Here is a 71,117-nt window from a genome sequence, read left to right as displayed (position 1 = left end):
TTAGGTGTGAATCAAATTACAAGTTACATTTTAAAACGATTAATAAAATGTGTTAGAAGATTGATTCTAAATATTTTTTTAAAAAGGACTTTTTGAAAATTGGACTTGCGTCTGAAATTCATGGCCAACAAAGCTGGTTCATATGAATATATACTTGTAATAAATACAGTCTTTTTTATTGAGTTTTATATATATATATATATATTTTTGGGGCTTTTCGTCGGCTTTTATGATCAACCCTACCTCCAAAAAAATTATGTAATTATGACCAGTTTATGTCCTCTAATAATAAAAGAATGAAATGTCGTTAATATACCTTTTTGGAAAGTTAAAAACCTATTAATGCTGAAACTGAACGAATCAGTCATATGTATATGACTTTTGATTTATTTTTTTTTTTTGGTGCCGAAATATTCAATCTCGCAGTTTATATTTCACCCAAACCACAATCTTTCATTAGCCTTTAACCCGAGTCGTTGTGATGGCTGAACCGCAGACGGGAGCCTGGATGTGAACGAAGAGTTGACCGCTTTGTTGACCCTCCATCCACCCCGACCACCTCCTGCTCATTCTGGTGCAGTTCATTAAAAAAAAAAAAAAAAAAAAAAGAGCATTGTGCAGTCAGTGACTTCAAAGGGTAACACAATGCAAAATAAATAAATAGGCATAAATTGTAGGAGACGGGGTTTGCAGTGGTTGGATTGGATTTAAAAAAAAAGAAATAATAATAATAATATTGGCATCCCTGAAATTCCATAAAACGTCCATAAAGTGGAGGTGAAACGGTTGAAACCCTCTCTGTTTGGGATGAGTGTGTAGAGGATGGGCTACAGTGTGTGTGTGTGTGTGTGTGTGTGTGTGTGTGTGTGTGCGTGTGTGCGCTCGCGCGTATGTCTACCTCTGTGAGGACCAGTTTCAGTTTGATAGCTTGAGGATATTCCCGGACAGTGAGGACATCCTCACTTCGGGACAGATCTCTTCCGCAGGGCTGCTGCCGGCTCCGGGCTCCGAATCAAACTTCAGATTAAAAAAAAAAAAAAAATAAATAAAAGGCTGCGTCGTGTGAGCGAGTGTCCTCGCAAAGATTTAAGCACGACCACGTGAGTGTGAATGAAGCCGGAGGTGTGTGTGTGTGTGTGTGTGTGTGTGTGTGTGTGTGTGTGTGTGTGTGTGTGTGTGTGTGTGTGTGTGTGTGTGTGTGTGTGTGTGTGGTGACGCTGCACTGTGGCAGTATCCCTCTGAAGTTGTGGACAGTCGGGTGTAATCGGGACATGCTGCCTCCTCGCGCTGCTGCTGGATGTCAGAATATCTCCTGCACAGTATGTACGGCGTGATTTCATTCGGAGCGCGTGCTGTGCGTGTCGTCCTCTGCCGTAGGACGTCTTGATCTTTTTTTTTTGGACAACTTTCCGGTGCCACTGTGAGATTTCTTTCTCTTTTTTTTTTTTTCATTTTTTTTTTTTTCACTGTGTTTGCCGAGACCGTCCCGCATTGAACTGCACTGCAGACAAGAACCACGGTCTCCCGGCTGCCTCTGCAGACCGGTCTCGCAAATGAGCCTCTCTCTCTCTCTCTCTCTTCCCTTATTTCCTGCGGGAATGCGATGCAAGTGCGGGAAAAGTTTGGTGAGCATCCTCCGACCTGTACAGGCTGTTCTGTAAACCCCACCCCTCTTGCCTGTGTGTCTCTGCAGTGATCAAACACCCCCAGCTCCCCTCCTTCCCCCCCGCCTCCCAAAACACACACACACACACACACTGTCCGGTGACTGAAGATGATTCCCGTGCTGATCTGCGCTCTGATCTCACTCGGCGTGGCGGAGACCGACCTGGACGTCCTGTACCCCGAGCTGGAGCACTCGAGGACCATCTACGTCACAGGTGAGTCCCCAGGACGGCGTCGCACGCGCGCCCGCGTTCCTTCGACGCCCGTCCTGCAGCTGTCGCCCGTTTCTTCGGTGTGTCGGGCCGTCCCGCCGTCCGTATGCTGGTCCGGTGATAACGCTGCTGTGTGGATGGGGAAAGAGGGGAAGGGGGGGGTTCACTGAGATATCTCATCAGACTTTCATCAGGACTTACCAGATGAAAAACAAAGCTATAAAGTACGACTTTGTACGTTATATGTTTGCAGTTGTTGCATGTTCTTTATTTACCAATTAAGTAAAACAAAGAAATGATGAAATAAATGAACTAATTAGCAGCTGACAATTAACTAACAACTTACTAACCTACCTAACTAACTATTAACCAATAGATAATGAAGTAATAACAAGCAAAGAACTACCGACCACCTGAAGAATAACTGCTCATCAAAAGTACATAAAAAAACGAACTAAAACGCAAATAAATATTTCACCAAAATAAGCACGATAGCGAACTAAAAGATGAATGAACTAATATTCCCTAACGACCAGTAAAGTAATGACTAAATAACTAACAAAGAATAACTTAAAAGGTACAAATAAATAAAGTAATGATAAAGAACTAGTAAATACAAAAAAAAAAGAATTAACAACAAACTAACTAGTAACTGAGTAATAATTAACTGATTACATAAAAAACTCAAAAATAATGAAACGCCAAGTACTGCAAAAATAACTATTGCAAACAAACCAACAAATAACTTGCATATATACTAATAATAAAAATTTAAAAAAAACTATTTTTAAAAACGATTACATTTCTAAGTTAAACTAATTTGATTACGACCAAACTTATCAACCGACCGTGCGCCGGTGTTTTCGCGAAGTGGTTTAAGGACCGTAACCGTTCGGCGCGAGCGAGGGGAAAAAGGAAACGTTCACGGCTCGAACTATCAAGAGACGGTGCGGACCGCCGGAGACACGGCAAACAAACGGAGCTGAAGAAGGAGTTCAAAGAAATGCAAAGCTCTCCTCCCAACGACCAGGATCAATGTGCCATCAGCTGTTCCCTCAGTCAACTGGCAAATGCGCGCGCACACACACACACGCACGCACACACACACACACGCGCGCGCACACACACACGCTTACGCAGCAGTCAAGGTGAAACGCTGTGGTGGTCAGACTTGTGCGAGGAGGCAGCCAATCAGAGAACTGGGCGACGGAGGCTGGAGGTCGCAGCAGATATATATATATATATATATAAAAAATAAAATGCTCCAAAAGGAAAAACTAAAGACGGCGCCGAGAAATCATACGTAAAAAAAAATACGCCGCAGGACCCGACCGGAGGATCTTTTGAATCGTGCAGTTTTCCTCAGCAATCCGGCGACGGTCGTCTGCTCCGCCACCGCAAAGAGGAACAAACAGGAAACGGGTCAGCAGAACCCGACCGTAGCTTAGATTAGCCGGGCGGTATTTCTTGTCGGGCAAAGGTCGACGCAGTGATCGTGTGAAGCTTCCCGACGTCTCATTGACGCGAGGAAGTCGCCCAGTTTTGTGCCCGAAGAGAGGCCGAAAACCAAACCGACGTGCTGACCGTCGCGATCCGACAGGAGGCGATCCGACGGGAGTATATTGCGCGGATGGATACGCAGCGGTTCGACCAAGAAGTAGTCCCGGCACGCGCGTCCCAACGTCCAGAACAGTCCATTATTTCGCACTTTTGTACTTCCGTGAGATCTCGCGGAATTCCGCATTTTCGTAACGACGCTGACGCTTCGTGAATCGTTCAGTTGGTCCACCGCTTCGGTCCAAACGATGATATACATGCAGAGAATTTATTCTACTTACTGCGGCGATTCGTTAGTTTGCTTTAAATCGTCCAAATACTTTGGTCAGCTCAGCCTGCGCTTTGCGTTTCGTGCTAATTAGCACACGAGGCTACGCTAACGGTGCTAAGATTACCAACTAAATACCATTAAACTAAATACCAACTAAATACCATTAAACTAAATACCAACTAAATACCAACTAAATACCATTAAACTAAATACCAACTAAATACCAACTAAATACCATTAAACTAAATACCAACTAAATACCATTAAACTAAATACCAACTAAATACCAACTAAATACCATTAAACTAAATACCAACTAAATACCATTAAACTAAATACCATTACCAACTAAATACCATTAAACTAAATACCAACTAAATACCAACTAAATACCATTAAACTAAATACCAACTAAATACCATTAAACTAAATACCAACTAAATACCATTAAACTAAATACCAACTAAATACCAACTAAATACCATTAAACTAAATACCAACTAAATACCAACTAAATACCAACTAAATACCATTAAACTAAATACCAACTAAATACCAACTAAATACCATTAAACTAAATACCAACTAAATACCAACTAAATACCATTAAACTAAATACCAACTAAATACCAACTAAATACCATTAAACTAAATACCATTCAACTAAATACCAACTAAATACCATTAAACTAAATACCATTAAACTAAATACCATTAAACTAAATACCAACTAAATACCATTAAACTAAATACCAACTAAATACCATTAAACTAAATACCAACTAAACTAAATACCATTAAACTAAATACCAACTAAATACCATTAAACTAAATACCAACTAAATACCATTAAACTAAATACCATTAAACTAAATACCAACTAAATACCATTAAACTAAATACCAACTAAATACCATTAAACTAAATACCATTAAACTAAATACCAACTAAATACTATTAAACTAAATACCATTAAACTAAATACCAACTAAGATCGTTGATAAACGCGCCGACGTCGGCATTCAGCTCAAACCGCGAGCACAGACGTCTACGCTCGTTGGCGCGGGACCTCAGTGCTTTACGCTAACTCGTCAAACCGCATTTTGAATTTTGACGAACGAATAAGCAAGAGAACAATATTCACCAAAAAAAAAAAAAAAAAGTGCAGCTCCTACGCGTTCGTCTGCGTTTTAAGGATTATAACGAAGTTGCTGTTTTGCAGAAAACGGGCCCCGACTCTCGGTGGCGGCGGAACAATCCAGGGTGGTGTCGAGGAGAGGGGGAAACGCCACTCTGTCCTGCAGGATCCAAAGGGACCAATCGCTGGCCCCCAATCGCAAGATGAGGATCAAATGGACCAAGCTGACCTCGGACTACCTGAAAGAGGTTCACACTTCACCGTATTCGTTCGTAGATTGTTCTCCGTGTCGTTTTGGAAATTTTTAAGCGCGCGCTCGTTTAAAGGCCTCTTGAAACGAATGTCATTTGTTTTTGAAAAAGCGGCGCATCCTCTCTTCATCTCGCTCCAGGTGGACGTGTTCGTTGCCATGGACTACCACAAAAGGAGTTACGGCAGTTTCCACGGACGCGTCCACCTGCGGGGCTCGTCTCCAGCGGACGCCGCCCTGGTCATCACAGAACTCACCCTGGAGGATTACGGGAAATACAAATGCGAAGTGATCGACGGGCTCGAAGACGGAACGGCGGTGGTGTCTCTCGACCTTGAAGGTAAAACGTATTCGGGTGAACTCGTTTTTTTGTTTTGTTTTTTTTTAACATTTATTTTTAAATGGGAGAGAATGACGACGTGGCACAAAAAGATAGAACGTCTACAAAATGTCTTTGCGCCGTAACAGGCCTGCGGTCGGTCTAAATTTAACTCCGGGGAGCGGAGGGAGGTGGGCGGGGGAGGGGTGGAGGGTGGAGGGGTGTCAGGACCGAGCGTGTTCTGTAAGAACAGCGTCCATCGGTGTCAGAGTGGCGTCATTACGTTTGAGAGAAGCCAGAAGACAACCGGCCATTACGGCCCGAAAGGCCCAAAAAAAAAAGAAAAGAAAAAACAAAAAAGGGGGGGACGGGGGACGGATCCTAGATTATTATTATTTTCTTTACCTGCTAACTGCGGGTCATCTATCACATCTGCGGCTCTGCTCCCTCCCCCCTTCCCTCCCTCTCCACCCTCCCCCCACCGTTCTCTCCACCCAGGCGTGGTCTTCCCCTTCTACCCCCGCCTGGGCCGCTACAACCTCAACTTCTACGACGCGGAGCGGGCGTGCCGCGACCAGGACGCCATCGTGGCGTCCTTCGACCAGCTGTACGACGCGTGGCGAGGAGGCATGGACTGGTGCAACGCCGGCTGGCTGAGCGACGGCTCGGTCCAGTATCCCATCACCGTCCCCCGGGAGCCCTGCGGGGGCAAGAACACCGTGCCGGGCGTCCGCAACTACGGCCTGAGGGACAAGGACAAGAACCAGTACGACGTGTTCTGCTTCACGTCCCACTACAAAGGTGACGGACAGAGGGTTGTTGTTGTTTTTTTTTTAAAACCTTCGAGCGTTTGATACGCGTCGAAACATCTGGGTTGCACTTTCATTTGAAACCAGACTAAAAGACTTAACGTAGAGTAGATAGAAATATTTCGGGGGTTATTTGGGTTCGATTCTTTTAGCACACGTGCGTGAAAAGGGTTAGGGTTAAGACGGGATTTCTTAAGACGGGTCCGCCGACCGGTCGGCCGCGTCGATCAATGTACATTCGGCGTCGAGAGACGCGGCGTTCGGAACTGAAATCCAACTCGAAAATACGTAGTACTGATAATAGGTTGTTGTTGTTGTTGTTGTTGTTGTTGTTGTTGTAGAGAGAAGGGGGAGGGGGGACTTGTGGGTTGACACGCTTCGCCTTCTCCACGACGGCTCAGAAAACGGATGCGCGGATGATGTCATTTAAAAAAAAAAAATGTCTTACACGTTTTAACACGTCTTTGTGCTCATCTGTCCCCCCCGTCCCCTCTCCGTCCCGCCGTCCCCCCCAGGTCGGTTCTACTACCTGATCCACCCCTCCAAGCTGACCTACGACGAGGCGGTCAACGCGTGTCGAAAAGACGGCGCCCGGATCGCCAAGGTCGGCCAGATGTACGCCGCCTGGAAGCTGCTGGGCTACGACCGCTGCGACGCCGGCTGGCTGGCCGACGGCAGCGTCCGCTACCCCATCGCCGTCCCCCGGCGGCGCTGCAGCCCCGCCGAAGCCGCCGTCCGGTTCGGCGGCTTCCCCGACAAGAAGCACAAACTGTACGGGGTGTACTGCTTCAAGGGCCACGACTGAGCGCGCCGCCGGGAAACACGCGTGCGCGCACACACACACACACACACACACATAAGCATGCGCACACACACACACACCTACGAACAAGATGGCGACAGAGGAGGAGGAGGAGGAAGGAGGAGGTATGAACACACACATTCAAACTGTGACGCTTTATTTTTTAAACGGAAACCATAAAAGATTCAAATCAGACAGATTCACGCCGTCCCCGACGGGACCCGATACTCTTACGAGGGATAGTTTACAGGTATTTAAGGTGCGTGTTATTTAATCACCGGGGGGGGGGGGGGGGGAGGCACGGTCTGAACCGGAGAACAGTTTCAACAGCCCAAAAAAAAACCGTCCCGTGGGCTGGGACCGGCGCAACGAAACCGGTCTTTGCCGTCCGTTCTCAACAAAGGTGCTACGGCCGGTACTTCCTACGTCATCCTACCGTCCGGTATTTGACTTTTTTTTTTTTTTTTGTACAAACGCGTCGGACCAAACGTCCCGTCTCCTCACCGGAACTGAAAAAGGAAAAAAAAAAAAAAAAAGGAAACCATAGCATCGATTATGTTTTCTAAGTACGTAGAAGGTGATAAATCTCGATATGCATTTCTGTCGATGACTATTTTTTTTTTATATACTTGTAGAATATATTTACATTATTATTATTATTTTTTTAATTTTTTTTGTCTTTCTGGCCAAACTCTCTCCAGAGTCTCTTTGGTTTCCATAAAACATACGATTAACGGCGGAAATGAAAAATACAAATAATAAAATAACTCCACGATCCTAAAAAAAACAAAACAACAAATATATATGTATGAATTTTGCACTGAATGCGTAGAAGTTGACGCCCGGAGGAAGAGGGAGGACGAGGCCAAACGGTAAGTTCGCCCTTTCGCAGCAAAACCAAAATGCCTGGCAACAAATAAAATACAGTTACGGCTTCTCCCCGGTTTTTACGGCGAAGTGGACGTCCGCGGCCGAATCTCACGCTCGGCTCGAACTTTCGAGCCGGAGCCCGATCGGCGACGTCCCTCCGGCGCTTTAAAAAAAACAAAAAAAAAAAACAAAAACAAAAAAAAAGTGAATCTTTTACCGGTTATTCAGCCGCGGGGTCGCGTCTACCTGAAGCTGCCTATCGCGAACGAAGAGGATCCGAACGCGAGAGTGAACTGTAATAAAACAAACAACCGTTTTATTTATTTTTTTAAAACGTTACATTCAAGTTAAATTGAACTAATCCGACTATTCTCAAAGAATAAGCCGGTTTGAAAAAAACAACAACAACAACAACCCGAAACGACGCCGTCGAAGGTCGTCGAAATCTAGTTGTGGAAAATTTGACGATGACGAAATGAACTGAATCGCGACAGAAAAATATTCTGTCGTTTTTAAGCCGGAGGATAAATCAAAATGAGCACGAGCGTTAAAGACGCAACCCACGCCTGGATACCCGGTAAAAAAAAAAACAACGTAAAAAAACCCGTAAAAAACGTTAAAAACAAAACGTGTTTACGAAGGGAACGCTTCGTGAAGAGTCCACCGCAGTGCTGCAAAACTACATTTCTTTCTTTTGTATTTTGTATTTTATTTTTCTTCCTCCAGTTGTTGTGAACAATTTGCAAAAAAAAAAATTAAAAAAAAATGACAGATCGTTAAAGGAACACTTCGACATTTTAGGAGCGCAACCTGAAGGCGCGACTTTTCCAAAGTCCCCGAGGGATAAATAAAGTTCTTAACTTCCTGCGTTGACCATTTTTGAGTTTCATTTTGGAATAAAGAATCAACATTTAACACCCCCTCCACCTCCACCTCTACCTCCACCTCCCCGGCTGCATTGTCAGCTTCATATTCAGACATGGCGGGTATCGATCTTCTCCCGTCGTTGTCGGCAAGAAAACAAACAACTGCATTCCCCCCCCCAAAAAAATGTCAAGTATTCCTTTAAAGGTTTAAAAAAAAAAAAAATCTGTCGGTTTTTATTTTGTGTATTTTCTGGTTTGTTCATCAGGACCCTTGTTAATAACTGCAGCGCACAAGAAAAAAAAAAAAAAAAAAAAAAACTTTGGGACCCAGAGACGACAACAACAACAATAACAACAACAACAAAAAAGACAATAAAACAATACGTAAAACAAGACTCCGCCTCCGTCTCTTTACGCCCGTGATCCAAAATACAGCGGAAGAATTTACGAGCGATCACGGCAAAAGTAAAATCAAAGTCAGCAAAGTTCCCGTTTGGGCCGGGGGGGGGGGGGGGGATGTGTGTGTTTTTGTTTTGTTTTGTTTTTTTTAGGACGGCTGTTTGCGTTGGTGTAGTTCCTGAGTCATGCGGTAATGTTTCCAAAGGGAGGGACCGGTGGGGGGGGGGGGGGGCGCCTCACAAGTAAATGTTTTCCCGACAGAAACACCGAGGCCATTCACGGTGCCGCTTTCAGCCGGTCCCGTAACTGAGGCAAAATAAATAATAAAGGAGCGTTTGAGGAACCCGGTGACGGCGCGTTCGGTGACGGGGCTGAACTCGTATTCTGGCGACGGTTTCCAGAAGGCCGTTCGTTCGGTGAAACAACACAGCTGCCCCCGGGCTCAGATTGATCTACGTTCAACCCTGCAAATACGGTCATATAATATTTTCTCCACCAGCACAGAGGTGACACTCTACATGCAGGCATTTTTTTTTTTCCCAGCATACTTTGCGATCATATCTCTCCCCCCCCCCAAAAAAACTCCTGTCGATTTGAAACTTTCAGTTTCAGTTGGCTGTTGACTAGATTTTCATTTCATAAGTTGTTTTTTTTGTTGTTTTTGACATTTACCACCGCCGTGAAACCGAAACGACCGAGCTCAAAGATCTGAAACGCGCCGCGGAGCTCGAGGCGGCGACGCAAGAAACGCAAAGAGAACCCGCCGGGCCTCTCTTCGGCGAAGCGACGTGAAATAAAACGCCACAGACGAGGACAGGTTGTGTTATAACGGCTTCTGTTATTGCACACACACAAGCTGACAATGACACGGAAACCGGGATGATGAACATTTTTTACAGTAAATCGAATGGAACAATGATTACATATAAAATAAAATTAAAAAAAAAAAAAGCTCGTGCCACAGATACAGTAAAAAACCCATTAACCACACGGTGAAGCAAAACAAGGAAAAAAAAAAATGCACATCGTATACGTCAACGAACAATATATAAAAAAGAAAAACGTGTGAAGAACATGAAAAGAAGGTAAAAAAAAACAACAACAAAAAAAACGATGAAATAAAATCTTGTGAAGCCTGAAAAAAAAAAGTTGTCAACGCGTGCCTCTTTAAACGTTCCCTTGTTCCTTGAATGAAAACAAAAACAAACAAACGCAGATTCCAGATCTGCAGCTAAAAGCGACACGTATGCAGCAGAAAACAACGTTTATAACCCATCTTAATAATGTGGAAATAAGCAGGAGCATTTTTTATTTTTTTATTTCATTTTTTTTTTAAATGGTGAATTCGATGGGTCGATTTTGAGTCCGCAGCACAAATTAAAAGCATCAACAGAGCGACGAGCTAAACGTTGCTGAAAAAAAAAGAAAGAAAGAAAGAAAGAAAAAAAACGCTTGCATAATGTAAATGATAAGAAACGACGCGGCGAGAATCTGTAAACGGCAAGAAAGTCGTCATTAACAGAATCACTTCAGTTCCAATGACCTTTATTCGATATCACAGTCCATTCATAGTTTTAAAGTATACAATAAGTTAAATTCATATGGCTTCATATAGTATCTATATTATATATCCTATGATTAATAGCACACGCACCGCACATTCATGATAATCTAGCGTCCCCCTCTGTGTGCATTGAGTGTCCCTTTTTTTTTTATTTAAAAAAAAAAAAAAAAAAAAAAAAATTTTTGCAGATAAAAACATTTTGTACAAAAATCTACCCGGAAAAATCCACCAGTAAAAATGGGTCCAAATGAGCAGCACGAGCCGACTCCGGACAAACTGGACACGTTCTATGATAATAATTTAAAGTGATGAATTTTTATATTTCTTTTTTTTTCTTTTTTTTTTTTTTTCTCCATAAATTTCAATATCGCGGCGAGCTCGTATAAAAGTTAACTGCTCAGTTGTTTTTTTTGACGCATCATTGGAAATTAAAGGAACCCTGTGGAGATTTGGACCACTAGTAGTGCTATAGAGCAGCGTTTTCTCTTTTTTTTTTTTTTATTTATATATTTTTTTAAAGACTTTAGGGGTCGAATGTTTCCATTTCAACATTTTTCTTGTATAAAAGATCACTATAATATCTTCGTCCGGTCTAAAAGGTAGCCGATTAGCTCGGGGAATAATACAATGTGAAAAAAAAAAAATATCCGTCGCGTATTCCACACGGTGAGGCCTTAAGTTTCGGTCGTCCTGTTTAGGTCGCTGACGTACTTTTGCTTTTTACGTTCCCGTCGACGAGCGCGGCGGCCGGAGACGTTGGTCGTGTACGTCCTCAGAAGCGAACGCGTCCGACGGCAGAATCCGAAAAGTAAAAGTTTTAGAGGAAAAACCGAGAGTGCCGTCTGTCTGGTTGGGAGAAGGCGGGTTTGGTCCGAGTTTTACTAAGCGGCCCCCTGGGGTTCGTAGTCAAAAACAACAACAACAACAAAAACACCTCGGTGCAGTTTGGGAAATGTCGAAGGCCAAAACGGGCTCAGAGTTTGGGTCAAGGTCGAGTCGAGGCCGAAACTGAAAAGGGTCGAGGGTAAGTAGGAGGAGTTGAGTCGGAGTCGAGAGTCCGAAAGAAAAAGAAATATTCTCGCACAAAGTTACACGCCGGCAACGACACCCACGTTCATTTAAAGGCTGATAATGATATTAATTAGACTGAAATAGGGATGGGACGCGATTTCAGAATATTTGAATAGTCGTTATTATATAAAAAAAAAAAAAAAAAAAAATCGATGCGCGACTACCGTTCTTCTGTATTTCCCGTTTTTGCCGGCGCCGGGTTGTGACGCGTTACTCCTGTCAGAAGGTGGCGGCAATGCGCCCGAAAGCTGTTGGCCAGCCGCCGTTAAACAACACAAGCAGAAGAAGAAAACGTTGCTACCAGGTAAAACTGAATTGCGGTCGATTTTTAATCGAATAGTCACAATTTTCGAAGAGTTCATTTTTGCTCGAAATGCCCCGTCCCCAGATTAAACATCACAATCTTTTATGTGCAGTTGAGACCCTGTACTTTGTGTAGAAGCGTGATTTCCAAAAACCGAAGTTTACAAGAAAGACATGGAAGTGTTTTGGCCCAAATCTGCCCCCTGGTGGATAACTTTCTGCTGTCTACGCGTTCGAAACGGTTATAAAATTTTTTAAAAAAAAGCAAGTACGTCAGCGAACCGAGAGTCGTGACGTCGCGTGGGAACCGACGTATTCGACGAGCCGACTTTACAAATGGAACTAAACTCTCACGGGCGTTAACGCTGCAGACGCTGGTGAACAACGGTGAAACGTCGTGCCGAGAGCCACCGACAGACAGCTCGGTACGACGGCGCCGTCTCGTCTGTCTGTCGATGCCTCCGGGACCGACGCCGCGATTCGATCGTTTAAAAAAAAAAAAAAAAAAAAAAAAAAGAAACAAAAAACAACAAATTGACAGCATAAAACCCAATCAGTGCCTCATCCCGTCCCGGTTGTGCGTTTGGACCCTCGGTTGCCTCTTCTCCCGCGTGAGCTGCCCGACCCGGCCGTGGAGCGGGTTCAGGAGGCTCTGCAGGACGCCGTCACTCTGCTGCTGCTGCTCCTGGTGCGGTTTGTTTTTCTCCTGGCTCTTGGTGCGGTGGACGTGGTGGTGGTAGTTCCCGTTTTGTTGCTCGTTCTGGTTGCCGCGGCGTTGCTGAGCGACCGACTTGTGGTAGGTAGCGGCTGAAAAGACGGACGGGGGAAAAAAAAAAATACAAAAAAAACATTTCAAAACATTATTTGTAATTCTGGGGGGGGGGGGACACAACAACAACAACAACAACAACAAAAAAGTGCTGATACAGTCCCTACAATCTGGACGCCCTAACGTGGACACTCACGGCTCGTGCAGGTGACTTTGGGCTCGTCCCATTGGCCGTTGGGCTGGCAGCTTATGGTGGGGACGTGCCTCTGGATGAAGCCCTGTTTACAGTGATAGCGGCACAGCGAGTTGATCTCGTAGCGAGGCTTCACGGCCCCGAACACCCGAGCGTCCTTCACCACAGGCGGCTGCCCGCATGACACTGGACGGTAAAGGAAACGAGAGAGTTTCAATGCATCGCGCTCTTTCAGCTCCGTTTTTGGTCTCCACCGGCAGCTAAATGCGCCACAGTGTTCACCGGCTGGTCCCCAACGGTGTCCGTCTTCTGTTTGGCGGCAGAGTGCGGGGCGCGGTTCAAAAAATAAATAAATAAATAAAAACCCTAAGCTAAACAAAAACATTAACGTTTTTTTCCGGCTCGTAAAAAAAAAAAAAAAAAAAAAAAACAAGCTGAAAGACGCTAAAAAAAAAAAGTCTCAGACAACTTTCAAGTTCCCCCCCTTTTTTTTTTTTTTTTTTTTTTTTTATATCTGATCTGATGATAATATGCAGATATTAGCGCCCCTTTAACGGAGCAGCGTGAAGGATTTTGTGGCATCTAGTGGTGAGATTGCAGATTGCAACCAACTGAAAAGCCCTCCTCCTCAGGAGCGTACGTTTGGTTTGTCTCTTCTGGGCTGCCGTACAAACATGGCGGTGCAACACGGCACGTCCATTCCGCTCTGCGCAGATTTTGCCTTTACATGACTAGCGTTATGATTTATTAATCCCCGATCTCTACCAATAAAGACTATGAAACAAGAAGAGGTAAAAGAAAGAAGAAAAAAAAGAGAAAACGTAAGCCGTGTACAGCAAAACACTATTTTTGGCGGTGAAATTATTATTATTTTATTTTTTTTAATGCCTTTGAATGCCTTTTTTTTATGCTGACACGATGCAGTCGGTCAGAATTGGTTGAAAGATACTTTTATTAATTACAAAACAGGCATCACTTAAACTTCTAATTCAATTTACAGTATCTGTAGATGATATAACCCCCCTCCCCCCCCTTTTCCCGCGTCCACACAGCAGGGGGCGCTGCACAGATATCCTGAGTTTTACTACTTAGTTTTAACCGCTGCACGGACGCTAAATGTTCACGCACACTATTTGTGTCTTTAAGATCTGCCTTAAGACCGAGACGCCTCAAATGACGTGACGTTTTTTTTTTTTTTTTTGTATATTGGATTTTTTAAAATGTGAAAATCCTCACCGGGCCCATCGGCGTGTTTCCGTGCGTACCTGTTCCCTTTTTGCAGGTGAAGGTCAGGTGATAGTTGCAGGGCACGTCGTTCCACTGGCCTCCCTCGTGCCAGATCATCACCACGCAGTCCTCCCCCGACTGGAAGAAGCTGTCCGGCTGGTTCGGCCTCCACTGGTCGTATTGCTGTCGGAGCGCAACGTTTATTTTCACTTTATTGCGAAACACCCAATAAACTCTGCCGGCGAACAAGGAATTCAGTTACAAGCCTTCGTTCCTTTGAGGACACGGGCGGGCCATCTATCAAAAAACCGGCTTTGCTTCTACTTCATGTTGAGAAATTCAAGACGCCGGCTATCAAACGCTGCAAATAAAAAAATAAAAAAACATCCAGCGCTGGCTGTGCAAAAAGAGAAACGGTACACCCGGGATAAAAAAAAAAAAAAAAGAAAGTCTGCAGCTCTTTATCCTCACCGACTGTCAGCATAAATGAGGTCTTTTCAGAAAAGATGCGTCTCGGGGGGTGCGATGGTGTCAGAAACACGCCGGGTGATATAGAAAATAAATTCAGCAGGTCTTTGAAGTCAGTGATAAATCAATCAATACACACAAAAAGTTTTTTTGTTTTTTTTAAAAAAACTGCCTTTGGCTTCGTCTGCATACGTCACGGACACCGTGGAGCTATAAACGAAATATCAAGGAACAAATATCACGAGTCTGCGGCGGGTTTTTTTTTGTTTGTGATGTGGTCCAGGTGAGTCTCCGAAAAAGACATTTTAAGGCTCCACATTGTAAACAGATGGTACGAAATGGGGCAACACGTGACGGTGCGCAAACGTACAAAACGCGTTTTTAATTTCAATTACCACAAGTCGGTAAAAACTCTTTCTTTCCTCCGCGTTTCCGTTCCTTTGCGGCAGTTTACCAATGCGACTCGGCACTTAAAGTGTTGAAAGTCGTCAGTAATCGGTTGACTTTTGACGTTTTCAGTGTCTCCGCTGCAAACTTTGCTTGAAATACATTTAACTGGATGTTATTTCTCTCGTGTTTTTCTGATTTCACAACACCAACATGTGTCCGTGTTCGCCGGAGGATTGTGACATACTGAGGTTGAGGATGTTTTTGAAAACCTTTGCGCTGCGCTTTTCATGTGCGAATAACAGCGATGACATCGCGACCTATCCCCCCCCCCCCCCCCCACGAGGAACACGCTTCTTACTCTACATGCGACTGGATGTAATTCCTAAAGGCAACAGAGAGCGGCGCTGTTGAGACGGGCGACTCCCGCAGGCCTGAATAAACCCCACAGCTCTGCAGCTTGTAGACGGCGGGACGCGCGCGCGCACACGCACACACACACACACACACACACACACACACACACACACACACACACACACACACGCACACACACACACACCAGTGAGTTCCTTCAGTTTAACGCCACACTGCGCAGAACATGGCCTTCGACATACTACGGGCCGATTTTTCCCCTCGTCAGGGTGTGCCTGCTCTCTGAATGATAACACATGACAACAACAGAGTCCCCCCCCCCCCCCACCCCCCCACCCAGTCTCAGGTTTCCAAATGTCTCTCTGCTCTCATCTGGCCCAGTTCATTCGGCTCACATGCCGCAACAGCTGAGCGACTCCGGCAGACGTGTGTGTGTGTGTGTGTGTGTGTGTGTGTGTGTGTGTGTGTGTGTGTGTGTGTGTGTGTGTGTGTGTGTGAGAGAGAGTCTGTCATCGTGACTAATACAACGCAACGAGCCGCAGCGCTACCTACGACGCAGTCAGACAGACAGACATTTCCAGCTCATAAGTCTGCGCAGGTTTCTTTTGGTTCATTCTGAGTAACGTGGCGCCGTGTTGTTAAGCTCAGTGTTTTGTGTACTTTCTGTTTCAGAGACGCAGCAGGGCGACGCTTCTTTTCTGTAAGTTAGAACGATAAAACGGAATAAACTCTCTTCAATAAAAAAAAGAAAAAAGTCCAAGCTTGTGGTTTGTGTCTCTTTGAGGTTGTTTTGTGTCTCTGTGGTTGTTTTGTGTCCCTTTGAGGTTGTCTTGTGTCTTTGTGGTTGTTTTGGTTGTTTTGTGTCTCTGATGTTGTTTTGTGTCTCTGTGGTTATTTTGTGTCACTTTGTTATTGTTTTGTGTCTCTTTGTGGTTGTTTTTGTCTGTTTTACAGTCTTGTATTTGAGCTCTCCGATTTTAAAAGAAGAAATATTAACAGTCACCTCGTACATATACTGTGTTTTTGCATAATCCACCAGTGTATTTTCTCCATTAAGCAAATTATTAATGTCGTTATTAACGACATTTCAAATAATGGTGAACATTTCGTTTCCCTCTCAATCAGAATAAGCGTCTTCGGATTGCTTTGTTCTATTGGATGGCGGCAGATGACACATCGATTAGACGGATCTGCGTCTTACCAACGTCTTCCCGTCGGTCCATCTGAAGTCTCTCTCAAACATCTTGTCGTTCAGGCCGATCCACTGGTAGTCACTGCCCAGATCTGCGGAGGGGAAACGACAAAAAAAAAAAAAAAAAAAAAAAAAGCATTACAGGAAAAGTCCGAGGACGTTATTACAAGTTAAAGGAATATCGGAACAAAAATCCTTCACAATCTGTCCAATAATGGTTGAGATATTTTTCGACTAACGTTAGCATCTGCAGAGCTACGCTGCTAGCGTGGCCGACAACTCTTATTATCCTTTAAGATAAGGCTTGTTTGTTATGTTGCTCCTTCCTCCGATCAGCGAGCTGACAGTCGGGCCTCGGGGATTGGACCGACAACACCTAGCGGAGCATCCCCGACACTGACGACGGACCGAGCGCCACTCTGACATTTGAGGCTGCACGATCGAAACATCGCGGACTTACGATTGACGTAGATTTGCTCCTCGTGGGACAGGATGCTGGCCAGGTGGGCTCCGTGCAGCCGACACTCCCTCTCAGCCGCGTCCCACGTCCGGCGGTGCGTGAAGTACTTGTAGCAGTGAGACTGAAACTTCTGCCAACCGAAGCCACAAACCTCGGTGTCTGCAGAGACGAGAAACATGGAAGAGTTCAAGAAGCTTTCAAACCGGGTGGTGAAAAAGACATAAATACGAGGTGCCATTAAAAGAGTTCGGAGTATTCCCAAGTTGCGTCTTTCGATCGACGTCGGCACCCGAGTTTCGCACATTTGGACCGCTGGTGCTTGAACATTTGTGATTTCACCGTGGACCTGAAACTGGAGCAGAGAAATGTCAAGATTTTGGGTCAAATTCTCAGGGGGGAACGAAAGAAGTCGCACGGAGTCAAATCCGGAGATAAACCGGCCCGTTTTCAAAGCGCTGTCAGCGGGGCGTGTTGTCATGCTTGGAGAACCCCGTTGCCATGGCGCCACAGTTCAGGTGGTTTGTGTTCCCTGCGTTTTAAAATTCGGTGACCCGGTGTCTCCTGACCCGACGCGCCTTCTTCGGTCTTGGACGGTGAAGCTCCGCCTCCTCTTGAAACGTTTAAAGTCACTCAGAGCGCCTCGCCCGGCTCGTCGCTTCATCGCCGCAGACTTTCTGAAAGCGTTTCGAGGGGTCTCCGTTGACCGTTTCCAGAGTTTTGACCCCAAAATCGGATGTTTCTCTGCTCCGGTTTCAGGTCCGCGGTAAAATCGCAAAACGTTCACGTGCCGGCAGTCACAAAAAAAAAAAAAAAAACGCGTGGAACTCAAGGCGCTGATGTCGATCGAGAGACGACACTCGGAACACTTCCTCGTGCGCGATGTTGCTTCCTCCTTCTCCGTGAGCGTCGCTGTGCTGCGTTCAACGGGAACAGACTCTGAACTTATTGACTGCACCTTGAATGTGTCTAAACGAATCACCACGTTTCTTCTGTGGAGTCGTGCGGCTCCACAAATTTTCCACCTACCCCTGCATGCACCTCTGGTTGGCCGTCACTCCTCTGACAGTCTGGAACACGTTTTTTTTTTTTTTTTATGCCTTTAACTGGATGATACACACGAAGCTGTCCAAAGCTGGTTGATTTGGACGCAATGCTGTCGTAACAACGAACCCACGGCGGCTACACAACAGCTTTGATTTGTTTACTTCTCCTCGGACTCCGCTGTTCTGGCCAGAGGGAGTCGAGGACCGAGTTGAGGTCCAGCTGGGGAATAAAAGCCCCTCGCTGAATGAGCTCAGTAACACACACACAGTTGGACTTCATTAACACGCACAAACATCCAGTTGTTTGCAGGTCAAACAAACAAACACACACACACACACACACACACACACACACACACACATTTAATGTACCACACACACATTTAGTTTGATATACAATGACTTGAAGTCCCTTAATCAGCTCTGCTTTGTCAGGCTCAACAAACAATGGCTGTTTTGTATCAGTGCCTCCACAATAAAGTGTTTGCCAATAAAGCCGTGATGGAAAGTTTGCTGTCGGGCATATTCGGGCCGCCTCGTCTTAATGACTCCGCTGTGGGGAGCCACCTGGAGGGTCAGGTGAGGTCTCTAATAAACGCGGCGCTGTAAATGCGACGACTCTCCTCCCGGCAGTTTGAAATTACCGGAGTACCGTTCGGACGCCCCCTCCCCCCACCTCTCCCTCCCCCCACCCCAGCCTCATCCGGGGAGATGAAGGAGGGAGCCTGAATGGGTCGGAGGCAGTATTTAGCCGAACTGATTCGATGCCACACAGCTGCAAAAGCTTTCTTGCAAAATAATAGAGCAATTATCTGTTGAGTTTTTTTTTTCTCCGTTTTTTTTTTTTTTTTTCCCCCTCCTTCGTCTTCTTTCCACTGGCAGAAAGCTGCAAGAGGACAGCTGTGTCTCTGCTTCACTGTCTGCAAACTTCTGCATGTATCAGGAAGGAAAACTGCGCAGCGAACAGCCCATAATTTACATCTAAGTTTCTACATGACGTCGTGCACGCTGCACACATCCTTCACATGCATGTGCACGGCGGTTACACCCTGAGGATCAACTTTCTATCCCAGCCCTCCACCTTCTACCAAGAACTGACAACGGAAAGAGAAGCAGAGCAGCTGGGAAATTAAATAAATCACAGCTTTTCCGTTTCTTTGCTGCGTCTCAAATCGTCTTTTTGCAAGTCAAGTCATTAGTGAGCAAATTAATGTTGCGCGAATTGTTTATTATTTCCAAATAATGTGTAAAATATAGGTCTATTTGACAATCAGACTGCAGGCCCCATACAGTCCTTTTTTAATAAGGCTGCCTTTAAATCAGATCGACATGTACGGATGCAAGCAAATAGGAGTGTGCATCCTCAGTCACAGACGAGCTACGTGATGTAACCTTGGAGACAGGATAGCGTGGGACGGTCGGGGAAACCCCGTCTGTGTGTTATCTATCCATCTAGCTGTTTATTTACACACTTTTTGCATATAAATTGCATGAAATAAAAGCTAAAGTCAGTCTCTATCTTCGTCTTGCTGTCGTGTTTTGTTGTGGTTCTCAAATTGAAATAGCAGCAGCAAAAATATCCGTTTCATTCCCATGTTGTGCACAATTAAAGACATGTGTTTAATGCTTTCCAAACATAATTATCCGATCACAAGTTTAGGAAATGATTGCAGGCAGAAAGTTGGACGAAAACTGCGTTTAAACGCACTGAAGAAAAATAGCAACAAAGTTTTCACAATTGAGTTTAAAGATATACTGCTCGTAAAATTTGTTCATAAAAGGAACTGCGCTGCAGTCGTTAATGGAGCTGCTTGTAGTCTGATGTCATAACTACTCTATGTAAAAAAAGAGAATTTGGCTTTTTCATGTCAGCTTTGAAACTTAATCTTACTTTTTTTTTTTTAAGAGCCATCTTAAGTCTCGTCACTGAAAACTGGTGCGTTGTCCTGGAAAATATGAATCCTCTTGTGTGCCTGAACCTCGATAAGCTGCTGAGTAATGGCAGAACTATTGGAGAGGCTGGAACTAATCTGCTGAGGAGCCGACGCCCGGTGATGGAGGACAGCCGAGGACCACAAGCCCAGTTCCGACACTTTATTTACCTGCGCCCGTGTGTGTATATCATTGTGCACGCGAGGAGCTACAACATCTGTTGACATCGTTTATAAATATTTAAAGGATTATTGCAGCTTATTGCAACTTGGCTCTTATTTTCGTAGTTCCTGTCAACAGTCCTGTTCACAATAACAATAAAACTTAAGAGGAATTCCGCGAGGTCGAGAAATAAAAGCAGACGGACAGGTTGGGAAGAAACGACAAAACCTGCAGCATTGCGGGAAAATAAAATCGAACAGTAAAACAGTCACAAGTCAATATTCATCAAGTTACCTAATTTCTGATTCAGGTTTGAGCTACGATGTGCTGAAAATCCTGTCAAGGATCATGAACTTAAATTATCACCGGCCAATATTTGATCCCCCTCTGAAACCTAAAACTTTAGAAAGGGATAAAGGGGGATAACTGTTTACTTTGAGCTTTTCCTTGCTCACGGAAAATGGTGGAAACCAGCAAGTGATACTTAACAGATAAATACAACACCAATCCACATGAGAAGTCAAATGTGGAAGTCTTTAGCGTACATCTTGCGACGTGTCGCTGGTTAAATACGGTAGCTGGAAAGCGAACTTCTAATGAACCAGCCAGCCAGGAGCATGCCAGCACTAAGCATAACACTAACAATACCAACTATAACAATAACACTGTTGACTGTGTTTCTTGGTTGTTTGTATATAATATATATAGATATATACTGTACTGTTTATACTGTGCATTTTATATTTTTTACTGCTATTTTATTGCTTTTCTATTATTATCTTATTATCTTATTGCTTCTGTATGCTGCTGTAGCGAAAAAATTTCCCCTCGGGGATTAATAAAGTAACTACCTAACCTAACCTAAGCGGCCTCGTTAACTCTCAAAGCTAACAGGCTCGGCTAACAAGTAGTCAGCTAACAGGTAAACAAAAGTCTGCAGATAATTCAAAAGCGTTTGACCACAGACTCCTGTCTCATAATGATTTCTCTGTCGAGAAGGACTTTACCAGTTTGGGGTTTAGCTGTACGGAGTCCCCCCCAAGCATCGTAGTCACATAAAAATTCATATGTATGAATTAATAAACTGAGAGAACAGATTAATAAACCACGGGTCCGTGCTGCCCACGGAGTCAACAAAACTATGAGGAAAATGCCCGCAAAATATTAAATCCTGAATTGTCAACACGTACGCCATGCTGGCTACCTATTTCACAGGTGCTGCTGCTGAGTTTGCCAATCAGCGCAGTCTATTATCTCCTGATTTATTAATACGTACATACGGTTTATTAATACCCTTCCTTGGTGTGTTTCTTATCTGTTCACCTAGAAGAAGACAGCTTGTTATCAGTGTAACTTTATCTGTTAAAGTTTGACTGTAGGTGGAAAAGTTTACATGGACTTAAAAGCAAATTTGCCAATTGAATGAACACGAAGTTTCGATGTTTAAAAACCGATAAGTCACATAAATTCTACGACATATTTTAGAATCAAGATACACGTGTTGTATTCGAATTTGAATCTGAACGAATTAAACGTCAACTCTCACTGATTTAAGATGTTACTTTAAAGTTCCGAAGCAGTTGCTTCAGTCGTCACACTTACAAGAGGGGGAAAAAAAAAAAAAAAAAAGGTCAAAACTACATGAAAATAAGACCCAAGTTGTAATAAACTGCAAACGTTCTGCTTCGTTTTGTATATTTTTTGAATGACAGGGCTGCCTATAGTGACTGACCTTGTTCGCAGAGCTCTCCCACGTAGCTGGGCAGGCAGAGACAGGTGAAGGAGTTCACCCCGTCCAGACAGGTGGCTCCGTTCAGACACGGGTTCGACTGGCACTCATCGACATCTGCGGACACGCAACACAAAAGCCGGCGTTATTACCCGTCGTCCGTCTGTCAGTACGAGGTCGGCCGGTCGGTCCGGTCGGCCGGACGGGGGACCCCGCGCGCTTCTGTACCTGTTTCGCAGTGCTGTCCGGTGTATCCGGACGCACAGACGCAGATGCTCTGAGCTCCTCTTTTGTGGCAGGAGCCTCCATTCAGACACGCGGCGGCTGAGCAGGGCAGCAGATCTGCACACGACACGACGAGAACGGGAAAAAAAACATTCAAATCAACACCGGTGACTGCGTCGTCGGCGGAGCTGTGATGTCCCGCAGCTCCGTCTGGGTCTTTACGTTTACGGCCACGGCTTGGCGCCGCAGGCCTGTCGGTGTTCGCCATCAGAGGAAACCCTGTTAGGGCTGGGTACTTTTGAGACGGCTTCCTGGAGGATACTTTTTATATTTAATGGAAGCCATTTTCAGAAAAAGAAAATCACACATTACTGTACACATTTTTTTGGTTTTCCTGCAGTTTTGAGGGGGAGAGTGTAACCTTATTTTTTTTTTATTTTTTATTTTTCTCTGTAGCTACAATTAACAGATTGTAAACGCATCACATGCAAGTTATTACCAGACTCTACAATTTACAGATGTTCTCTAAACGCCTTACATGCTATCTGGTGTTCTAGTGTAACATTTACTTCTGTATGAAGGCAGCATTTAAAAGCAAAAAAATGTCCGCGTGGATGTAGCCCAGGTATCAAAACTTGGCACCGAAGGTCGAGGCTTTTTTCGATAGTAAATGGTACCGTACGAATTTGGTCGGTACCATAAAAGTCGTGCTATTTACAGAGTTTGGAGAGTTGGCTTGATTAATTTTTTTTTACAAAGCCAAGTACACAGGCAAACTAGCCAAGAAAAAACAGTTTTTGGTTTTCTCTGACTTAAGAATGCTAGCTAACTAGCTTGAGGAACCGATCGCTGGTTCCTTAGCCAAGGAAAGGCTCAGGGCCAAACTGTGGTATTTTGCGGGGTTACACATTAAATTAGAAAAAGTTAGCAGCTCTGTATTGAGCTTTTTCAAGTGATGCCGAGATCAGAAATCGCCCAGCGACAAAAGCGTTCACGTACCTCTGATGTTCACGGTGCTGGCCTCCACAGAATAAGCCGAGTCAGTGCCGGTTTCCGGTTGCTCCGTCGCCCCGGCCTCTTCGGGTTTCTGAGGACGGCCCTCCAGCAGCGAGGGGAGGATCTCTTTGTTGTAGTCCACAAAGTCTTCCTCTGGTAGAGGGGTGGCGGCCGGGTCGGGGATCAGAGCCCACTGGGGGACGGAGTGGGTGCTTTGGTCAAAAGTATAAAAGGGCGAAGGAGTGGAGAGCGTGGTCATGCCGACGCTCTGCGTGGCGCTCCTGGTGGACGTCTCAGTGTGGCCTCTGTAAAGCTCGGTGTCGTCGGAGGTCATCAGTGGAGGCTCGGTGGTCACACCTGGGCGTTTCTTATCGTCTGTGGCAGCGAGGGAGGGGTGCGTTGAAGGTTCGACCGTGCTGATTATTTCGGAGGTCCTGTCCCTCGTGTCTGTGGTGAGCGTGGTTTGGTCTCCGAAAGTCACAGCTGCCGCAGCTGGTAAAACAGTAACGGTGACCTCTGCGGGAAGGTCGGACAGACCACCCTGTTGCCCGGACGCCTCCTCCTCCCCGGACAGCTGCTCTGCACCCGAGACTGGTTCAACGGCTGGTGAAACTACAGGCCCTTCTGTGACTTGGATATCCGCTGCAAGTTGAGGCCGCTCGGTGCGAAGGGTGGAGTAAACCGGTGGTAGCGTGCTGGTAAGCACGGGCGTCTCCGGCGGATCGGCGTCTTGCCCCGAGGCCTCGTCCTCTCCAGAGGCAGACCCTTCCAAGTCCTCCGTCTGGGCCCGTGTGGTGGTTTCTGTCGGTTCTGTGTCGGGGGTAAAAGTGGGAAGCTCCGTCCATCCGACTTCCGTCTCGTCGGTCATCACATCGGACTCGCGGCCTGGAGCCGTAGTGGATAGAGCACCGTCCGCAGAGCCCTCCTGCGTCGCACCTAACTCGTCATCCGCGGGGCGGGTTGCGGGACCGTCCGTGTCCTCGGGGGCAGGCCGGGAAACACCAGGGAGGACTGCACCTGATGGTGCGGTGCCTGCGGCTGCTGACGAGACAGACGGCGTGTATGGAGTGGTGGTCGTCGTTTCATCTGGTTCTGGAATTTTGGGTCTAAGTAACCTCGTAAAATAATCAGGGCCCAATTCGATGTCACCCAGGTTGCTGTCTGCAGGGTGAGTTTCCTCTGTGGGCGTCTCCTCTGTGTGGATTTCTATGACACCGTAGTCAAACAAAGTCACGCTTGCGGTCTCCTCCCTCTCCTCCTCCACCTCCACTTTCTCCTCCACCCGGACAGGTGTGGCCGTCTCAAACTGATCCCCTCTGGCCTCCTCTGGCTGCTTAGGCTCAAACGTCACCTGGACGGAAATTACAGAAGAATCAACATGTTTTTATTGTTATTTTTTGGGCCATTTTTCCTATCAATGCTCATTTTATCAGCAAAAAAATATTCAATGACAATTTCGTTTTCACAACAAACTGACCCACGAAAAAAAAAAAAATATTGCAGCAGCTTGAATTTCAATAACATTACGTCTGTGCTAGTAAAGCTTATCTAGCAGTACCAGTTGTTGGAAGGAAACAGGTGCAGATTTATGGACTAAATTTAACTACAGTTCCGCTAAAATCAGACGAGAAGCAACAAAAGCCGGAACAAACCCTGAAAACATGAACACCAACAAAGGCTGGCGATGAATACCAACTGGTCAAAGCAGGACCCGAAACTTCCAGGTGCCTCAAATACCCCAGGTTCACTTCATGTAATTAGTGCCGACATAATTTCATTCATCCCAAATTGACAAACTGAAGCTATCTGTTAGTTAAACACTCCAGCGTATCGACGGTACCTCGTGTTTTCCATTGACGAAGCTGATGGCTGGAGGCATGTTGATGGGGGAAGGCTCGAGGGAGTCGGAGTCCCCGCTGCCGAGCAGACCTTCGCCAGTCCCCTTGGAGAGGTCGGTGAAGTTGGGGATGAAGGGATTGGAGATATTCATGGGCCGGTTCAAGATGTCCAGGAGGCGCTCGACTAAAGACAGACGGGAAACATAAGAAATCGAGTTTAAAAGTCACGTAAGAAAAGAAAAAAAAAAGAGATAAGAACAATAAAGCAACAGCAATGATTGTATTCCTTCCTTAAAGAACTGCGTCAACACGGGGACGGTGTCGGGATTGTAGGACCAAAATTGTTGTTTCCATCCAATCGCAAATAGCCCTTATTTTATTTTTCATTTCAGAGGTGAATATTGTACTTTTTACTGCAGTACATTTATGTAACAGCTGTCGTTTCTCTCCAGCTTAATGAGTCTATAACATTTTCGGTATTTTTAAAAGATTAAAGCAAAGTTTGCCAACCAGTTTGGCTTGGTAAATACAGCTCATTGTCATATTTCGGATGTTAATGAATTGTTTATAGTTTTACCAAAGAAAAGATTTCCCCTCTAAACTCCTCACATGGTTTCATTTAAAATATTGTGCAAGGCCCAAACAGCCAAAGATGAAAGAAATATACAAAGAAAAATGTTCCAATTTGAACTTTGCTTTTTCTTTTTTCTTTAATTATTTCACCATCTGTGATTTATTTTTTTGACCCTTTAAAGGGGCCCGACCCCCAGGTCGGAAACCTATGAACTAGCACCATCTCAAGCAGCTACGACAGTAAAAATTCTTTTAGTAAAATTTTTAATATTTCCCAACCTTTACTTAAGTAGGAATTTGAAAGCAGGGCTGGTACTTTCCCGTACTTTTGCGTCAAGTTTTTGCTCCTTAAAGTAAAAATAAAATTTCATTTCTGATATTGATTAAAACGAGCCAAACAGCATATCTGGATGGTTAACAGTCGGAGGTCTGTGCTGCTTATGATTAATGCCAGTCGGTGCCAGAGGCCGCTCTCGAACAATGCATGCTTGTGCCTCTTCATTAAGACTTTATGGTACACATGGAGGCTGCGTCGTGGGAAACTGGAGCGAAAATACGACATAAACCTGAGTTTAGAAAACAGAAAGACGCGTTGACTGAATGAATCCGACTAATTAACTTGGCACCGCAGAGATTTTTCATCGTGACGCTCGATGCTTTTATTCTCCTAATTCCTCCAGACGGGGTGGGGAAGGAGGAGGGTGGGGGTTCTCCAGGGGCCCATCGTCTAATACTCCAACTACAATCAGAAGATACTTAGGAATCAAGAGAAAATAACCCCATCAGGAAGTCCCTGGTGGGAGTTTTTGGACTTCTCAACAAGAAATGCTAATAACAACTCCCCCCCCCCCGAGCCTGCACTTGGTAAGTCTGGTCAATTTAACCCATCCTTGGTGGTAAAAACAACTAGTCGAAATGAATGTGGGAAAAGACAAGATTAGACTGTTTGAGAAAAAGACAATGAAGCTCAACTGCTTGTGGTCGGTTGTTGACTCTCTCCGCAGAGATTTATGTGTGAAAGTTGCACGCAAAGCTCCACAGACATGTTTGCTAAAGACAACAGGGACCAATAAATCCATCGGCTTGCCGCTGTGTCTTTGAGAAAAAGACGAAGGTGAAGGGAGATGGATGTTTTCTTTGATATAGCCCCCTCTTCGCGAGGCTCCGCTGCTCTCCCGGCGGAGACGCTGTGATGTGTTTACAGTATGTTTAGTGACAAAAGAATTGGCCCAACGGAGATGACTGACTTCAAAATTTCCACATCTGGCTCTGCAAACAGAGTGTGTTTGTATGCGTGTGTGAGAATATGTCGGCACACAAACACAAAAAAAAGGTAACGAACCACTATCTGATCCCTACTGAGACAACAAACAACACTAAATCAACTGCGGTAGATTACTGTAGAGACCCTGACAGCGTAATACAACAAACATGTGGTCATTCCCAAAAATGATGAATGTTGCCGCTGAAAGACCCAACTGTTGAACCCCCAAAGCACCAAAGCATTGGGGGGGTGGGGGGGAAACACACGCAGGAGGGTACATTACACCCTAATATCTAAACCCGGGTTTTAGTTATTAATATGAGCTGCAGTTCAGACGAGGTCGGAGATGATGTCTGACAGAAGACTGGCGTGAAACTCTCTGGAGGTCCGTCTTTACAAACACCGACATCCATACCGGGGTTTGACCTGCCAGCGGGGCTGCTGGTTAATGTGGAATATCACTTTAAACCACGCCAGGAAGACAGACACTCTTTGTTTTGGTGGCATTAACACGGTCATGAATGAACACACGCTTGGGTTTTATGGATCTTTTGGGGAGAATTTTGAAATCTAACAAAGTCTCCCCGTCTGCATCACAGGGAAAGAGTGTACTTTAAAAAAAAAAAACCCAACAGCGAGCAAACTTCCAGCGAATCAACAATCGCAGTTTCTGCAGGGTTTCAAATTTAAAACTCTTCTTTACAAAAACCACATGACGCGTACCAAACCACATTTACCAAGAACCGCTTCCCGCCGCGCGTGCCGCCAATTTCCGATTTTGTCAAGCTGAGGTTAGCGCTGCGTCAGACGAGACGCCATCCTAACGGTGGAGTCGCGAGCACCTCAAAAAGAGGGAAGGTTCCTTGTTCCCATCGGGAGAGCGGGAAGGTCTGACGTCACTCGACATGGTAACGTTTGTGGTCAAAGGAAGAGATGAACTCGCGCCGAGGTGAGAAAACTAGCCTCGGTCAGCCCAGCCTGCCCTTTTTTTTTGCTAGCTTGTGTTAAACACGGCAGCACATCAAAACGTGTAGAAATGTGCGCGTTTGAATAATATCGACCTCCTGAGCTCCATTCGGTCCTGGTGTTGGTTTATACGGACGATGACGAGGTTGTTTGTCACTTTTTTTTTTTGTATTCCGACAGCAGAGCCGTAGCGGGTTTTTTCTTTGGCGGCGGCCATGTTTCCTGCTTGTGAACGCTCTCAACTCGGAAGTGGTACTTTCTCCGATGAGAATTTGCCCAGCTGCCTAAACGCACATTAAGCACGGGCAAATTTCATTTCTAAAAAAAAATGTATTCCCCCCCAAAAAAAGTTCATTGGTAAGCCTTGCAAGAACGGCTCTCACATACCACTTGGTGGAGTCAGTGGGAATAATTGCCATGTAGACTTCTTTCACAATCATACTGATCAAAGGATAAACTAACATTTACAGGAATAATAAGGCCTACAGTTATTTAAAAAGCAGTCCAAGAATTTACTGACATTCCTATCCCATTTAAGTCCCAGCTGTATTTCACAATAATTAATAGTAACATCATTAATCCGTTCACATGACTTACATAAGGGGCAGAAAATAAGCAGCGATAATACACTTTATACAAAAAAATATCATAAATGATGTTTCTGTTTATAGCAGACCATAAAAAAATATTCAAGAACTTTGTATATGAAATGTAAGACTATTCAAAACCTTCTAAGGTGCTTTGTTTTTTTGAGGGAACCAAAACTGAATTGCTTTTTAAGACTTTTGAAGACCTGCAGATCACCTGAACAATGAGTCAGGAGAAAATGATGCTACTGAACTTGTTCTAGAAAATCTCAAAAGCAACTCCACCAAATTTTATGCAGCCAAAATGAGTGCTACGTGCATTTAGTAGTAGTTACCTGCCGACTGTCAACACCAACTGGCCTAGACTGCAACAGAACCGGTCTTAATTGGTCCCATAAGTCGTCGCAACCAAATCATACTCATCACTGACCCAAAAGTCGGAGAGCAAATATCCCCACCTCGACTCACCTGACTGATTCTGGCTGTGCACATTGACGATGATGACGTGGAAAGGCGGTTTGACCGTCGATTCTCCGCCTCCAGAAACACCCAGAGATTCCTCGAGTTCGAACCCAGGTGTCGTCCCGGGTGTGACATCTTTGAAAACCAGCGCCGGTTGTTGATCCGCCTCTGTGGTCCAGGCAGGAGGGATCTGTGGAGTAGCACCATCCGGAGTGATCACCGTGGCTTCCGGCGACGAGGTCTCCATTGCCGCGGTCATGTCCGTAGGGCTCTCTGGAGTAGCACCATCCGGAGTGATCACCGTGGCTTCCGGCGACGAGGTCTCCATTGCCACGGTCATGTCCGGAGGGATCTCTGGAGTAGCACCATCCGGAGTGATCACCTTGGCTTCCGGCGACGAGGTCGCCATTCCCGCGGTCATGTCCGGAGGGATCTCTGGAGTAGCACCATCCGGAGTGATGACCGTGGCTTCCGGCGACGAGGTCTCCATTCCCGCGGTCATGTCCGGAGGGATCTCTGGAGTCGCACCATCCGGAGTGATGACCGTGGCTTCCGGCGACGAGGTCTCCATTCCCGCGGTCATGTCCGGAGGGATCTCTGGAGTCGCACCATCCGGAGTGATCACCGTGGCCTCTGGCGACGAGGTCTCCATTCCCGCGGTCATGTCTGGAGGGATCTCTGGAGTCGCACCATCTGGAGTGATCACCGTGGCCTCTGGCGACGAGGTCTCCATTCCCGCGGTCATGTCCGGAGGGATCTCTGGAGTCGCACCATCTGGAGTGATCACCGTGGCTTCCGGCGACGAGGTCTCCATTCCCGTGGTCATGTCCGGAAACCAGCTCGGTCTCGATGTGGCTTCCAGGGTCGTCGCCGCCGCCACCGCCGCCGCCGCTCCCACGCCGGCCCCGCTGAAGCTGTCATCGCTGCTGCCTCCCTCCCCGCTGCTGCTGCTCTCTCCCCGGCCCGACCCCGCCTGGTCTCCCTCCTCCCCCCCGTGGGCGATGTCGAGGTGTTCGTACTGCGTGCGGCTGGTGGGTAGCGCAGGCAGCTGTAAGGGGATCAAGGTGTCTCCTCTTCCTGGTCGGGCCTCTAACCTGTCTAGGTGATCGAAGTCTTGGACGTCGAAGTAGTCTATGGCGTTCGTGGGGGTCGCCGAGGCAGCGCTGTGAGGGGAGGTGAAGTCAGTGTGCGGGCTCGCCGTTGGTGAATATACGACAGGATCTGGTTCTCTTGTTTGAATCTCAGCTCTTTCAGGTTGTGAGGATGCTGCTGCGTGGGGAGCGTACGTTGAGCTGTACACAGCTGGACTCGTCTGCGAACTCGTAGTCGTCGGCTCTGGCAGTTTCGCTGCAAGAGAGAAAACAGATGAGGAGAGGAGTTTTTTTTTTTTTTTTAAGGGTCTTCTACAGAGAGTTTGGTGGCTGAGCATTGCTGCCAAACAACAGGCTTGTTAATGTGAGAAATGACCAAATTCATGTTGTGTTTTTTCCGCATGCTGATGCTCGTTGAACAGCTCCTGATGGTTCTAAACTACCTTTGATTTTACCGGTTTTGTCAAGGCTGCAAAACATGGGGCAAGCAGAGTATGTGTGCGCTGTGCATCCGCCTGTGTAGGTTCATGTTACTTTTCTTTATGATGCACCAATTAAAACAACAGTAAAATACTGCGACGTCAGACCAACTTTGGCTTCAACTTCAGCTTTAGCTTCGGCTTCAACTTCAATCCACCATATGACATACAGACATACAGAGAGATCGAAATATTGTTTTTGACAGTACCACGGTGTGCAAAATAAAAAGATAGAACAAGAAAAGCATTAATATGTAACAATAAAAAATTTTAAAAAAACGATAAAACAGACAACAACCGCAGTGTCGCTTAACTGCAGTATATATAAGTACAATGTAGTGCAATCACGGGTCCTCAGTGCAAAAGTTCAGACTTTATGGGGCGAAGGGGAGACATAAGCATGCCAACATGTTTACAATAACAATGGTAACGTCTTCTTAATGTTTACTAGGTTTAATGTTTTCTGTGTTAACCATCTTTGTTTAGCTTGATTTTTAGCATGTTAACGTTTGCTAATTAGCAGTAAACCAAAAGTACGGCTGGGCTGTACAAGGCTGATGGGAATTCTGACCTGAAGATGGCGCTAGACACAAAGGAGGATCACCATAGTTTAGCATCACAGAATATTTTTTTTTTAGCATTCATCCCATAACAAATTTCATAAACGCTTAAATGACTGAAATTTGAATGAACCCATCTGACCTCCAGTTCCATCATAGCACGTACATAGAAGAGCTCCTGGCTCACAGATCAGATGTCTAACTGGATACAAATGCAACACCAGTGAGGCTTTTATAAATTGTTTCTGCCAAAAACTACATTATGTAACATCACGTTAATAATAATAATTGCCGCTGCCTACAAAATCTTTGGAAAATGCTCTGCAGCTTTGTAAATAAAACCTACTTTGTCATCAATGGGTGAAAAATAGGAGTCTGATCTTTAAAAAAACACACCAAAAAAAACCAGTCCGTTCAAGTGAGAAACAGTTATGTTCAAGAAACAATATTTACAGAGTGAAATCAGTGTTGTCATGAGTCACTGAAAAGAAAACTGCTGTCTGGAACGTGCTAATCGCGCCGTTAGCTTACAGCACGCTATAAAAGGACATGTAGCAGCTTCGATTTCGGACACATGAAGTCATCTGTCAGGAATGAAACGGCCTCGGGCCTGTCAGAAAAATAAAGGTTTAAAAAAAAAAAAAAAAAAGCCTTCATCTTTAGGGAAATTACCGTAAATCGGAGCAGAGAGGCTTCGACCAGCGAGCGCCGTTTGCCGGTTTCTTTTGTTTGAGCTTGCGGTCACTTTCACGGTAAACTGGCTTCTCTTGTTCAATCTGTCTTTTTGTCTTTTTATTTTTTTGTCATTTATTATTAATTTTTTTTTCTGTAAACGCATTATTTACAGCTCCGCGCGGACCGTGAGAGTTTTGCTGTAAAGGCCTCTTTAAAGAAAAACACAAGCCTGCGATGCGAGCGAAGATTTATAATCTCGTTATGATGGAACACACACACCATATGAGGAAAAAGACAGGAAACAGGGCTCCTAAACACACATACAATGCCCTCCTTTGTGTACGTCCTGAGTGCTGAGTTCGTATAGTTAGCGTCTCGGGAATAAGCAGGCGGCTTTTGAACGTCACTGACATGATGCTTTAATAAACGGGACGTAATTGACTCCCCTCCATCTCGCCCTGTCGGGGGGCCATGTATGGAGGGGACGGGAGGGGAAGGAGGGGAGGGATGTGGGGGAGGGAGGGAGGGCTGGCTGGCTGGCTGGCTGGGGGAAGTTAGGTGGAGCTCCACTTTTCTCTTTTCTGCTTTCTAACTTTCCACTCTGCCTCCGGAGTCATTCTTATGTTCCCCAGTTCTGCACAATGGGAACCTTAAAACAAAAAAAGACGTTACCCCGCGCAGTACCACTCGAAGTGCGTGTTATTATTTCAAATTAAAACCCCTCAATTCTGGACAATTATTCTCCATTACGCTGCTGAAAACAATATGTGATCGATCGACCAATTGTTCTGAAGAGAATTCATTCGATACGTCGCGTTCGACCGCGTTAATTGCGTACGAACCGAGCGCGGCACGGAGACGCACGCGGACCAGGAGGAAGCGACGACCTCCACGAGGACGTGTTCCGACTGTCGGCTCTCGATCGACGTCAGCTCCGGAGTTCCCCACGTCAACGTGACCGCCGGTACGTGAACGTTTTGTGATTTCACCGCGCACCTAAAAACCGGAGCAGAGGAACATCAAGATTTTGGGGTCAAACTTCTGGAAACGGTCAACGGAAACGCTTTCAGAAAGTCTACGGCGGCGATGAAGCGACGAGCCGGGCGAGGTGTTCCGAGAGACGTTCAACGTTTCAAGAGGAGGCGGAGCTTCACCGTCCCAAGTCCGAAGGAGACGCGTCGGGTCGGGAGACACCGGGTGGGTTTTCTTTGAAGTCGGCGGTGGTTGTGTCACCGTGAATTCGTCCCCCCCAGGGTCAGACTGTCAACACCGAGTTCCACTGGGACCTTCTGAGGCTCTGTTCTGGTTCGGACTTCTTTTTCTGCTTCGTAGTCTTCAGGTCAGTCTGGGTTTTGTGTTTCCTGTTTGATTTTTTTTTTTTTTAAATGTCTCACCTCGTATGTCTTGTCTTGTTTCACTTCCTGTCCTTTGTATGATTGTTGGCCCCGCCCCTTGATTAGTTTCACCTGTCCCTCATTGTCCTTCCCTCCCTGCTGTTTCCCTCCCCTCTTCTTCCCTCTCTGTGAGTTTGTCTCAGTCACCTGTCCGTTACTGCGTCTTTTAAAACCCAGAGGACAAAAACCGCCTGCGTGTTGACACTTTTCTAAGTGCAATTCACAGACTTCTAAGTTTCTTCAAACTTCTAAGGCATGAATACTTGTACCACGGTTTTTTAGCTGGTTTTGGTGAGACCTTTTTTACTTTCTCCTTCCTCCTCTGCACACTCTGAAGGTGTTTTATCGCCTTGCAGGCTCCGGGCATTGAGCTGCGGTCGGCTCCGGTCCGGTTCGGTCCGGTCTGGTGTTTCGCGCCGCGAAGGAGACCCTTGGCTTGCGCGTTCGGCCCCGCCCCGACCCCCCCCCCCCCCCCCCCCCCCCCCCCCCCCCCCCCCCCCCCCCCCCCCCCCCCCCCCCCCCCCCCCCCCCCCCCCCCCCCCCCCCCCCCCCCCCCCCCCCCTAGATGATGTCATGTGTCTGGCGAGCCTGCAGCCATCTGGCCTGGGCTGGGGTCTGTCATCCCATGCCGTCGCTTCACTGCCACCTTCGCTTAAACGCTCGGCGGAAGCCCCACCGACGACTGCGGCTTTCAGAAAGTGCCGCTACCGTACCAGGGCGGTCGAAGCGGACGGTGCTGACCGGGCCGACCTCTCTCCGTTGTGTTTTTTTTAACGACTATTTTGGGAGAAGCCCCCCCGCCCCCGCCCTCCGCCCCCCTCTTTTCCACCTCCTCCTCCTCCCTCCGTCTGTCTGTCTGTCGGTGTTTGGGCAGGGTCCAGCTGTGAAACATTAGGGACCTGTCCCGTTTCTGCTCTATCTGTGTTGGAGTGCATATGTTGGGTTTTCCCCTCATAAAGGAAAAAAAAAAAAAAAAAACCCGAAACGTGCCCCTCCATAAACAGTGCAGTGGGAGTTTATTCTTCTCCTGTTTGGGTTTTGTTCCTTCTCGTCCCTCTCTGTTAGCACTTCTTTACACTCCGCCACTTCTAAGCGGCCGCAGATTGCGGTTTGTTTGCGCTGCGACAGAGCTCAGCGTTTATGTGGCGAGGTTCGGTTTTCTCCCGTCGGTGGTTTTGAAGGAAGGTCGGCCTGGAGGTGCAGCCCTGACCTCAACCACTTACTTCCAACGGAGAGTTGTTTGGTTGTTTTGGGTTTTTTTTTACGCTGCCTGACGTGAAGCGTTTTGTAAGGAGAGTTTTGAAAAGTGCTTCGAAAGGTTATTATTTTTTGTTATTATCATTTAATAAAGCATCTCAAGAGCACGCAAACAATCCAAGACGCTTCCCTGTGGAACAACAGTCTGTCTCCAGTTCCTCCGCATCTGGGAAAATACGGTATCGCGTTCATGTTCATTAAAAAGCAGCCGGAGATTATCCAGTCCCTCCAGGGAATTGCGATTTTGCAATCACGCGAAATCGAGCAATTTCTGCGATATTTCATGCAAATTTCTCAAAATTCCCACGATTTTTCCGTAAAAACTGTCGTGAACGGAAGCTCTGCTGAAAGTATTACGGCATAAAGTTACCTTTATAAACATTACTTGCGTAATTAAAAATAATGAAAATAAGCTTTTTTTTTCTTTTTTTATCAAAACAAACTACTGCTAGCTAACCAGAAAAAAAACGTAACAGGAAAAAAACAGAACCAACGGCAAAACCGGAAGGCTACATCTGCTGTATGTAATTAAAAGTTCAAAAAATAAATTAAAAACAGATTAGAAGTAATATTTCTGTGATGTGCATCACGACTATTATCAAAAGAAGTCATCACATACTCGATTTTGTTTTTCCTCGAGTTGCAATTTTTGCTAATTCCTGCAATTCTTTTTCACATTTTTAAGGAAAGCCGCTGCAAAAAAATCAAACATCTTTGATCGCAACCATCACAAAAACAAGAAAAAAAAAAAAACCTCAGTGAAATCCCGTAGAGGCTGATTATACGTCCATAATGCAGGCGGCGTGTTTACGTTCGCAGCTTCTTGAACTTGCGCGAACATTTGAGGGCACAACAACGAGCGGCATCACAACCGTCTCTGACTTCGGAAGAGGTCGGACTCCAAAACTAAACGGGTTCGTGTGAAAATCGCTTTAGTTTTGTTTTGCGGAAAGCTTGCAGAGAGGTTCGAGCATTTTGTCCCGATATCCGCCGTTCTGCGTGACCCCCTTTGTTTTCCTGAATCTCTACAACGGAGGCGGAGAGTGCAAAGTTACCCCGAACCCATAACGACGCTGTAGATGTGAGAAACTAAGGAAAATATGCCCGGAGCAATTCTTTAAACTCCGGCAGCGATCCGTGGGCCTTTTGACAACCGACAGCGGGAGAAGAAGCTTCGGGGCGGTTACTTAAAGTATCAAAGAAACTGTACAAACTGAGGTGAGAGTACGATTCGAAAGTCATACTTTGGAGAAACCGCTCCGCCAGCCGGAAGGCGGATTTTCGGTTTAAAAAAAATGAGAAGCGGGTCGCGTCGGCGCGACCGTCTTACCCTTGAAGCAGTAAGCTCCGTGCCTGTCGGCGCGGTCCGGGTAGCCGGTCTGGTTGGCGTGCTTGTAGAGCGTGCGGACGCCCAGCAGGCCTCCGCCGCACTGGGCCCTGGGGAGGGTGATGGGGTAGCGGACGCTGCCGTCGGACAGCCAGCCGTAGTCGCAGCGGTTGAGCCCCGCCCTCCAGGCTGCGAACAGCTGACCGGTGGACGCCAACGCGGCGTCGTGTTTCTCGCACTCGTCCGCCGCCTGCTGCCAGGTGAGCTTGTCGCTCATGGACGGAGGGTAGAAGACGTCGCCTGAGGACGGAAGACGGAGGAGGCGGGGGCGTGTGAAGTCGAGAAAAACTTGCTGCGGCCATTTTATGGCGTCAGCCGATCGATGCGACGTTAACCTGATCAGCTGCGTACGAGCTGGAACTAAAAAGTTGAGCTGTCTGTAGGTGTAACATTCGAACTGTAAAGCGAGGCTAACTGTTTCCCCCCGTTTTCAGTCTTTATGCTGAGCTAAGCTAACGATACCCCGACTATCATTATTCTCAAAACGCCCCCACCCACCCACCCACCCCCGCATGTGTTCGTGTGCTTACCGTGCAGTTTATCTACGTAGCAGTACACGTCGTACGTCTCCGAGGGGTCGCGGAGGCCGTACGATCTCACTCCCGCTCGGCCCATCAGGTCACCTCCGCAGCCAGGACGGGGATTTCTGATTGGATATCTGGAAATGAAATAGTAATGATCATATTTATGGAGGACTTTTTAAAGTGCTTCACACTAGGAAATTAAAACCGTGAAAATATTTTAAAACTGGTAAAACCCATTCAAGGAAGACTCTAAAATCTTATTTTACTTTTCATTAATTTTATTTATTTACGGTCTTAGTTTTTTAATTGATTGCAAACCTGTTCATCTGTATGTTAATTGTAGGTTTTATTATTGCTTTCATCACTGACATAATTTAGTTTGCTATGAAGAAGATTTAGAAGTAAAGTCGACTATATTTCGGGAGATACGAAGGATTGCAGGTTAATGGCTTAGAAGACTAAATAAATAGATTTAAATAATAGTTAAGGCTCTCCAATAAACGGAGGTTTCAGGACCAGATAAACAAAATAAATAAATAAAAGTCTTGGAGAATTTCGTATTTATCACTTTCATTTCAAGATAATCAAATAATTTCTGGGAATACCTCAGTGATAAAAAAAAAAAACCTTATAGTCTTTAAACAAGTGAAAAAAAAAATCTGCCAGTGCAGACAATATTTCAACCTGCTTCCAACACAAATCGACTCATTTGAAGCATTTTCTAGAAATAAATGTATTTGTAATGAAAGTTATGTATAAAAAAAATTAAAAAAAAACTGCAAGAACATAGACGTGGCGGAGATTTAGCGAGGACGTACCTGACCGACTGGTCGGCGAGCCAGCCGGCGTCACATTGGTCCAAGCCGTCCTCGAACGCGGCGGCCAGCTGCTCGGGCGTGGCGATGGAGGCGTCCGCGGTGCGACACGCCTCCTCCGCTGCGGGGAAGTCCAGAGTGTAGCGGCTGGTGTTCGCTCTGTAGTGGAAGACCACACCTGCAGGGAGATCATCGATTCACTTCAGGTCTGCGATCAGCTGTTGTTGGTGACGGCCAACAAATAGCAGGTGTCAGTGTCAGCTACTGAATCACATTATCATTAGTGAAGACTAAATTCATATTGAAGACGTGCTGCTCCAACCCGAACGTGAGCCGAGCAGCAGATGATAACGAAATATGAAAAACAAAGTGGGGGAAATGGCTGAAAATCCCCCAAAAATATGTGGGAATAAAATTCCTAAAAATACAAATAAAATGTCCCAAAAATATCAATAAAACAAGTGAAAAATTTAAATAAAATAAAAACAAAACTTTTTCATAAAATGCCTGAAACATGTCAGAAAAATCTAATATATAGAGAACACTATTATTATTATAGAGAATAAAATCTTGAAAAATCTTTTATAAATATTTATAAAAGAATTTTTAAAAAATGTAGTTTAAAATAAAAAATATAAATTATAATAATTAAATCTTAAAAACCTTTCTGAATAATGTAAAAAAAAACGTTTTATGTTTTAAATTTCCCCTTGTGGGATCAATAAGGTATATTTACAGACCAAAAAAAAAAATTGAAAAATATTTATAAAATGTCCAAAAAAATTACCCCAAAAAATGACTAAAATGTCAGAATTATTTTCCAAAATAGCAAATAAAGTTTTTGAAAAATGTCAGGAATTTGTGATTTAAATGTCAAAATAAATGACTCGAGTGTCAGAGAAAGAAAATAATGCGCTTCTCCATAAAAACTCGACATTTACAGCTGTTTTCTCAGAAATCCTTTTATCTAAATAGCAGACGTTCCGATTTACAACTTTTCATAGTTCTGCGGACGAAGAAGCCGCCGACCAGAAGTGACGAAGGACGGCGGAACATTTGTCCGATCCGACGTTACGTTTCAGTGACTCAGTTTCGTCCTCAGTGATTTCAAAAACGATCACGCCAGAACTTTGCCGCTGACAGATCGGATCGCTCCGCAGGATACGTGGAGAAACACGAAACCCCGTCGGCCCTTTCAGCCGTCGCCCTACAGACGACGTGCCGCCGTTGTCCGGCCGTTTTTTTTTTTTTTTTCCAGGACGGGAGGATCGTGTCTCATCGTCCTGGCAGAGCCGCGGCGGGACGTGAATAGGAAGTCTGAGCTGTTAAATGGAGAGTTTGTGTGTCACTCATAGGGAGCGTCTTTGTGCCGAGCTGCTCGACAAAGACTCCTGTTCAACTGCTAATGTGGAATCTGTGCTAATGTGTCTCGGCTCGTCGGCGGAGGAGGAGGACGAGGAGGAAGTCTGATCGAAGCACCTCCGAAATCTCATACGGACTTTCATGCAGAGACAAAGTGCGTCTCATCCGGCAACACCGAAGAGGAACAAAAACACCGAGCGGTTTATTAACTTTGCGACAACTATTTGCCTCGCTTCATCCACCTCTAAAACCACCACTTTTTGATGCAACTACAGGATATACGATGTCTTCTACACACAGACTGTATATAAACGTGTTCGTAGCTTTCGACTCCGAAAAATGAGGCCGATGCCGAAATACCTCGAACTGCAATACCACCGAGTGCCACTAGAGGTCGGCTCCGAAAAGCCTCCGGCTCCGTAGACTCCCATTCAACTTCCCTCATGAAATTCTTGGTCGATACATTTTTTTTTTTTTTTTTTTTAACGTTTTCTCTATGTCATTCGTTAAATTCACTCGTCCAGATTAGTGTTCCGGCGGTCCATCTGAAAATAATCCCGTCAATGATTATAAAATAAGCTTCAAAAAGGTGTGTTTTGGGGGGGCGGGGCGTGTCTGTTTGATCGACAGGCCGGTGGTGCAATCAGGTTACAGCTATCGGTGGGCGGGTTTGTCAGGTTTCCAGTCCCAAACCTGAGTTTGTGTTTTCCGCAGGCACCTTCAGCTTTGAAGTCTCGGTGCCAGCTGAACACAACCGGGATGCAGTCACTGATCTGGTTTGTAGACTCGGATGAAGACTGTTAATTTGACTGTGAAGTGTGGAGCCGGGAGCGTGTGTGTGCGTTTGTGTGTGCGTTTGTTTTGCTCACCGGTGACACTGAGGCTGACGGTGTCCTGAGTGTCCTCCATCCCGTGCATCACTTCGCAGCGGAACGTGCCGGCGTCGCTCGCCCTGAGCTTCACGATCATCAGAGACGCGTCCCCGCCGGACAGCGGGCGGCTCGGCACCGACACCCGGCCCCGGAACTCCTGCCCCACCTTCACCACGCCGCCCTGGGCCACCAGCACCACCGTCTCGCCGGGCCCGTCCAGCTTCGCCCACTTGATCCGGAGCTGCTCGTCCGGGCTCCGGGTGCCGAGAGGCGCCGGCAGCGCGGGGATCTGCGCGGGAGACGCCGGCGTCATGGAGAAGTGGCAGGGCAGCACCACCCGGCCCGCCAGAGACCCGGCCGAAGGCGAGTTCTTCTCCATCTTCATCGTCGTTTGTGGAGACGCTGAAAAAAAACCCCACAAAATATTCTGCTGAATAAGCAAGAAATTTGGCGGAAACACACGTGTAGCGTGACTAACAAATAGTTTGCAAGAGGCGGTTTTAAATGGATCCCAGGGGAGTTTTCTGTAACACGTCACGTTCCTCATGTTGTAACTACGTCAGACGGGTTTCCGATCAGCTCTAAAAACCTGTCGCTCTCTTGAGGAAAAAAAAGAAAAATAAAACACCTTTACGAAATCCCAAGTCAGAGAACAAACCATGAAGTTGCACTCCACCTTACACCTTCAATCTTTAAGCGTCTCTCTTCATTCGTCGTCCGTGTGCTCGGATCTCAAAGTAAAAGGGTCGACTCAATTTCTTGGATGGTTTCTAGGATTCTTTGTCTCCGCGTTACGTCACGAAAACAAAAGCGCTGCCAACTAATCTGGATCCTGAATAAAACCAAAAAAGAAAAAAGAAAAAAAAGAAGCAATGCTCAACCGAGCCGTAATATTTCTGCAAGTATTTCCCTCCCCGGCGGGGAAACACCGTGACGACTACCCCCTCGATTAACAAAGCCAGCGTGGGAGCTTCCAGCTGCAACAAAAAGATGGAAGAAGCTGAACAGCGTCTAACCGCAGAGCTCGAGTGTCGTGCCGGAGTAAATAAACGCTTTCCACTTTGTCAAGAGCCGGACCTGCAAATATCCGGGCACACGCGTGTTATCACATGCACTTCAGTGACGGAGCGAGAGGAGGGGAGGGAGGAGGGAGGGAGAGAGGGGGGAGGAGGGGGAGGGTTCGGAATCGAGGCGACGGTGACATCATTTCCTGCCGGGACTCGACTCACCTGGTTGAGGGCGAGCCGAACACGCACACACCAGGCAGAGCAGGTGTGCGAGGATGAAGCCAATCATCTCGATCCGATCTGTAAGACAAAAGAGGAAAAGAAAAAAAAGAAGAAGAAGAAAAAAAAAAGCTGAGATCAGCGGTATACCTCATAAAAAAAAAAAGAAGAAAAAAAAGATGGAAAACACCAACTTTAATTTCCTGTTTTAACATTTTAAGGTGTTTAATTTTTTTTCTTTTTTTTTTTAAACACCTACTCAAATGGACTCATAGTTACTGCCAGGGTGATGAAATCCACATTGTTATCTGAAGCTTGTAGGAAATCAGTGTTTGTGTTTGGCAAAGTTTCTATCTCTCCTAGAAAAAAAATGACTGTTTACTTTGAAATGAATAATAGAACAAAAAAATGTACAATTAAATTCATCAAGTAGGACCAAAAGCAGCTAAACTGCTCGTGAGATCTGCTGCTAAGATAACTGGCTTCAGCAGGAGTTTACTGTATTCTTCATCGTAGCTGACTCAGTGGACTAATTCATTATTTTGCCATTTAATACATTAAATGTGATTCAAATGCAGCTCGACCACCGAACCGCGTGAAACTCGCGAGTCCGAAACTGGGAGGGCACCTGGGCTAGTGAGATGTGTAAGGCTAGCCAGCTTTAGCAGGACAGAGTTTATTCGAGTTCTTTTTTCTTCTTCTTCTTTGTCATGCCGTGTTGTTTTAGTAAACAAAAAGCGGACAACATCAAAATGGAGATGTTTTTTCATACAACTTCAAACAAGTACGGGAAACGGAATAAGTAAATTGAACTTCAGTTTTAGCTGAGGTTCGCTGCGGCTATCTCAGCAGCGAACTTCCACTTGATACAGTGCTTTTAAATGATTTTTTAAAAAAACTAAAAAAAAAAAAAAAAAAAAAGCAGTAAATCTTGACAGTTTAAGTCTGGAATTAGTGTGCTGTAGTTTAAAAAAAAAAAAATTTAGTAGCTATCTTTTTGCCAATTAGCCATATTTTGACCAAATAATCACTATATGAAGCTATTTTCAACAGGTTTTTTTATTTTTATTTTTTTTTATGAGCATTTAATCGGATCTGAAGCTGGCAAGTAGTTGTTAAGTAGCTGTATAGAAGCACAATGCAAAAGCACAAAATCACATTCAACCACTGAAGTGAAAAAGCTGCAACCTGCAAATATTTTTTTTTTTTTTTGCTTGAAAAATAGAAAAACAATTAATCTATAATCCAGAATTATCACAGCTGTGCAGTAGATCAGTAGCAGTGCTTCTTCCACCAACGCATGCAACCCACTGTGCACATAAATCAACTTATAGCTATTATCCATACAGTACTTCCCAACTTTCTCTGCGCCCAAACACACTGTTAAACTGATTTTGACCACATTTCCAGTTCAGAAAGACTACAGAGTTTTTACTGAAGCGTTTTTAAGGAATTTATTCACCTACTGACATTAAAAAGGCGTTTTTCTTTCATTTTAACGATGAATAAAAACAATTTCTTGCCTAGTTTAAGTAACTCGTAGCTATATTTTATAGACAGAATGAACATTTTGGCTTAAAAACTGTCCTGTAAAGTGGATTCAAATTTGAATTCAATTTCTTTACGAGCTCCTGATTGTTTGTTTTAGTTAGTTAAGCACTAAAGTGAGAGAGCGTGAGCAGATGTTTGATCACAGCTGTCTCTGCACCCTCTCAGCCAGCTGCAAAGCTACAGATAATCAGATCAGATGTCAGTCTACTCAAACGGACCTAATTGATCCCGAGCGTCTGCTTTATCAATGACCCTCTAATCACTGTGATTTATCAGTGTGGGAACATTCCTGACCACCAGTGAAGCAGCTCCTCCGGTGGGGTGAGACATTCAAGTAGAAAGTCCGCAAATAATCCCGCATACATCCGGAAAGATTATCTTTAAATTTCACGAGATTTAAACCAAACTTAAAAGATATGTTCTGTGCAGGAGAGAGAGATATAATTTTAATATATATATATATATATATATATCCTACCTTACAGATGCTTTAAAAAAATATATATATATTTTTTTAAAAAAGGTCCAAAGATCCAGATGTCCTGCGTCAGATTTCAAACTTTTTCCAAAGTGAACTCCAGCAGGTCCGCAAAACTGCGTCTGGCGCTCTTCTTCCTGCGGGTCCTCTCAAACGCACACGTCCTCCTCCTCCTCGTTCTCACCACTGGCTGCAAGTTCAAATCCACTTTACACCCGCTATTATCCAGACGTGAGGGGGAGGAGGAGCGCACATGCAGCGCCGAGAGGAGGAGGAGGAGGAGGAGGCCCATGCAGCGCCGAGAGGAGGAGGAGGAGGAGGAGGTATGACAAAAAGAGGAAGAGTGGAATCACCTCCCACTCTTCCTCTTTCTTTTCTCGGGAACGGAGAAAGCTTGAGTGGTAGAGACATTAGACGGCCACTCTGCAGACGTAATATCTCTTTGACATGACGTTTGGTCGACTTGTGAGAGAGGTGATTTCGAAAATAAGGACGAAACGCAGTCACTTATTTTCCCACAATGCAACGGAGTGTCACCTTCTATTGAGTGCCTTTAAACCGACTGTATTTTAAAGTGGACGTAGCTTCTTGGGTCTGAAAAGTGAGGCAGATGCTGAAAGGCCTTCAAGTGCAACACCACCGATGGCCACTAGAGGCTGGCTCCAAGAATTCTCCAGCTCCGTAGACTCCCATTCAACTTCTCTCATTAAATACAAAGTTAATAAAAAAAATTCTACAAGTTATCTCGGTGTTGTTAGCTAAAATCGCTCCTTCTCATTCGTTTTCTGGCGGTCCATCTGAAAATAATCCCAGCATTGATTAGATATTAGGTCTCAAAAAGACGAGTATTTTGCATTTTCGTTTCGTTTACTCGTCACAAACCCTTAAGACCCACTGAAGACGCTGAATCTAAGTAAACTGGAGTTTCCCTTTTGAAGATTATTTTATAATAACAACAATAAAAAAACGAATATTTTACAGAAAATACCCGGCTGTTTCCATTTATTGGCACAAATATTAAAAACAAAAGATTGTAAACATGTAGAAATCATTTCATGAGGCACAGTACAAAAGCAAAAGGTTTCCAGTGTTTAAAATACATTGATTTTTCTTTCTTTCTTTCTTTTTATCCATTTAAAAACTTTTTAAAAACCCTCTGTTCGGAGCTCCCCGTACGTTACAGTCCATTTTAGAGTGTTTAAATTAACATGTATTCAAAGGGAGTTTTGTGTTTCTGTAAATTTAGCCATAAACATTTTGATTTTTCTGTTCCAAATATTGATTATTAGTGTCTTTGATCACTCATGATCAGCGTCAGTCGACGAGTTCCTCACATACGCTGCAATCTACGACCCTTAATCCCTTCACCAAACATTAAAAAAAAAACCCGACACATTTGACGTAAATCGGCGCTGCCGTCGTGTTTCGTCGCACAGCGCCGAGTCAGAAGTCCTCAAACATGTCCTCGGCCGCCGAACTTGCTGCTGCAGCATCTGCAGAGCGCTGGGGAGTCTGCAGCTTGCTGGATCCTGCAGGGGAGTCGCTCCTGCGCATGTGCACGCACGCACACACACACACACACACACACACAAACAAGCACACACACGCAGAAGAAAGAGAGGGAGAGCAGGTCAGTGGGCTAATGAGGCTGGTTTACAGGAGAGTTTTCCTGTTGAGACGGGAAGTGTATCATGAGGCCCATAAGGAGCGAGACCAGAAACACATGGGCAGCTTTTATACCTGCGTAGATAGGCAGAGGTGTGTGTGTGTGTGTGTGTGTGTGTGTGTGTGTGTGTGTGTGTGTGTGTGTGTGTGTGTGTGTGTGTGTGTGTGTGTGTGTGTGTGTGTGTGTTTAATTGTGGCCCAGCAGCTCCCTCACCTTTAATGGTCTACATCAAATAGTCCTGACTACCTGTGTGTGTGTGTGTGTGTGTGTGTGTGTGTGTGTGTGTGTGTGTGTGTGTGTGTGTGTGTGTGTGTGTGTGTGTGTGTGTGTGCGTGTATGTGTGCGCGTCCTCGTAGAGGCTCTTGTTCTGCAGCTCTGCTAAAGCTTGAATATTTTTCCTTCACAGATGTAACACAAAGTATCTGAACAGATCTTTAAAATGTTTTTAATTATAAATTTTAATTATTTTTTAACCGTTTTGTTTCTCTGCGTTTGTTTTGTTACTCTTTGCTCTCTGCGTTTGTTTTGTTTCTCTGTTTCGCCGAGAGCTCCCGAGCAACGACTTTCGGTCGACTTCCCGCTTCCGAGAAGTTTACAGACTTTATGCCGAGTTGCGTTTGCGACGCCGACGTCGAGAGGCAAAACAGATCGCGAAGCGGCCCCCCCCCCCCCCCAAAAAAAAGGTCAATGAACTGCCTCTCTTCCATTTCAAATCATCCAACATTTAGCGCCTTCACCTTTCGCCTTCCTCCACCTGCGAACGTACGACGAGACCCGGGGACCGCCCGCCGCCCGAAGGAAGCATCTTTCGCGCTTCGAGTCGCGAGCCGCTTTCTTGAAGAAAAAACAAAACAAAACAAGATGTTACACGTTCAAAACGAGAACCTAAAGTTGCTCCCTCCGATCCGGCCTCGCCGTGACGGGCAAACGGTGCAGAGAAGAAAAGAACCGGCGTGAGACGAGGAGCCGTGAAGGGAGGGAGGCCACGAGCTCGTTTTATTTTTTTTTTTTTTTTTGAAATCATTACCAACTGGTTGACAAAACGCTGCCGCGCTGCTGGAACCAGTTAAGAGGAAACAGGAGACGTGTTTCAGTGCAGAGGGGAGCTGTTTGAGCGCTGCCACGGCGGACCACCGGAGGTCTGTTGGGGAGGTGGAGGGGGGAGGGGAGGACTGAGGAGAGGAGGTAGGAGAGGAGGTGGTGGTGGTGGTGTGTGGGGGGAGGGAGGGTACGTGACGTTGCGACCCGGAGGAGGTGAGGTGAAGCTCGGGTGGTGGGCCCACGGCCCCCCCACACACACACACACACATGCGCACGCACACACACACACACACACGCACGCACGCACGCACACACACACAACACAGGCAGCTGGTCCGGTGTCAGACCGGAGCCGCAGCCCGAACGCCAATTACGTGCTCGTTTGTGGATTCAGGAACAAAGCGGAGGGTTTTCAGAGTTTGGAGCGGGCAGAGCCGGAGGATTAGTCGGTCTAAATGGAAACGACCGAAGCCAAGCTCTGCTGGGTTTTTGTTTTTTTTCCTTTCCGCGTACGTGCCGATCACGTCGGCTTCGTTTCCTCCTCCGTCACAGTTCAATAGGGTTAAAACGGCTTCATTTTTCGGCGCGTTTAAAAAAATCAACGGGGGGGGGGGAGAAAAAAAAACGTCTCCAGAAGCGGCGCACGTGTCGAAGGCGAGTCGACGGGAGCGGTCGAAACGGGTTTAAAAATGCGAATGAAAAAGAACGTAAAGACGAGTTAAAATTTGACTAAAGTTAGAAACGGGAGTATAAAAATACGCCGCAGGGAAAAATATGAATAAATGGTCCTAAATTTAATTTAATTAAAAGGTAGCAGCAAAAACAAAAAAAAATGTCTTAATTCGAAGCTGAATGATATGAAACATAAAAAAACACAAAGCTAATTCAGAGCCGCGAGTCTACCCCACCAGCCCCGAGTGGTCCCCGGCGGTATTGCAAGTTAAGGCACTTCCTGCTTTTGGTGTCGCTTTTTCAGACCCGGAAGCCACGCCCACTTTTACATACAGTCTAATATCGAGACACAGCCTTTGCGTTTCCATTTTCTGCCACTGGAGGATTAGCGCCACCTGCTGTTTCTCTTGAGAAAGTAACGAAGAATATCGACGGGAAAGGTCATTAAAAAAAAAAAAAAAAAATCGTATTTGCGATGTATTTGGATGGAAAACCTGGTTTCATAAGTCGGGCGAACCGACGTGTTTTTGGCGAATCCATCCAATATTTTGCAATAAAAACAGCGGAGAAACATCATATTTGTGAAGCAATCATCCACAACCCCCAGGGGAACTTTTCACGAACGATATCCATATATATATTTAAAAGCAGAGTCGGATGATATCAGAGCGACACAGCTCCTACAACGGGACTGTAAAAAAACTCCAAACGCACAAGAGACCCCAGCAGAGCCTTGTGTCTTGTAGTGATTATCTTGCGATGGCTGCGAGCGATGTTTGATAGTTTACAGAGCCGGCCAGCCGGCCGGTCGGTCTGTGTGTGTGTGTGTGTGTGTGTGTGTGTGTGTGTGTGTGTGTGTGTGTGTGTGTGTGTGTGTGTGTGTGTGTGTGTGTGTGTGTGTGTGTGTGTGTGTGTGTGTGTGTGAGACAAGAAGTGAGAGAGACTGTTTCACGGAGTTTCTTTTCATGGGAAAAAAGTTCTTCGAGTACACAAACGCTTCCATCGACACACTAACAGGAACCTATCATGAGTCAGAAAGGAGGACTCGCTTGCAAACGCATCTGAAGCTCATTCATTCGCTCTCGTCGGATCTCCGGGAGGCCACGAAGAGAAGGGTGCTGTGGGTGAAATGGGCAATTTCGAAAGCAGCGTTTGGTCGATTCCTTTGCCAACAAAATGTGCCTTCGAGTTGACCCCGAATCTGAAAAGCAAAACCGCGCAGTTTGTATTTAAAGTTTCGCTCTCCGTTACAGAGAATTTTAGGATCCTAACTTCTGCCCTTTTATCTGTTTACGGACACGTCATCCCATGTTTAACTTTCTACCGGATGTTTCTCGACACTCGGTGGATCATTTTTTGTTTCGTCCTGGTGATTAAATCGGGGGAGTTTCGTCTGCATCTGCAGCCAAAATGCTTCAACTTTGAGTCACATGGGGAAACGAATGGTTTACTTCCAGAAGCAGACGATCTTTTCATCTCACTCAGAGAGAGAGAGAGAAAAAAAAAGAAAAGAAGAGCAGCTATTTCCAAAGATGTTGAGCAATGCATTTAATTAGTCATCCTTCTTCTTCTTGTGTTCATGTGGTCTTCATTTCACTCCCTCCTCCTCCTCCTCTCTATCCTCTCTATGGATGACCTGAATGCAGAAACACTTGTAATTTTGTACCTCTTTGCTGTTTTGTGTCTTTTTGGTTTTTTTGCGTCTCTTTATGGTCGTTTTGTGTCTCTTTGAGGTCGTTTTGTGTCTCTTTGTGGTCGTTTTGAGTTTCTTTGTGGTCGTTTTGCATCTCTTTGTGGTCGTTTTGCGTCTCTTTGTGGTCGTTTTGAGTCTCTGATCGTTTTGAGTCTCTTTGTGGTCGTTTTAAGTCTCTTTGTGTTTGTTTTGTGTCTCTTTGTGGTCGTTTTGAGTCTGATCGTTTTGTGTCTCTGTGGTCGTTTTGAGTCTCTTTTTGGTCGTTTTGAGTCTCTTTTTGGTCGTTTTAAGTCTCTTTGTGGTCATTTTGTGTCTCTTTGTGGTCGTTTTAAATCTCTTTGTGGTCGATTTGAGTCTCTTTGTGGTCGTTTTGTGTCTCTTTGCTGTTGTTGTCATGTGGCCTTCATTTCACTCCCTCCTCCTCCCCCTCCTCCTCCTCTCTGTGGACGACCTACATGCAGGGAGACATGGAGGTAACAGGAAGGGTTGATGGAAATGGAAAACACTATCGGTGGTTGTAGGACTGCCAACGGGCCTGAACCCCCCACGTTCGCGGCCACCTCGGCTCTGCAGCCGCAGTTTTGCCAGCCGCAGCTGCTCATCAGCCCACTGCTGCTTCTTGTTGGAGCTGCTAATCAGCTCCGGTAATGGGCAACCACTACAGGCTCCTGACAGCAGCTGGGGATGGATGGCAGCACTCGGGGCCATCTGCATGTGGCACAGCTTACAGTGGCTGGCATTCGGATGGGGGGTTTGGATCGGTTATATTCACCCTTCTGTTGGACGCGTTTCGAAGGATTGCGACAGAAACAAAGTCAAATTGAGACATGTCTTTGGAAAAGGCCAAAAAAGAAGCTGGCAAACGGCCTCTAGCTCAAGAGCAGTAGTTTTGTGAGGGTTTTTGGATGTTTCAGCCACGGGCCTCGGAGCCGTGTGATGGTCCGACTGAGTGTGGACACAACGGCTTTAGAAACAACCGACGGCAGAATAGAAGAAAGTTGCATAATTGTGTCTTTGAGACCAGTGATTGACTTTGGCTCCCCCGGTTCATGTCCTAGACCTCCCTTAGAATCCCCCCTCCCCAGACTGCACCGGAGAATAAAAGCATTCACTGATATCCAAGAAATTAAAAGGTTGGTTTTCCCAATTTACAGAAGAAAACAAAACCTCAAGACCTCCTTCGTTGATCTGCTTGATTTGTTTCCACATATCTGAATCACCACCCAGATTCTGGATCAGGAGTTGATTTTAAATTCATAACACGGATAGTTTTCTTGCACCGTGAATGCATCGATGATCTCTCATTACTGAAACCTTTAGTCTTGTACAACTAACAAATGTATGTATCTTATCTATCAAGTGTGTTTCCATCCACTTGTTTTATAGCTTGGCTCCGCCCACCTGTTGCTCCCAGCTTTCAGCCTTTACAGTGATTACAGTCTGGAAACCCTGTTTTAGCATTACGGTTTGCTCAACCACTCTCAAGGGCGGACCAATCACAGACCAGTGGGCATGGCTAAGATCGGAGATTTACTTGCTTGGAGCGTTGGTTGTTCACGTGCTCAGAAGTTAACACTGTTGTAAGACGACATATATACAGCTGACCTGTAGGGGCAGTAGGGAGGTGTGGCAGAGTCAGGGACCTGCAAAACTACATGCAAACGAGTGCGAGACCGTCACCACCGTGCACGGTGGAAAAATCTGGTCTAGTAACATTTGGCTAATCTATAGAGCCACACATGGTTTATAAACCCTAAATCGTTTAATTTTGTCTTAAATATTGTGCGACCAAAGAAAATGGCGAGTTAAACATGAGCTGACAGACAATTACAATGAAATGCTACGTTCTATTAGCAATCAAGCTCTGTTGGAGGAGTAGCACGACTTAATTTTGTTAAAGCCAATCTTTCTACACAGCTACCTGGCTGCATTTGTGAAAACACAGAAACAAAAAGTGCAGATTCGGATGTCAAATATTGATTATTTCTGCTTCAAAATGGCGACAGTAGTCAGCATTATTTTCAAAGTGGATGTCTTATCACCGCAAGCAGAGAAATAGATTTTAAAAAGATGTCTTCTTTTACCATTTTCCCAACAGTGTTTATCACCTGATCTCACTCTAACAAACAGAACACTTCCTGTCATCTTCAATTTGTTTTGAAATGCACAACGGTAGCACAAGATATTTATACAGACCTGTCGTAGGTGAAGACTTTCCAGGACTCATAAATATGAATTTAAAATTGTCAATAAATAAAGCAGCTCCAGAGAAGGCTAAAGAAGAGATTCAAGCAAAACTCCACCTGGCCCGAGTGGGGGAAAAGGGAAGCTCACGGACCCGGTGGGGACACACTTGGCGGACAGCGAATCGTCTCGTGAACGCTGGTGTTTTCGACGCCCTCATTAGTGGAGCCGAGTGTTCACATAAAGCCCAGAGAGGGAAAGGTCTGCTGATCACCAGCTGGCCCGCCCGAGGCCACGGCAGCGCGAGTTCGTGCCGTTAAAGAGATAAAAACAGACAGTCGGACGGAGAGGTCCGAATCTTGAAGCGGTGGTTGAAGCCCGGCAGCAGAAATCATAAACCCGCCGGACAACGTTGCTCTTTTATCACCAATAAACTCCAAGAGCTGAATTTGATATTCCTTCCCAGAAGAAGGCCGTAAACGTGATCACGCCCTCGAGCTGTTCAGCTGGGCTTTCAGTGTGGACGGGAGTGGAAACTGCTGCTTCGGGAGCTCCGACACTGGAAGGAGGTCAAAGTGTGGCTCAAACATTTCTTTAAAGTTGTAGTGTTCAGCCAGTTCATCTATTTGCATATTTATAGAGATTTTCTCAAGGCGTTCCTGAGATATCGCATTCATATGTGGGAAATGGATGTGAACTCATGGTGACCCTGACCTTTAACCTTCGATCACTGAAATCCTATCAGTTCATCCTTGAGTTAAATTCAACATTTGTGCCAAATTTAAATAAATTCCCTTCAGACGTTCCTGAAATATCACCTTCTTGGGCATGGGCCAATATGATGGAGGCGGTGACCTTGACCTTTGACCTTTGACCATCAGAATCTTACCAGTTTAATCGTTGGAACCAACTGAAGGTTTTTGCCAAGTTGAAAGAAATTCTCTCGAAGTGTTCTTGAGCTACTTCGTTGACAAGAACGGGACAGTTGGGTGAGAGGGACATGAGGTCATCTTGAACTTTGACCTTCGACCACCAAACTCAAATCAGTTCATCCTCGGTATCAAGTGAATGTTTTTGCCAAGTTCGAAGAAATTCTCTCGAGGGCAACCTGCAAACCATCGGTGGCGTGGAGGCACGATGCAAAGACACAAATAGACACAAATCAAATCTGCTCAAAGACAAATTCAAGTAAAACGGGTGGGATTGACTTTTTTTTTTTTCATACTATTGATTTAAGTCTGGACACAGCTTCAAGGTCCAGACAAAAATTTACCACTAAACTAACTTCATCCTTAATCGGTAGATCTGAGTTGATTTGAATGATGCATTGAAACATTCAAAGAAAACTAAAATAACACAAAAATGCAAAATAAAACTAAAGAAACTTTTTCAAGGGGAAAAAACGAAATTTTTCCGCTTCATATTTTAACATTTTATCCGATAAAATGATGGAAATGATTGTCAATTGGAGCTGAAGGTGTGTCCCACACACACTATGAGTGTTTGTGTAACCCCCCCCCCCCCCCGGGTCCGAAAGTTCAGCTTGGCCGAAGAGAGCCACTGCAGGTTCGACGTAATTACCCGACATAAAGAAACCCTGACAGGAAACTTTTATGATGTTTGATTTTCCCATTCACACCTAGGGTAAGGGATCGGGGGATAAAGGGGCGGGGGGAGGGGCGGGGGGTCATCGCAGACAGGAAGCAGGTTTATTACTGTGCGTGTCCTCCGATTTTTGTTCCACAGTAAAAAAGGAGGGAGGTGTGTTCAACTTCTAACAATAAAGTGCCTTAAAATAAGACGATGTGCTATTTTAGCTTCGCGATGTCCCGCCCTGATTACATTAACACACTCAAGGATAAGTGCGCGAGATGTTTATGGGCTGCACAGGCAGTAAAAAAAAACGGCCTCGGAAAAAGACGCTATAAAGCCGAGTGACGTTACGTAGGAGGGACTAACTTTTCACACTTTGTGAAAAACTCCCAGCAGATTCGTGTGTTTGGGTGCAACGCACTCGTACCTCTTCCTCTGCGACGTCTCGGGGTTCGGCCGTTTAATCTCCGGCTCCGGGGGCCTGAGATGACGGAAACGCCGCTTCCGACATGGGGCCACGTCCATGATGTCACTCAGGCTGTCGTCCAATGGGCTCGGAGTAGAGGATTCTGAGGAGAAGACAAGTCGGTGTGTTTAACACGTTTAGACGTTCATTTAGGGAACCGGTTCATTATTAAATATACATTCCATGTATCCATTTATCCAATATCCATCCATCCATCCATCCATCCGTCCGACCGAATATCCATCCATCAATCAATAACCATCCATCCATCCCAAAAACCATACATCCATCCATCCAATAACCATCCATCCTTCCGTCCGACCGAATATCCATTCATCAATAACCATCCATCCATCCAACCATCCATCCGTCCGACCGAATATCCATCCATCAATCAATAACCATCCATCCATCCCAAAAACCATCCATCCATCCATCCAATAACCATCCATCCTTCCGTCCGACCGAATATCCATCCGAATATCCATTCATCAATAACCATCCATCCATCCATCCATCCATCCCAAAAACCATCCATCCATCCATCCAACAAAATATCCATCCATCCATCCATCCGCACAGCTCATCCAAGAGATCAGTTTCACCATCACGCTGCCAAAAACAAAACTAAAGAAATCCAAAGCATTAAAGATTTATATACAGACACATCTGATCTATAATTAATCCCTTTTCACCCGTAGCAGCAGTTTCTATCCACAATACAGAAAACAGATCCATGGACACATAACAAAACGACTTATTTCCCCAAACTCCTGTTGCCCCTGCCTCCTCCCCTCCCTCTATCTATCTGCCGGCCATCTGAGTCATTGTCGTGGAAACAGAAACAGAAACAGAGATTTCTAGAAGCTTTCCCTGATCGGTAGGAGCGGGAAACCCCAACGTGGACACGTACGTCGCCCAGAAAGCCTTGACGTATCAACCCAGAACCCCTTCCTGGCTGAGGACCATTAGAAAGTGGAAAAATCAGGGAAATGAACAGCTGAGAAAAAAAAGAAGAAAAAAAAACCTCCCCTAAAAAACAGCTCCTCGATAAGTAAATCATGTTCTACACAACATACGTCTAAACCCTCCCCGCCGATGGCACATTAATCACAAGCGGGGCCGTCTTGGGAGCACAGACGTCTGGAGTTTGATGAAGTGAAAAGTCAATGTGAGAGGCCGCTCGTGTTTAAAGGTGTTTTGGGATGTCAGGTCGCGGAGAGGCCCGCCGCTCTGAGTTACATAACTCCTCAGTGATGTCATGGTTAAGGCTCTGGGCACGGAGAGAGTCTCATCGACGGTGCAAACCTCAGCTGCCATGACAACAGCTCCCGAAAACACCGTCATATTTTTACCAAATCTGAAAAAGTCCTCATGTGAAAATACGTTCCACCAAACTTTACAGTCATAAATATCAGGATACGACCAGCGATTGAGGGACGTCTCAACGGGTGTTTTCCATCAATCCGAGCACCTGCAGCTGCAAGTTTCTGTCTCATTAGGACATTTAATATTGACATGTCCACTCGCTTGACAAAAAAGTAGCTTTTTTGTTTTTTTTCTGGAGCCAGTCCGTTAAAAGGTCTCGTCTGAAAATGTAATTAATCACACTCAACTCAAACACAGGAACAATATGGAAGGAGGCAACAGGCCCCTGGACACAGACACAGAAATAAGATCCCCAAAAAGACTTATTAAAAGAGACACAACCCGTCTCTGTGGTTGTTTTGTGTTTCTGTGGTTGTTTTGTGTCTTTTTGGTTGTTTTGCGTCTCTTTGTGGTTGTTTTGCGTCTCTTTGTGGTTGTTTGTGTCTTTTTGGTTGTTTTGCGTCTCTTTGTGGTTATTTGTGTCTCTTTGGTTGTTTTATGTCTCTTTGTGGTTGTTTTGCATCTCTTTGTGGTTGTTTGTGTCTTTTTGGTTGTTTTGCGTTTCTTTGTGGTTGTTTGTGTCTTTGTGGTTGTTTTGTGTCTCTGCGGTTGTTTTGTGTCTTTTTGGTTGTTTTGCATCTCTTTGTGGTTGTTTGTCTCTTTGTGGTTGTTTTGCGTCTCTTTGTGGTTGTTTGTCTCTTTGTGGTTGTTTTGCATCTCTTGTTGTTTTGCATCTCTTTGTGGTTATTTGTCTCTTTGTGGTTGTTTTGCGTCTCTTTGTGGTTGTTTGTGTCTTTTTGGTTGTTTTGTGTTTCTATGTGGTTGTTTTGCATCTTTGTGGTTGTTTTGCATCTCTGTGGTTGTTTTCTGACTGTTTGGTTGCTGCATGTCTCTTTAATTAGTTTTAAGGACAGGGTTAAGGACACAGCAGTGAGGTTCGATTTTAAACTGGGCGTCCCGCCAGCTGATCCAATCCAGGCTCAACCGAGTGATCCAACTCCATCATCTTGTCTTTTTACCTCCTGTCTTCACAGGAAGTGATTTTTTTTTTTAAGATTGACATCTGCTGCCTGTGAACATTACAGTAGATATCTGAGCAATTTAAAAAAAAAATGTTTTTAATAAAACACAACATTGCCATGAGAGACCTTCTTCTGCAGCAGCCAGACATTCTTTATATTCTCGAAAAACATCGTCCACATTTCTGAGGACGACAAAAACTACACCCGTCACCGATTAAATAGACAAACCCAGGCTCAGGGAGTCGTTTGGCGTCAACTAGTAACTCTCACCGCGCGTCGGTGGATTGGAGGCCGCCTTCGTCTGCACCTCCTCCGGCTCCTCGTCAGTGCTGCCTCCATATTCATCGTCCTCCGTCTCGTCCGGCTTCGCCGAATCCTTCTTCTTCGGTCCGTCAGAACTCCTACAACACAGACCGCACCGCGAACAGGATTCATTCACGATAAGAAAACAGCGGCCTCAAAGTCGTCGACAAACTTTCACGAGAACAAAACATAAAAACAGGGATTCAAATATCACGTTACTTTCCTAATGAAGGAGATGACTCAGGATTGCTGTGATTAAGGAAACAAAGACCTTTACGCCGTGAATTGAGCAGCTGTAGTTTTTAAACGATTTTGAAATGTCGAGCGCACCTCGTGTCCTGCAGGCTGCTGACGGTTTCCTGCAGACTGCGGATCTTGGCTTTCTTCTCATTCAGGAGCAGGACGAACCGAGAGTAGAGCTCCGCCTCCAGGGCCTCTTTACCGCCGGCGTAACGCTTCATCCTTAAAACACACACACACGGGTCAAACGTCCTCCTTCATCATCATCATCATCATCATCATCATCATCATCATCATCATCTCACACACACACACACACACACACACACGCCGGCGTTACGCATGACCCTTAAAACACACACACAGGTCAAACGTCCTTCCTCATCGTCACCATCACCACTCACACACATGCGGTGGCAACGTAACACCCCCGCTGCTGATCGGTGACGGACCGTGGAGTCGAGAGGCGGATTACGAAGTCATGAATCAAACCGAGCGGCTCCGAGTATCGACTTCAAAGCAGGTTCATCTTTTTAAAAACTGTTTGAAGTGTTTAAATATGTGTGAACAAGTGTTCCTGAGCCCACGCAGTGATTTCCAACACAGAACCGTGTCCGTTTTTGATGCGGTGCCGCCTGAGGGCCCGAAGACCACGGCCGTCCAATATTGTTTTTCCAGCCTCGTCCCTTGCGTACAGACATTTCTCCAGATTCTCTGAATCTTTTTATGATATTGTGAAACGTAGATTGAAATCCCCAAAATTCTTTGAAGTTTTACGTTGAGGAACATCATTCTTACATTTTTACGTAAAACAACAACATTTCTCAGTTTCAACATTTGATACGTTGTGTTAATCCGCCACTGAAAATAGTCCCCCAATAAAGGCACAGGCTCCTCCTGTTCGTTTTGATGATCGACTGCTTTTAAAATGAGACTTTCTTTTTTTTTTTTTGGTGATGTTTTTCCTTTTCCATCGTTAACTGCACGATGACCCCGAGGTGGACCCCGTGAATCACGCGGGGCCCCTCCGACTCCGCCGGGTGTGACGGACTCCCACCACCACCCGCCATGACATCAGCTCAGGGCTCCGGGTGACGTACGGCTGCAGGAAGACGACCCCTCCCCTCCCGGTGTTACACGAGTCGGGTCGTGAGTCAGAGGAAGCCGTGATGGATGTTAGGGGAACTAAAACTTGTGATTTTAACCTTTGTGCGTGAAAGGGTTCTCAGACTTCACGGCAGCTGGGCGTCGAACCCAAATCATCTTGATTTCACATTTTACCGTCGTCACAGAAACATCCCGTCTGCGGTTCACTGATTTATAAATGTGGGAGTTTTTGGAGCGTGAACGTGATTTTTCTCACGCGGCTCTCAGACCTTTTACATGTGATGGGGGATCAGATTTTAGGGCCCCCGCGCAGAATTTATAGCAAATGGTAAAATTATATTTTGCAGCTAAAAAAAAAATCATGAGCTTTTTAGGAGAAAAAAAAAAAAAAAGAAGAGAAGATCTGTATTTTTATGTTATTTTGTAAAGTAACTGAAACCTGTCAGATTTAAGACGTACAAAAGAAATATTCCCTCTTGAAATGTCTCAAGATTTTCAGGTCGAAGTAGTCGTGTTGAGGTCAAACGGCAGATATGAACGCGTATGAAAAAAGTTCTTTGTACATCTGTAAATGTTTTGTGATTCATGTGCGTGTTCGTTGTGCGTTCGTTGTGCGTTTACTCTGCGCCGATGCGTCGCTGTTCCCCTCTCAGCCTCCGGTTCTCCTCCTGCAGCTTCAGGTTGTGTCGCTCCAGGCTGCTTCCTCTCTGCAGGCCGTAGGTCAGTAACTCCCTAACAGCCTCCGTCGGCTCGGAGACGGCCGACAAACGAACGCAGCCCAACCTGAACTGATGAGGCGGGGAAAACATCAGACGCGAACAGCGCTTTAAAGCGGAACATCTTTCGTAGCCGGACATAAATTTGACTTATCAACTAGTGAATGAACTGTTTGGTGTTAAAAAAATTTTTTAAAAAAAATTTAAAAAATGGAGGTAAGATGTTTTGTTGGTCCAAAAATCTCCAAATTATTCAGTTAACTGCGAAACACGAAAAGTAGTTTCTTCGGAGAAGCTGAAATGATTTGAAATTTTCTCTTTATTTAAAAAAAAAATTTTTACGGAAGAAAATTCATTGAATATGAAAATCAATAAACAGTTGCTGATTACTTTCCTGAGTTAATTAATCGTTTCAGCTTTCAGTTTTAGACACTTTAACCAACAACTACACAACTGGAAACGATAAAAAAATGTTTTTTACTCGACAGCCTCCCCCCCCCCCCCACAAAAAAAAAAAAAAAAAAAAAAGGGGGGAGAGGTCATCGCCCCGGTAAACTTAAGTTTTCCCTCAGACATGTTTACACACAGATAAGAAAGCAGGACTGTCATCGTGACCTCTGACCTCTGCGACCGACAGCTCCCCTAAATAACCGAGCTTTACGCGCCCGCAAATACTTCAGAAGAGTTATTTGACTATCAAAGTAGCTGCTGGTTCATTTCCTGTCGACTGACTAAAAGTTGCAGCTCTGGATCTTCAGATTGTGTCGACAGAAAGGCAGAAAGGACAACGGCGTTTTATTTCATGTTCAACTGAGAGTTTAAAATCTCTTTTGTCGTGCACAGTGTTGGAAAGACATTCCTTCCTTCTCCTTCAGTTCGCGACGGAGCGTTACGGCCACGTCGAAGAAAAAAAACACATAAGAAGGGAAATTTTGTTTTATTTAGCGTTTGGACATTAAAGTGGAAATGTCGTGGAAAAAAAAAAAAAGTCTAAATATCTTGAATAAAGTTGAAGTTCGACTTTGTGAATAAAGTCTAAATTTCGAGAAACGAATGAATCATGTTTTGACCTCTGTTGTGGTCGTCTTGTCGAATCACAGGCGTAAATTAAATCGAGTCCCATTTATTCTCAAAAAGTTATCTTTAAATGTAATTTTCTGCTTTTTTCTCGACATTTCAACGTTATTCTCGACATTTCCTCTGCATTGACGAATTTCTTAGACGTTCTCGATATTTTGACTATATTTTTTTTTTTACATTTCCACTCTGTTAGATCGAAACATCTCGACTTTATTCTCGAAAATATGTTGCACCGGTTTGTATACAGTTTGTGCTACCCTGTTAGCTTTGTTGTAAACAGCTCGTCCGGTTGCCGAGAGCGCTGAGAAAACTTTACTGGACGCCCTCTGAAACGTGCTTCATATAAATTATTGTTCAGAGGAACACCGCTGAGGTTTAAGGTTTTTGTTTTTTTTACATGCGGGTGTTTTATGTTCTTTTAGCGGGATGTACGTAAAAGAAAAATCAGGAGAAAAACACCCCCTTCCCTCCTCCCCTCTTTGGCAGGAAATCTGGAATAGGTGGAGCGGCTCTCGCGGAGGTTTCTCCCCAAATAAAAGTGTCGAGCAGTTCATTAGTTTGAATCAGCGAGTCGAGAGACGGCTTTTTGAAACGGCCGGGTTTCCATGACGACATGAGAAAACCCCTTTTCCCCCATGCCCACATCAACATCGTTGGTCCAGCCGTCCCGCTGCTGCCTGCTGCCGCCGCCGCCGCCTCGGGCCGGGCAGCGGCGTCCAGTCTGAGCAGCAGAGACGAGCGGCTCAGGTGACGGCTGGACGGTAGAGTTAAAACCGCCAAGCGCTTAATGCCGCCCGAACACGATGAGGCAACAACTGGACGTGTTTGCCAGAGCGGCTCAGCCGAGGTATTTCCATTTCAGTGGAAAGCTTATTTATTTAACATTTTCTAAGAGCTGGTGAAGTCATAGCTGGCAAATATCAAGACGCCGAGAAGCAACGCAGAGTGTGTGAAGACGTGGGAGAGGACTAACTGTCAGTTTCTCTGCTAATGACTTCGATAGAAGGTGGAATTGTTGAACGAGCCACAAATCAGAAAATGGAAAAAAGAAAAAGAAATTTTTTTTTTACTTTGCATTTTTGTTTTGTCAATCTAATGCAAAAAAAAACAAAAAAGGACAAGTAACAGCTGGTTTCCTCATAATGAAAAGTGAAGCCAATGCAGAAGTGCTTTAAAGTGTAATACCACTGAGGGCCACTAGGGGCTGGCTACAATATACTCCCATTCAAAAAGCACCAACTTCTCTCCTGAAATACAAAGTCAGTAAAAAAATGTCCACGATTCATTATGGTGTCATGAGATAAATTCCCTCCTGATCAGTGTTCTGGTTGTTCCTTCTGGAAATAACTCCAGGATTCATTAAATATTAGGACTTGAACGCAGATATCTTTGGGTGGGGGGGGGGGTGTTATGTTTGATTGACAGGCCTGTAAGGCAGTACGGTTTCTTGTATAGGTGGGCAGGGCAGGGTGTCCTCTGGTTTTCAGTCAGCTCAATAAACATACTGTACATAAAAGTGGACGTAGCCTCCAGCTCTGAAAAATGGGTGTCTTAAAGTGCAATACCACCGAGGGCCACTAGGGGCTGGCTCCAAAAAAAACCACTCTAGGCTCCATAGACTCCCATTCAACTTCTGTCATGAAATACGAAGTCAATACATTTTTTCCATGAGGCAATTTGGTGTCATTAGCTAAATTCCCTCCTTCTTAAGGCCTCAAAAAGCCGCATTTTTTTTTGGGGGGGGGGGCACGTGTGTTTGACTGACAGGCCTGTGGTGGAGTCAGGTTTCTGCTATAGGTGGGCGGGGCACAGTGTCCTCGGGTTCTCATTGGGATCCCCCGCACCCCCTCACCCCCCCGCCCCGCTCTCCCTAAGCACGTCCAAATATTGTCACTTCTGGCTCCAAACAACAAGACGGTGATGGTCGAAAAGTCAAACTCGCAAACCAACAGGTGACGTGACTGTAAACTGCCGCCTGGTTTGGATTAATGATTCAGAGTTTACAAAAAAATTTCTATTGGAAAAATGTGATTTTTACTTAAAAGGTACTACAAAACAAAACCAGCTCCACCGACTTTGCAACTCTACCGCGATGTTACACGTGATTAGTTTTGAGAGTTAATAACCGCCTAATAACAGCGAGTCAGCGCCACTGATGGTGCTCCTGTTCTTAAACTCTAAAAACGAACAGAAATGAAGCAAAAAAACAACAAAAAAACACTTAAGTTCCACGTTAAATCTACTAAACTCGATATTTGGAAACATCCATAAACCAACATGAATATCAAACGACTGCTATTTTTGTTTTTTTATGTTGAGGAAGTGAAAGCTAGGAAACCTTACCTTCGATGACACACTGTCGCACACTTCTCTAAATCTGACTCTCGTTTTTCCAAAGAATCGTCGGTTAATTTCCCTTCTTATGAAACTCTGTCACAACGACCGTGGCAACCAACGTTTGTTTCTGAATCACAAATCTTCACACCGATGACCTTCGAGCATTCAACACCATCGAGCTGTTTGACTCCAATCCAAGCAACAAAATCAGAGTCTTTATTTATCAATGGCAAAAATGCTTCTTATTAGGCAGAGTCTACGTCACTCTACTTTACTACTATTTGCAATCATTATCTAACAATTATTTTCTTTTTGATCTGTAAAATTTGTTATGACTGTTTTTATTTTCACCAGCAGCCAATAACTCTAGAATATTCATCTTACGGTCATCATGGAGGATTAAAAACAAGAAAATATTCACATTTTAAAAACGGACACCAAAATTTGGTTTTTAATTTTTGCACAAATAATTATTCAATTATCATTATTATTATTATTGTGTTTTCATGTTGGGGAACCCGTTTGCCGTGGCACCACGGACAGGTAACTGAAACAACCTGACAAAGAGGGAAGAAGAAAAGCACAGACTAAACGCAGCAGGGAGAGAAGGACAACGAGGGACAGGTGAAACTGGTTTGACCCAAAATCGGATGTTTCAGGTCCACGGTGAAATCACAAATGTCCGCATACCAGTGGGCACAAAAGTACAACAAATTGCTCCCGGGGATGATTAAGATTTCCGTGAATTCTCGAATCGAAAAAGTGGTGCGTTTTATGAAACTATGAGGAAATTTTGCGGGAAAATTTAAATATTACCAGCTGTGATAAAAAAAAAAATTTTTAAAAGTCTGTATCTGTTCGTCACACAGATTGATCGTCACTCACCGAGATGTCCTTCTGTATCTTTTCGTACGTCAGCGTCGCGGCGGCGCCACGGTTCGGCGGGTGCGGCGTCAGGTTGAAGCTGTAGGAGGCGGAGTTTTCGGCCCCCGTCAGCGCCCTCTGGAGGTCCTGGACGTACCTCTCCATCTGCATCTCCAGCTCCTCGGCCTCGCCGCGCACCGCCGCCTCGCCGGCTGCGCAGGGACAAAGATGCAAAACAACGATACGCATTCTGTGATTATTCTCTTCATATTCGATTGAATTCAAAGCCTGATCTGTTTGTTTTTTTTGTTTTTTTTAAACCTTCATGTTCTATGTGCTGTTATTTTCCACTCTATAACAGCCCGCACATTCCCACATTTCACACCGACGCCGACCTTTGACACGAGCTGGAAAAACCTGCAAGGATCTACGCGATGCATTCGAGGGCCCGTCAGGAAAGTTTCCAGCGTCTCGTTGGATCCCGAGCCGAGCGGTGGTCCTAATAAATCTTCGGCTGAGCGAATCTCTGAAAAGGTCAACGACGCCCCACAGGTGAGAGGTGTGCGCGGTCAGGCAGGTGAGGCCGGTCGGGCGTCAGGAGGAGCATAAATCTGTCGCATAAAATGCCAGGCAACACGCCGAGAGGTCACGCCGGGTGAGAGTTAAAAAAATTAAAAATAAAAAAAACGTTTTTACCTTCTCCTCTCCATGCGTCCTGCCCGTCAGTCAGCAACAACTGGAAGCCTGAACCTAAGCCCCGCCCCTCCCAGTCCACCCGCAGGAAGTAGGAGGAGTCAGGCTCCGAAGAGATGTGGATTTCACGCACCGACGTTTGCATCCCTGCAGACACACAAAGCACAATGTCTCAAGACTTAAAATGTTCCTTCTTGACCACTACATGGAAAGACATGGTCACAGTCACAAGAATGGGACGGACGTGAGGTCACAGCGACCTTTGACCACCAAAATGGAATCGGTCTGTCCTCCAATCCGAGTGAACGACGTTTGTGCCAAATTTGTATGAACTGCCTCATTCAAAATGTGAAAAAGGCCATGAAGTAACTGTAACCGTATAGCTTCAAAACCGAGTTCATCTTTTGGATAAGTGAATTTTTGTGACAAATTTAAAGCAATCTCATCAAAACGAGTGTCAGCAATTCAGTATCTGACCAAGTGTGAAATGTGGTAACGGACTCCCCTTTTGTTCCTCAGTAAGAGCTGAAATAATGGACAGAAAAGGTTGTTTTTTTGCAGAACATGATGATGTCGCCGTAAAATTGACCTTTGACCTTTTGATTATAAAACGTCATTACCTCATCATTTTAACCCGCGTATGAATTAAGTTACGGCCACCAACGCGTTTCGCGAGTTCGCGGTGACCTTTGACCACCAAATACCAATCCAGTCGTCCTTGGGACAAATTTGAAGAAATCCCTTGAAGGCGTTCCCGAGATATTGCGTTCACGAGAACAGGACAAAGCACAGGAATCCACCTTTAAGACACGGCAAGGTGATTATTTTCAATTTCAAAACTGTGTAAAATTGTGTGAAATGTTGTCGTAATTTAGCGTACGGAGTTTTGTGTTACGGCCATAAGACGCGTTTCGCGAGTGACCTTTCGGCACCAGGTTCAAATCATTTTGTCCCTCGGGAGCGAGTCGGTGGCAAATTTGAAGGAATTCCCTCGAGGCGCTCCGTGCGCCATCGCGTTCGGGAGATGGGACGTGGGAACGCGTGGGGTCAGAGTGACCTCTGACCACGAAAATTCAAAGAGTTCATCCTTTGGTGCCGAGCGAACGTTTGTGCCAAAGTTGAAAGAAATTCCCTTCGAGGTGATTCCGAGGCGTCACGAGAACGAACGGGACATAAAAACACTGGAATGCACCTTTAAAGCAAAGGAACGTTATCATAGTTTCAATTTCAATTACATCCGGTTTAAAAAAAATTGAAGTAATTTCAATTCAATTCAATTTTATTTACATCACAAACCAAATCACAACACAGGTTATTTCATCAAAGTCCTTCCAGCAGAACTTTACAATATTATATACAGAGAAACCCGACAATTCAACAATTCCCACGTAAGCTTTTCGTCATATTTAACCCCAAACACTAAAGCTCCGGCGCTCCGGCCCCCCGTGCCCGACGGTCCTGACAACCGGGAGGTGTGTCGGAAACTGCTGGAGGTTCAGTCCTAAACCCCCACAGCTGGTTTCATATCATTCTCCTTGGCATCCGCCGCGGCCGTTCACCTCCCCTAACTCCCCCCCCGGCTGAACGTGACTGTGGTTTTACAGCAGCCGATCCGACGCGACGAGAATTTACCCGGGGCCGGCGGCCTTTTTGCGGGAGGCTGAGCTTTATGTTTTACAGAGAGAGAGAGAGAGAGAGAACAGAAGACGCGCTGAGGAGAGCCGAATGGAGAAAGTGGATCTGTAAACCATCGGAGACCCCATGAGGCTTGGAACCGGAGAGAGCCGAAAGCCTCCGCGAGGCCCGCAGGAAGAAGCAGAAGAAAGAAAGAAAGAACTCCAGCTTGCATCAGAAAAAAAAAAGCCCCGAACTATTAAAGCGCTTAAAACTGATTGCCCAAGCGACCATCCGATCGCGGCTTATAACCGCGAGGAGGCCTGTTGTTCGGGAGCTGCAGTCAGACAGATGGACGAGGACGGAGTGTATCACACAAGAGCGCCTCCGTAGCCGCGATCGACAACTTCTTGACCATCTTCCTCGACGACGCAGGAAGTTTCTCGGGTTTCTTTAAAAAAAAAAAAAAAAAAAAAAAAAAAATTAAATTAAAAAAAAATTCCCCATTTATCAGCTGTAAAGTGTGCAAATAAAAACGTATTATCGGGTTTTCAAATTTCCGACGGCCCTTTAACTAATGATATGCACCGAACTTGCAGCTGGAGCTACGAGGAGAGAGGATGGAGAGGTGAGTAGGGGCGGGGAAACAAGAAAACACTTCAATATGAATTTCAGCTGGAGCCCCGCCCACTTTTTTTTTTTTTTTTTTTTTTTTTTTTTTTACAATATCGGTAACACTTGTGAACCTTTGGGGGTGTCGAATTTTTCTTCTGAGATTTCCATCGTTCTGCGTTCTACTGCAAACAAAATTGTTGAATTTCTTACAAATTAAAAAAAAAAAAAAAAGTATTGTTTTTAACAATACATTCTCAAAACGTTTCTGGTTACAAAACCAGAATTTCTGTGACTTTATCGGGGGTTAAAGTTAGGGAGCGTATGACTGACAGCAACGCAACCAATCACCAGTAAGAAAGAAGAGTTTTGAGTATATGCAGGCATAAATGCGGCCTTCTCTCAAGGTCACGCGTACTTTAAAGCAACGTCATAATGTAAAGAATGTATTTCGCTGAAAGAGGCCCTTTTTTTTTGTTTATTTATTTATTTTTTAAATGAACATATTTTAATGTATGCATGTTCAAGACTTTCCAAACTATTTCCGGGCCTGGAAGAAAAATGTTTAATCTTATTTTCGGACGAGAGCTGCGAGTTTCCCCCGCCGCTCTCTTCCTCAGCCTGTACTTAAAGGCCCTGATGGGAAGGCGGCGCATCAGCGCATTGCAGCGCTCACGGAGCGGTGACGACACGGTTGCACGAAGCCGGGCTAATCATTTCCCAACAGTCCCGCTCACTTCGGGTCGTCGCGCGACCGAAGGACAGCGAGGAGAACCGGTGTTTAGCGATCACGTAATCGTCATTCTTCACGAGGGCTGCTGTGCATGTTTCAGTGAACACGTGACGAATGCCTCATCTGTTTTCTTTTTTCGTTTTGTTTGTTTATTTTAGGGCGCGGGGGTCTTTAAAATGTTAAGAAAAGGCCTGTTAAAACATTGAAATGTCTTCTTTCCTAAACAAATACTCAGTTTTCAGTCGTGTATGGCAAAAAAAAAAAAAAAAAAAAGAAGCTAAAACCACAAAATAATTGTTTTTTGTTTGAAAATATTACTAAAATGATGATTTAATTATCATTGCAGCTCTGAGTTGGTAGAAAACTCAAAACAATATCCAAACTCACTGCACTGTGTTTGTATTGTAGAGCCTTAATTTGAGTTATTATGAAAAAACATAAAATATCAATGTTTCCTGCCCCTATTTAAATATTTTCAGACAGAATACCTTTTTAATGAACTTAATTATTATGTTCGTGGTTCTAATGGCGGCCAGATAACTTTAAGAAACGCTGGTTAAGTCTCTGAATGGTTCATCATCTGTTGCTTTTTAGTTTCTACAAGTTTAAAGGGGATTAATGTGACTTTATTTTCACCTCAAACGCAGTGATGTAATGTAACTAAGTACATTTACTCAAGTAGAAATTCGAGGTAGGCTATTTGGACTTTGAGTATTTCTGTTTTATGCAGCTTTTTACTTCCACTAAAAGGTAAATATTTAAATTTGTACTTCACTATATTTGCCTGACAGCTTTAGTTACTTTAAAGATTACAGTTTTCCATACTCTTCCTGTCGAGTGAAAACGATGTAAATCCAAATGTATTCATTTAAAATTTTACACTTTCACATAAACTGAAGGATCCCTTAATGTGCTCAGAAAATCATCCTACTTTTTAAAGCGAGTAAACCGTTTCAAAACCCACTTGGACTTGAATGCATGGTTTTCCTGAGATACGCGGTTCTCACAGAACATTAACGGTACAAACATATATTTAATCTCATAGCGCATGATGCATTACTGTAGATTAAACAAGCCAACAGGACATCAAGTAGTTCAAATAAACACAACTTTACGGCAGTAAAATGCACATTAAAACGAATCGAGAAACATTAAGTACAACAGTCAGTAGTGAAATAATTATCCCGGTCCTTTACTTCACTAAAAGTGGGCTACTCAGTGAAAATATTCAAGAACAAGGACTTCAAGTCCTGCATTCAAAATATCCCATTACTGAAGTTAAAAAGTGTGAATATCAAAAGCTAAAGTGCAGACAAGGCAGTAAACGCTCCCTGTGAGTGTTTTACTGTTATACAAGATGTTTTTGGATTAATATCACTGCAGCATTAATGTGTTTTCTACTGCTGGGTTAAATCCAGGCAGGATTTTTGTCCATGTATTTTTTTTTTTAAATCCTCATAGTCTCCTCTAACTATCGGCACGGACAATGTCCCGTCAATGGAAAGAGAAATAACGTTGTTGTTGTTTTTTTTGGACTCGTTTCCAAAGTCGCGCCTCTTGTCTCCGAATCAAAACAAAGATGGCGGCTCGGCGGCGGCGGCGGCTAAACTGACAGAAAAACAAGAGTCGCAGCTACAAAACAAACGGGTTAAATAAATTTAAAAAAAATATCCCGGTTTATCTAAATGTACCGATAGTTTAACGTTCAGGCAAAACCGCTGGTTACCTTTCGTGGCTCATTTGCGCTCATTACTGAGGCTTACGAGCCGGTTATCTAAACCCTCACCGAGAGGCGCGTAGCTTGTTTGTAAACACGGGCTGAAGACACGCGCGAGGACAGGTGGTGTCCCGTCTTACCTGCGGCGTCCGCGCGTGCGGCCCGGAGGCTTGTTCGGTGCAGAAAAGTCTTTGGTTTTTGTCAAACAGCTCGAGAGGAGAAGGTGCCCGGGGAACTTTGGCTGCGACGTCGTCATCATCAAGCGACACGGCCGAACAGCTGATCGAGCCGGGTTCTGTCTGACTCAGAAGTCCGGAGGAAAAACGTCACAGTCTTATCCTTGAACACTGTGACGGTAAACGCGTAACAGAAGAGTGAATGAACAAATACGTAAGCAAATAAATAAAGTGTGACATTTAAAATGTTGAGTCTTTAATAAATTTACAGTTTTAAAAAGCCGGGTGTTGTTTTTTTTTTAATTTGTCATTACGGCTCGTTGAGTATGGATTAAAGGGGAAAATGCAGATTTTGTGTTTTACATTCATGTTTTATTCTGTGGGTGTTACGGGGGACGCAAACACCTTGAGGAACTGTATTTTAATCGTTGATTTTGTGGGTCTGCCATAACTTTTATTTGTATTACACGTAGCTGAAAATAACCGGATTGGCAGCTGATGCAGAGGTGTGTAATCATCACTGTTCCCTCAAGGTTTCATCAGGCATCGCCTAAAAACATCTCGCTGAACAATGACTGGTTATCATTCAGCACAGTTTTCACAGCAGGAAACCACAAACATCGTAATAGAGTAAGTCATCGGGTCTTGAATAACCCAGCTCCACGCAGCCAATAAAAAGAGCATTTCTAGGAATAACAAAGAAGCCCGGATATGTTTCGACCACAAATCCAGCGACCAACAAAATCAACACAAAACCTGGGGAAAGAGCGGCGCTTCACATCGATGCCGCACGCGTCGATGCTGCACAATACGACGTAAAAGCACAGCCGAATTAACACGATCATCAAATGCTGTTCAAAACAGCAACCATTCATCAACCGTTCACCTCGCTAACTGAAACAACAGATGTGTTTACAGAGACGTCTAGGAGCCCGTGGGGTGAACCGATGGAGGCCGGATTATGAAGGGCCGGCGGGGAGGACGGAGGAGGTCGCGTCCAAAATCTGACTGTATCAGAACCTTTAATTAAATACAGACGAAGCAGCTGTGTGGTTTTAATTCACCGTATCAGAGTGTTTAAAACACGTGAACAAAATGCAGAGCTACGAATAGATATAGATCTAGAAACTGTTTAAAGTCGATCCAGTTCTGCGTCGGGGCCGAACTGGGATCCTTTGTTACCCAGAGATTTTTTGTTTTGTTTTAATTTTTTACAGGAGGTGCTTGATGGGAAACGCACGAAAAATAAACAGGAAGGACTTTACTGTCGGGGTCGACCTGTTTATCCCGAGCAGCCTCGGCTAATTCGGGGCAGGAAGTGCAGCCAAGAAAGAGTCCGATCCAGACTTCACCGAGGCCGAGAGAGCCGGACGGTACCGAACTGACGACGGGTTTTTTTTTTTTTTCCCTGATGTCTTCGTTTTCTGTCCTGGAGGCGCCAAAGCCTCCAGACTAGAAACGGATACAGATCCCAGACATGTGAAAAAGGTGCGAAGATCAACTCTGCAACCATCAGTCGATCGAAAGGAAATCGCCAACTGCAAAAGAGAAAACACCACAATTGTGATAGTTGATGGTACTAAAAACTGAGTATTGTGGGTGTTGGACTTTTGGATTGTTGCCTAGCGATGATCGGACGCTTGTTTTTTTGGGGGGGTTTTCCGACCGTGTTTTTCCTCGTCTTTTACCAACAAGCCATAAATGACTCCTCTGAAACTCAATATTTCCCATAGTTCAACACACACACACACACACGTGATGAGGCACTCGGAGGCCACCTGGGAGAACTGGACAGGTTCCTCCAAAGTGACCTCCAATCATGCATGAACTCCTGCAAAAACACACACACACACACACACGTAGTAAATCCCCTGTAGAAAATCAGCTGATGCGGGCCTCAGCGAGAGTTTCTGTGTTTTTACCTCCGCAGAAAGCACTTTAATGCCCGAGCAGCCTCTTAAAGCAATTATTCCTGGGAATGAGTGTCTGTTTGCAGAACTCAAATCCTCAAATCGCTGCTCCCGCTGTAATCCCCTTCATTTCCCGCCTGACAAACATGTGGCACTCGGCTTGTTGCCTTAGCCCCTCTGACGAGGAAACCCAAACACCGGTGACGGACAGACGGAGGCTCCTTATTATTTGTCTTTGACTCGCTTCCTCTCATCACATGGACGAGTTGTTTGTCTGCTCAAAGTGTTGTCGATAAAAGACATCTGACCTTTAGCACGGCGAGCGGTGCCACTGACCTGCCTCGGGTTTGACTGATGAGCCTGAAAACGGCGCAGAATCTGAACTTTTGGGGTGTTTGCGAAGCCTGGAACTTTACCGATTGTTCTCGGATTAAAGTGGAAATAGATGCTGATTAGTATATTTTGGGGCAGCAGCTGGCGGCCTCGGCGCTGATCGCCTTCGGTCCGTCAGACCTCCTACAGATCGTCCAGATTATCCGTCCGCCTCTGCGTAACACAGACTCAGCTGTTCCGAACAAAGAGTTCATTCAGCTCCGAGCCCGGTTGATCGTTACAGACCTCCGAGGGAACTGCAGATAGAAAAGGTCAACGGAGCAGCGCTCTCTCCGGGACCTGGGTTATTTATTTAAACTGGCGCTGAGAGGATGAGACTCCCGTCTCTGCTGTGGTTGTTGAGAACGGGCTGAAGTCGGCAGCTGAATAATGACACGCAGTGTTTGGAAGGAGGGCTCGAGTCTACACAGAAGGACAATTTGGGTTCAGTAAAACATGAACCCATTTTGTTTGTTATTGTCAGATGTCTATCCGTCTCCTGACACCTGCCAAACCAAAGTGTCATGGCGGCGAAATGTAGGCTTTGCCGCAAGTTTTTGTGACCACTGGTACGTGAACATTTGTTATTTAACCGTGGACCCGAAACTGGAGAAGAGAAACGTCAGATTTTGGGTCCAATGTTTGGGGGGGGAGAGAAAGAAGTCGCAGGGAGACAGTTCCGGTCATTAGGACGTGTCTCTCACCCTCAGCAACACATGTTGAGGGTGAGAGACACGCCAGTTTGTCTTGTTGTGGAACCCCGTTGCCCCGACGACCACAATTCCCTTCCATTATGACATCACCAGGTGTATACTTAGACCTCTTGGAAAGTGAGGTCATTCCGTTCCAAACCTTGCATCTGCCGACACGATACCGTGAGTGACTGTTTAGATGGATGGATGGATGGATGGATGGATGGATAGATAGATATTTTATTAATCTTGCAAGGAAATTTACATAGACAAAACAAACAAGTCAGTAATACAAGATGAGTTCGAAAGCGAGTCAATCTGCCCAAGGCACCAACAACAGCGCCTGGCAGCAGATTTTCAACACGTTCTCAGGAACGAAAAAGGAAAGGGAAGGAAACGCCAAGAGAAAGAAGCCTTGCTGAGAGAAAAGGAAGCTCTACTCCAACAGGGGGAGGAGCTGAAGGCTGAGCCGCAAAGGGCCGAGGAGCACCGCGTCTCTCAGGAGAAGAGCCTCCCAGAGCTCTCGAACAACCATGAAGTCTGAAGCGCAACACAACAAAGACCTCGGGAACCAGATTGAATATTTGACCGTCGAGCTCCACAAAGAAAAGACCTCGGCAAAGGAACAGCGCGATCTGTATCGCAACGAGAGAGCCAAGTGTTTGGAGCAGCAGAGACTGAGGATCACATTCAGCAGAGAACTAGAAGAAACCCGGAGCCAGCTGGCTGATGAGAGGAGACGGGTGAAGCTGCTGGTGAATAAGCAAAATGAAATGAGGAAGGAGGTTGAAAACATGAGAGTTTTTACACCGTGGCAACCAGAGATATGACGCCGAAAGAACAAAGGGTCACAGCCCTCAACAGCAATTTGAGGCAGAAAGGAGGTCTCACTGTGAAACTGTATCAGCGCACCAGCAGGAGATCCAGAGGCTGAAGGCTGAACGAGAGGCATTCAAGCAAAAAACGAAGCAGCAGATTCCACTACTGCAAAGAAGACGCCATAATCCTAACCATTACCCCTAATCCCTAATCCCTAATTCCTAATCCCTACCCCTAATCCCATCCCTATCCCTAGCAAATAAATAATAAAAAACTATTATACTATTTTATTTTGCCTTTTTGTCTCATCACTTGTGACTGTACATTTCAAGCAGGTTCAATTTGGAATAACTTGGATAAAAAGCGAGAAAAACTCCAAAACTATCTTGCAAAATTTAAAAAGCCCTGATTCAGACGACAATTTCACGGTGAACATTTAAAAACAAGGACAATACTTGCACATATTTAACTAGAATATATTGTCTTGAAAGATGTTGAAAGTTTGTCTTGATATTAAAGTTATTAAAAAAGAAGTCCAAATTTGATTCTAAATACGACAGGGGGCCGAGGGGGGGAAGGACAACGATGGACAGGTGAAACTAATCAGGGGGCGGGGCCACCAATCATACAAAGGACAGGAAGTGAAACAAGACAAGACACAAGAGGTGAGTCATTTAAAAAAAAAAATCAAAACAGGAAGTACAAAACCCAGACTGACCTGAAGACTACGAAGCAGAAAAGAAGTCCGAACCGGAGCAGAACCTCGGAACGTTCACGTACCGGCGGTCACGTTAACGCGCGGAACTTCGGGC

General features: G+C 45.2%; 3 protein-coding genes across 7 annotated transcripts in view; 1 reads left to right on the top strand and 2 right to left on the bottom strand.

Moving 5' to 3' along the window:
• hapln1b (hyaluronan and proteoglycan link protein 1b) overlaps positions 1-7,564 on the top strand; it is a 20,906-nt gene extending 13,342 nt beyond the window's left edge. For 2 of the 5 annotated variants that reach the window (XM_069701027.1, XM_069701030.1), the window contains exons 2-6: positions 1,694-1,880; positions 4,928-5,091; positions 5,235-5,433; positions 5,911-6,213; positions 6,737-7,564. In XM_069701027.1, the coding sequence (XP_069557128.1) occupies positions 1,775-1,880; positions 4,928-5,091; positions 5,235-5,433; positions 5,911-6,213; positions 6,737-7,026 (1,062 nt within the window). In that variant the 5' untranslated portion in view covers positions 1,694-1,774 and the 3' untranslated portion in view covers positions 7,027-7,564. The other 3 variants (XM_069701031.1, XM_069701029.1, XM_069701028.1) reach the window with 3 other exon arrangements.
• Positions 7,565-12,592: 5,028 nt separating this feature from the next.
• On the bottom strand, positions 12,593-42,810 carry vcanb (versican b). The gene is made up of 16 exons (XM_069700988.1): positions 42,616-42,810; positions 40,590-40,667; positions 39,358-39,762; positions 37,130-37,304; positions 36,318-36,445; positions 35,731-36,027; positions 28,951-30,291; positions 25,095-25,276; positions 23,258-24,605; positions 22,262-22,375; positions 22,037-22,150; positions 17,168-17,326; positions 16,717-16,799; positions 14,324-14,468; positions 13,062-13,244; positions 12,593-12,903 (listed from the first exon to the last, which is right to left on the bottom strand). Exons 2-16 carry the CDS (start codon positions 40,654-40,656, stop codon positions 12,650-12,652), a joined length of 4,995 nt encoding a protein of 1,664 aa, XP_069557089.1. The 5' UTR covers positions 40,657-40,667; positions 42,616-42,810; the 3' UTR covers positions 12,593-12,649.
• Positions 42,811-43,115: 305 nt separating this feature from the next.
• xrcc4 (X-ray repair complementing defective repair in Chinese hamster cells 4) lies at positions 43,116-66,529 on the bottom strand. Its single transcript, XM_069701032.1, has 8 exons — positions 66,477-66,529; positions 61,664-61,807; positions 60,989-61,179; positions 56,592-56,758; positions 54,954-55,085; positions 54,591-54,721; positions 51,892-52,033; positions 43,116-44,161 (listed from the first exon to the last, which is right to left on the bottom strand). The coding sequence occupies exons 2-8, from the start codon at positions 61,803-61,805 to the stop codon at positions 44,059-44,061; spliced, it is 1,008 nt and encodes a 335-aa protein (XP_069557133.1). The 5' UTR covers positions 61,806-61,807; positions 66,477-66,529; the 3' UTR covers positions 43,116-44,058.
• Between the last annotated feature and the right edge of the window lie 4,588 nt (positions 66,530-71,117).

The sequence above is a fragment of the Brachyistius frenatus genome, unplaced genomic scaffold (assembly GCF_029030835.1).
Source record: "Brachyistius frenatus isolate BFR_SWC_R1_liver_20210118 unplaced genomic scaffold, ASM2903083v1 Contig_35, whole genome shotgun sequence".
NCBI classification, from domain to species: domain Eukaryota; kingdom Metazoa; phylum Chordata; class Actinopteri; family Embiotocidae; genus Brachyistius; species Brachyistius frenatus.
This window is presented reverse-complemented; position numbering and strand designations above follow the sequence as displayed.

Coding starts and splice junctions, on each gene's coding strand:
- vcanb (XM_069700988.1), bottom strand. CDS start 40,656: ATGATTGGCTTCATCCTCGCACACCTGCTCTGCCTGGTGTGTGCGTGT. Junction 17,327..22,036: donor GGGAGAGCTCTGCGAACAAG/GTCAGTCACTAT, acceptor TCGTCTCTGCAG/ACACCGAGGTTTGTGGCTTC. Junction 13,245..14,323: donor CACCTGCAAAAAGGGAACAG/GTACGCACGGAA, acceptor TTTACCGTCCAG/TGTCATGCGGGCAGCCGCCT.
- xrcc4 (XM_069701032.1), bottom strand. CDS start 61,805: ATGCAAACGTCGGTGCGTGAAATCCACATCTCTTCGGAGCCTGACTCC. Junction 56,759..60,988: donor AGATACAGAAGGACATCTCG/GTGAGTGACGAT, acceptor CCGCCTCATCAG/TTCAGGTTGGGCTGCGTTCG. Junction 52,034..54,590: donor CTCCAATCCACCGACGCGCG/GTGAGAGTTACT, acceptor TCTTCTCCTCAG/AATCCTCTACTCCGAGCCCA.